General features: G+C 44.3%; 1 protein-coding gene and 1 long non-coding RNA gene across 2 annotated transcripts; both read left to right on the top strand.

Moving 5' to 3' along the window:
• Nucleotides 1-17,633: 17,633 nt before the first annotated feature.
• LOC310771323 (single-strand DNA endonuclease ASTE1-like) lies at nt 17,634-53,673 on the top strand (the record flags this gene model as incomplete). Its single annotated transcript, XM_083663963.1, has 6 exons — nt 17,634-17,777; nt 40,147-40,180; nt 40,340-40,554; nt 41,452-41,665; nt 51,976-52,111; nt 53,363-53,673. The coding sequence occupies 6 exons, from the start codon at nt 17,634-17,636 to the stop codon at nt 53,532-53,534; spliced, it is 915 nt and encodes a 304-aa protein (XP_083520089.1). The 3' UTR covers nt 53,535-53,673.
• A 2,297-nt stretch (nt 53,674-55,970) lies between these two features.
• Nucleotides 55,971-59,700, top strand: LOC310771324. The gene is made up of 3 exons (XR_014552409.1): nt 55,971-56,102; nt 56,287-57,368; nt 58,275-59,700. It is a non-coding gene; the product is annotated as an uncharacterized lncRNA (long non-coding RNA).
• The last annotated feature ends 7,261 nt before the right edge of the window (nt 59,701-66,961 follow it).

The following is a 66,961-nucleotide window of genomic DNA, read 5'->3' as shown; positions in this document are numbered from 1 at the left end:
GTATCTAAGAGAGATATATGGTTAATGTTGGTGTCATTGTATGTTAAATGTGCATTCGTTGAAGGCCTTGTAAACTGTGAGTGAATGAATGTGTGTACAGCTGAGTGGTATGTCTGGCTGGTGGAATGACTGTGTAAATGTGAGTTGAGTGCTGGATGTGAATGGAGCAAATAGTCATTTAAAAGTGAGTAAAACTGTACAGTAACATGGGGTCACAGCAAAGCCTTCAGGCTGCAAAGGGGCCGAAAATGGGGTCACCTTATAGGATAATGGAAGGCAAGTATGGTGAAGTAGCTGTGAAATATTCTGAGAAGTGGACCATATGGAGTGGGGGAGAGTGGCCTCCGGGAGGCTCCTTTGATATAGATAGGATTAAGGATGTAATAAAAATGGAGCAGGAGGGGGTTTGGCGGATGAGGCGGTCAAAGGTACCTTGACCTCTCATTCATCACCTTCAGCTCCGCCTCCGCCTATGCAGTCTCCAGAGGGAGGGGGGCAGGAACAGCAAGGGGCCCAAGCTCAGATTATGATGGGGGAGCTCATCAAGGCCCTAGAAAAACTAAAAGTGGATGCCCCTATTGCACATAGGACAAGGAGGAATGATGTAACTGAAGAGTTGGCTGATGTACCATATCAGCAAATGCCTATGAAAATAGTTGCAACAGGTACTAATGCTGGTGACCGAGCTGAAGTCTATAGGCCCTGGACACCGTCGGAGCTGCATGCCATGGTTTGTCAGTTTCCAAAAGCAGATGTGAATCCCAGCGGTTTCATGGCTAATCTGCGAACAGTATGTCACTGCTATACTCCCACACCTAGAGACATACAGCAAATTATGATTTCTATTTTTCAGGATAAGTATGATCAGGTTAGTGTCAACATGGCAATTCCAGATATAGATAGGTGGACAGGAGGGGAAACAAGGGAGGCTTGTGTAACTAGGATAGAAGGAGCGGTAAAGACCTATTCCCGGAGAAATGCATGCTTGTCGAATATCACTACATGTAAACAGGAGGAGACAGAAACAGTGGAACAATATGTTCGGCGCTTTAAAATGCTATGGGATACTAATAGTGGAATGGAGTCGGATCAAGGAACGGGATTCCAAGTCGCGTGTTTTGTCAGTGGCCTGCTACCACATTTGGTAAAACATTTGAAACTAGTCATGTTAAGTTGGGAGACTTCCTCATTTAAAGATATCCAAACCGCTGCTATTAACATAGAACGACAACAAAAGGAGAAGAGAAAGCCCAACCAGGGGAGGGATGTGGGGCTTTTCTATGTTAATGCGGGGATAGACAGAGGGGGGAAATCTGATAGATTTCAAAGGACAAGAGGGAGAGGACAAAGGAGGTGGCAAAATGGAGGTGAGGGAAGAGCAAAGGGGAGAGATGGCTGTTTTCTCTGTGGCAGTATGCACCACTGGATAAAAGATTGTCCCCAGGAAAATCCCTACAGGAGAACTGAGCCATCTGCACCAGAAGCGCCATTCTCGGCAGAAGACCCATTCAGAGGTCAAGCGACACAATAGGGAGGTCATCAGAGAGCAACAAGAGAAATCATACAATGCAATTTGCGTACACTTACTAAAATCTCTACGGAGGAACCAATGATTAACCTGAAAGTTAATGGTAATACAGTCCCATTTTTGGTAGATACAGGAGCCACTTTATCATCTATGTGCAGGAAGGATGCACAGTTGCCGCTGTCAGGACGGGAGGTGTTAACAGTGGGAATCTCTGGAATCCCACAGCGAACACCAATGTCTAAACCTGCTATAATAAGCTCAACACTGTATCCATTTAGCATCAAACATTCATTGCTGTTAACAGAGTCAGCACCGGTTAATTTATTGGGTAGAGATTTGCTATGTAAGATGAATTGCAAAATACATTGTACACCAGATGGAATTTATTTGGAAGTGCCACATGAGAATCAATTTGAAATCAATCAAATGCTACAGCAAATTAAAGGAGATACATTGTTTTGTTGGGAAATAAACACGGTTTCTGTTGAAAGTTTTGTCTCCACAGCTTTAAAGGTCGTACAAGAAGCATCACCGGAGCTGAGATTAAAATGTTTGATGTTCAAATCATTGGCAGCTTTGAATATCAGAGCGGCCTATTGGAGTGGTGATGTATCAGACAATTATCAACAATTGGTAAATGATTTTGTCGATACAACTGACACCTTTTCAGCTTTTTCAGATATCTACATAACAGACCGAGGAATTGCAGCCAGGGTGCAATTAACTGAGAGACAGAAGTCTGTGTGTGAGACAGAGAATGCTAATGCCTGCATTGTTTTGGCATGTGGCCCTGAGGCCACACTGCAGGAAGTGGCTGATAGTGTAACACCCTTAATGACAGAGGTATGTGAAACGCCCGTGATAATGACAAATGGCTGGACTTTGAAGAGGCTGAAGAATGGGTATTGTATTTCCTTACCTCCTGTCTCCATTGAAGGTACATTTACATGTCATACTCCTGCACCCGCTCTTGAATATCTGCCATGTGGGCCATTAGCATCAGTCCCGTCTAAGTTATGGGCTACACATTCCACAGAAGTGGGCTTTGTTAATTCAGCTGTCCCTCATAAAATTACTTTGAAAGATGGACATGAACTACCACGGAACCGGCAAATTCCCTTGAGACCAGATGCTGAAGAAGGCATTGCTAAAGTCATCGACTCGCTATTGGAACAGGGAGTAATAACACCATGTTTTTCCCCGTGTAATACTTCCATTATGCCAATCCCAAAACCAGGACGGCCTGGAGTCTGGCGGTTCATACAAGATTTGAGAGATGTCAATGCATGTGTAGTGCCAATCCATCCAGTAGTTGCTAACCCAGCCACTATATTAACATCTATACCAGCAAATACTACACATTATACAGTGGTAGATTTATGTTCAGCATTCTTTTCAATTCCCATCCATCAAGATTCACAATACCTCTTCGCTTTTACATTTAAAGGAACCCAATTTACATGGCGGCGCGCGCCTCAAGGCTATACTGAGAGTCCAACCTTGTACAGCAGAGCCTTGAATCATGATCTAAGAGATTTGCAATTGCCTAAAGGGAGTGTTTTAATACAATACATGGATGATATTTTAATAGCATCTCCATCTAAAGAGGCCTGTGAAACCGACTCCATTGTTTTGCTGTCAGCATTAGAGCAGAAAGGACATAAAGCGTCATTAGGAAAACTCCAATTTTGTCAGCCTAAAGTGAAGTATTTAGGGCACGTTCTTGAGGGAGCACAAAAGAAGTTATGTAGTGATCGGATAAAGGCATTATCAGCGCTAGCTCCACCCACCACCAAGGATTCTATGAAATCCTTCCTAGGAGCAACTGGTTATTGTAGACAGTGGATTTTTGACTATGCCGCTATGGAGAGGCCTCTCAGAGATATTACTACCAGTGAACAGCCAGATAAAGTAATATGGACGCCCGAGTTAACAAACGCATTTGAGGGTCTAAAAACGTCTTTGTTGACAGCTCCTGCTTTGGGTTTGCCGGATTATAAATTAACATTTTCCTTGTATGTTACAGAGACAGACGGATTTGCAAATGGGGTTTTAACCCAAATGCACGGGGGTGCACAGAGGCCAGTGGGGTATTGGAGCACACAGCTGGATTCCGTGGCGAGAGGACTGCCAGCCTGTCTAAGAGCGGTGGCGGCGGCAGCGCTCTGCGTATCCAAATGCTCAATTGTGACCTTTGATGCACCCGTTACTCTGTATGTACCTCACTCTGTCTCTACTCTGTTGCAGAAGTCTGCATCGCAACATCTGACGGCATCCAGAAACTCTACGTATGCAGCTACATTATTGGCAAATCCAAATTTAACAATCAAACGCTCACCTCCAGTAAATCCAGCCACTTTCTTGCCAATATGTTCGGATGACGACTGGAATCATAATTGTGAGCAAACTGTCTTGGCCGTAACAGCACCTAGACCCGATTTGGAACAAACCCCAATTGATAACAGTGATTGCATTTTTTATGTAGATGGGAGTTCATTCAGAAATCCTAATGGAAGCGACTTGGATGCAGGGTATGCTGTAGTTACTGATTATGAAATTGTTGAGCATGCCAAACTACCTAATGATTTTTCTGCACAGAAAGCAGAACTATTTGCCCTCACTCGTGCGTGCATTCTGGCTGAAGGTAAGACAGCGACCATATACACCGATTCGAAATATGCATTTAATGTTGTACATGATCATGGTAGGCTTTGGAAGGAACGAGGATTTATTACAAGTTCTGGAACTAAAATTAAGAATGCTATGTATGTTAATAATCTTTTAGAAGCGTGTTTACTTCCATCTAAATTGGCGGTCATCAAGTGTGATGCTCATTCAAATGCTAATTCTCTTGTTGCAAAGGGCAATATGAGGGCCGATGAGGCTGCTAAATCAGCAGCCTGCGACCCCACTCTGATTGTAAAGTTAAAGCCCCATTGTGTTGTAAAAGAGGTTGTGCCTTCTCTTAATGAAATAGCTGTTTTACAGGAAAAGGCAGCAACGGAAGAGAAGAAATTATGGGAAGCAGCAGGATGCTGTAAGGCATCAGATGATGTCTGGAGAGACTCTACAGAGCGAATAGTAGCACCGAGAGTAATAATTCCTGTTTTGATACGAGCAGCACATGGCGCTACTCATGTATCACAGGGGGGTATGTTGGAAGCTATAAAGGCATTGTGGTATGCACCGGGGGCAGCGCAGCAGGCAAAGGAATGGTGTGGAAGATGCGTCGTATGCCAGAAATACAATATTGGGAAGCCGGAAAAGCCCAAACGAGGAGCACACCCACCCCCCTGGGGGCCTTTTGTAAATATGCAGATGGATTTTATTGAGCTAGAGAAATGTCAAGGCTATCAGTATGTCTTGGTAATAGTTGATAAGTTCTCAAGATGGATTGAAGCTTTTCCATGTCGCCATGCGGACGCAGCGGCAGTTGTGAAGAAATTGGTTACAGATATAATCCCAAGATTTGGGATTCCTCATTCTATGAATAGTGACCGGGGGTCTCATTTCACCGCTGAGCTGGTGCAAAAGCTTAGCCAAGCTCTTGCTATGAAGCTAAACTTCCATACACCGTATCATCCACAGTCAGCTGGGAGTGTGGAAAGGCAAAATGGAATATTAAAGAGTAAATTGGCCAAACTGTGTGGGGAAACAGGATTAAAATGGCCTGATGCTTTGCCTCTCGTCCTAATGGAAATGAGAGCCACACCAAATAGGCCGACAGGCTTATCTCCGCATGAGGTCTTGATGGGACGACCGATGTCAGTTCCCATAATGCCATTACCACCACTGTCTAAAGTTGAATTGTTATTAGCGGATGAAAAAGCCCTAGAATATTATAAAGCTCTATGCTCACAGTTTAAACGCCTACACCCTCAAGTCCGTGCTGCGCAACCGCAGCCACCGGAAGAGCCTTGTCACAAATTTCAACCTGGTGATGAGGTGTACATTAAAGTGTTTAAGAGAAAAAACAAGCTATCTCCAAGATGGATAGGCCCTTTCCAGGTGTTGCTGACCACGGACACTGCAGTAAAGTGCCAGGGGAGGCCTAGTTGGACCCACGCATCACACTGCAAGAAAGCAACTACCAAAGGGCAGGCGGACTGAGGATCCTTCAAATCTCCATAACCAGGTGTTTAACTCCCATAAAAATGTCATTGTTATATACTGGGCAGACATGATGCACTAAGATTTCTTTCTTTCCTAGCTCCGGTCTGCTAGAGGAGGACAGAGGGAAGAAGATACAGTACCAGTGACATCATCGTGGCCGGGAGTCAAACAGGTGTAGAGTTCATAATGTGGATTTATTAGAGAGTAGAGTGTAAATAATAAAATAGGATTGATATTGAACGGGATAATAGTGCATGAGGAGAAGTTGAATTCTTATCTCTTTTACATAGGAGAACGGTGAAAAGTGAAATACCAGTGTAATCGGTTGAACAGGAGTACTGCACTAAGATATATATATAATTTCATTACAGGTGACACAGACAGAGGCCATGGCGAGTAATCTGCGGCTGAGAAGTCATCGTTGGATCATCGTGACGGTGTGCCTACTGGTTGGAGTTATCGTGGAACATGAGGGGACATCGACTCCGGACGTGGGTGGCCGGGAGCAGCACGGAGATGACAGAGGGGAGCAGTTGACGCCTGAGCTGCTGGAGGCGGCCGCTACTGACGTCATGAGGAGATCAAAGAGATATGTAGAGAGCCACCGGAGCAATTTGTATCTCAGCCTGAGCCAGACCGTGGCTAAGATGGCGCATCAAGAAAACTGTTATGTCTGTGGGCTGATACCACACTCCAGTAGGGATGGATTCCCTTTAATGGCTCTCCCCTTAACCCCCTGTCACTTATTCGCTGTGGCTCACACAGCAACGGACTTCACGATCGAGGCCAGGAGACAATATACCCACATCTGCAAGAATTACACGCTGCCTATTCGCCATCCAGGAGACAACAAAGCACTATCGGTGGCGATAGAACCCATTTCCTTTCCTTGGTGCATCACTCGAAATGATACTGGACCTTTTGTAGGAGAGATAGCTAACTGTACCACGAAATGGAATGTAGATAATGAACAGTGTTCATGTGGAAATGGTGAGAGGAGTCCCTCTCAACATGTATACAGGATTATAAGGTTCCTTAAAGTCAGGTGCCTATGCCCATGTGCAAATGTAACTATGCAGGTCACAGATCCCAGGGGAAATCACTCGGACATAAGGATAACTTATTGTGGATCCCCATCGCCTATGCAAATTGCCAAAGACTCGCTGGGGTGGCCAGAGAGAGGAATGCGAGCTCCGCCAGGAGCGTACTGGATCTGCGGAAAAACCGCGTATGCCAATCTTCCTGGAAGATGGAAAGGGACATGTTCATTGGGATATGTTTTACCGGCCATGCGAATTGCCCATACCTTACCGAATAAGCCATATACTCGGAAGAAGCGACATTCAAATATGTTTCACACTCATGATAGAAATTGTAAGACTTGTGATTTTTTTAGAGCTTTGCTTCCCCAGTATGGTGTCATGTCGGCCTTGGATCAAATCACTGATCTATCTGTTATTGTAGAGGAATTAGCCAACACTACAGCTGAAGGAATCAGTGCTATAAATTCTGAATTAGCATCAGTTAGACTGATGACATTGCAAAATAGAGCTGCTCTAGATTATTTGTTAGCAAGTCAGGGAGGCACGTGTTCTGTAATTGGGTCGGAATGTTGTACATATATTCCGAATAATAGTAATAACTCTATTCCTTACATTATTAACCATCTTAATGACATATCTAAGAAATTGCACACACCAAAAACGTACTCCCTGTTTGATTGGCTTGCTGAGAAATGTGGGTTAATCGGTGCAGAGATAATGCATTATGTCTTGTATGGGTTCATTATTTTTGCTGTGTTTATAATGCTACTGTACTGTTTAAAAGTAGCCATTGCTTCATGTTGTTCCCAAGCAACTGTTAAAGTTATGGTACAAAGAGGGAACATTGAAAATCCTATTGAACAAGCAGAAGAGCCAATGAGTCCTTTAACTCCGTATATGGGATCTACCAATTTTATTTACTTACCTTATTTGTATGATTAGTTGGGATTATAATTTCTGTGTTGGGAAAGGAGGGAAATAGATCGGGTACATATTATATGTAACAGCAGAGTTGATAGGTCAACTTTGAAGGCAAATCATCGGTTGGGAAGTGCCTGAAATTATTTTTATTTTACTTGGATGGTAATGTAGAATACTTTTATATTGTTGTTTTCTTTCACTGTATTCAGGGGAAATTGAAAAGGATTGGAGCCTCCCCTGAACAAATAGTACCTACCTGGGTACAAGATGACTAGAATAGGGAATCATTTTAATTTTTATTTTAATTTTTATATTATTTCCTACATAAGTTTGAATTTATTTTATTTTATTTTCCTTTATTTTATGTTATTTTTCTTTCTATCATATACACTGATATATTAGAGAGTTCCTGTGATTGTAAATTAGTTGCTATGTTGGAAAATCAATCACCTTTAGAGAGTTAGAGTTGCAACACCTAGGTACATCTAGGAAAAACTCATGGCTTGTAGTCTCGTCAAGTTTTGTCCCAAGAGGGTTTTCGCTACAAGTGCATGATTAGATAGTTAAATTACATATTTGAGTCTTTTTCCTAACCCTAGTCAATTAAGGGGAGGTCGTTTGGCCAAATAGAAGCACCTCGACTTGTCCTGGGGTTGCTGAAAATATAGATAGATTTCATATTAGATTAGATGTTACAATATGCAGAGAAAAATGTAACAAAATTGTGGTGATTGATTTAATTGATATAAATGATTGAATAACTAAAACACAAGTGTTAAGAAGAGAAATACACCTACACTTTTGTACTATACAAGATTGCAAGAAGAGGGTTAACTATTTTTGATTATTTGAATATAATACTGTATTAATGAATGAACAATTTTCCATATTGATTGTGTTATTAACTGTGTTCTAATTTTGTAATTGTGTTCTAAGGAACAAAAGGGAGGAATTGTCGTTAAACCTACCCAAAATTATGCATAAGGAGTGGTTACAGTTAACTCCTCCTGGTAATTAGTATTCAAGCTCCACCTCTGTCTGTTCCCATTCAAATAGTGAATACATTGATGGAACTGGAAGTTGGTCTGTCGAGAGGTATGAGAACAGAGCTTCCATGTGCGCACATGTATAATAAATCATATTCTTTTTAAGCAAATAGTGTTGGATTATTTAGGAAGTAGGGAAATTCTTACGACAGTGTCAACTATGCTGGATGAGACCAGCGCTGCAAAATTGAAGACTATCCCGCTGTCCAATGACACAGTTGCAAAACGTATATGTGACATTTCAAATGACCTCGAGGAACAACTCACAGAAAAACTGACAGACACACGTTTCGCCTTACAAGTGGACGAGGCTACGGACAGCAATAAAGACTGCTTGCTTATCGCCTATGTTCGCTTTGTCACGTCGGAGTCACTGAGTGAGGATTTGCTGTTTTGCAAGTAGGCTACGTTACAAGCAGAGCAACAGCTGAAGAGCTATTTAAGCTTCTGGACAGTTACCTGACAGAACACGGGCTGAAATGGGAGAACTGTGTGGGTTTTTGCACGGATTATTATTATTATTTTCTGCACAGGTTGCACTTTATTATTCTTTTGAAAAGATTTACAGTGGAAAACAGGCTCATTGCAGCCCTTAATACTGAGAAAACTTGAGTCCTCACAAATGTCTGCACTTATTATTTTCTGCAGGTTGCACCTTATTATTGTTTTAAAAAGATTTACAGTGGCAAACAGGCTCATTGCAGCCCTTAATACAGTGATAGTGACTTGAACTCACAATTAAGATATTTAAATTTATTTTGTTTTGTAGAGGTTGCACTTTATTGTTATTGTTTTTGAAAAGATGTGCAGTGCAAAACAGCCAGAATATAGAAATGAATGGTCATTATGTCAATAAAAGTTAAACTTGGACCGTTTTGTTTCAATTTTGTTGGAGCGGTGGGGCCCGAAAGATTTTCTTCCTCCAAAGTGGGGCCTGACAGAAAAAGTTTGAGAACCACTGGCATAGAGCATTATTGCCGGACAGTTCTCTCCCTCTCTCTCTGCTCTCAGCAAGAAAGAAGCTGGTGACGTTCTCTCTCTCTCTCTCTCTCTCTCTCTCTCTCTCTCTCTCTCTCTCTCTCTCTCTCTCTCTCTCTCTCTCTCAAATTCAAAAAAGGGCTTTATTGGCATGATAAGGTGCATCTTACATTGCCAAAGCATACATTAGCAACACTTAGCAATTACAAAGAATCAAAAACAGAAAACAAGGCATTTTGTTACTCAGTAACATAAATCACAAAATCTTAAAGTCCCTGGAAACCAAAATCCACAAAAACGTTCTAACTATGTAATTTAGGGTCTTATGTTAGTAATTGTGTGCCTCCGAAATTATTATACATTACTTTCAACCCAAAGCCTTAAAATCGACACTTTTCTACAAGCTTCTACAAGGTACTTCCTCATTGAAGAGAGCAGTGCGCGAGGTGCTAAAATGCAGGAGCTTATGACGTCATAAGCGCTATATAACCTTTGTACACGCGCGCAACCCGCCCTACTGTGTGTGTGTGTGCGTGTGTGTGAGTAACCTCGCGTCACCAGGCTGTGTCGAGCGCTATGCCTTTCTCTCTCTCTCTCTCTCTCTCTCTCTCTCTCTCTCACTAGTCCCGAGAGAGAGAGAGAGAGAGAGAGAGAGTGAGAGAGAGAGAGAGTGACAAGACAAAAAGGCAAATACATCACCCATTGGAAAGACACCACAAAAACTCAAAGTAAAATGGAGTGCTATTTGGCCCTAAACAGACAGTACACGGTGGCAGAATATCTGACCACCGTAACTGATGACAAATTAAGAAAGACATTGACTAGGTACAGAGTCAGTGGACACAGCCTGGCCCTAGAGACCGGTCGCCACAGACAGACCTGGCTACCCAGGGAGAACAGGCTATGTTCACGGTGCACACAGAACACAGTAGAAACAGAGACACACTTTCTACTACACTGTAGGCATGGGTCGATTTCCGGTTTTACCGGTTCGGTTCGGTGTACGAGCCCAAACCGGTTTGATCACGTGCGACCCGAAAAAACCTTTAAAAAAAAAAAAAAAAATTGCCAGTCCATTCTGATTGCACTATTGTTCGTATTAGCCTCTTCTCAAGTTGCACTAGTATGCAAATCTCTTATTTTGTTTATTATGTTGATGTTTGAAGAAACGTTTAGCTGAATAGTTATGAGAAATAAATACAGGGTGTGTTTGTTACACAGGTGTCCTGCTTCTTTTTATTCAGTATCATTGCTGGTTGACAATACCAGCTTAGAGGTGTATTATCGCTATCTAGGCCTGGGTCGAAAAAAACGGAGAAAAAAAAATCAGCTTCTGCAAAATTAACAATTAGTCTACCTCGGCATGCAACCTATATGCTGATGGCTTTTTACGGGGCTAAATCCAACGTGAATTGCACTATTAATAAGCACAAACAGCATATTTTAGTTATAGTTGTTTATAAACAGAGTCGGCAGAATCACCGACTGTGATTCACAACGGCCCGCGGCGCGCAGCGCCACTATACTACAGGCAAAGTGATGTGTCAGTACTCAGCAACATGAAGGATATCAAATTTCACACTAGGCTACTGTAGGGTCTCGGCCGGGGGTCTCAGCCGGGGGGGAAGGGTCCGCTTATTTACGCATGTGTGAAAGTTGTTTAGGAGCAGCAGAGGTGACGGTGAGTCAGTACACTTGAGACGAGAGGACATAATGGCTACGCAGACTGACTTGGTATCAAAGAAAAATAAAACCGCACCAATATGGCAACATTTCGGATTTGAACCTGACGAGCAAGGTGAGCCGAAAAATGTGGACGAGGCAACTTGCAAACACTGCAGAAAAAAAATCCAGGCGAAAGGTGGCAATACATCTAATTTGCATGCCCATCTGCGCAAACATCATGCCGCTCTTGCTGCACAAATGGGCCCGGCAGCAAAAGGGGGAGAGGCCGCGGCCTCTACTTCAAAACAAACATCATTACAAGGATCATTTTCAGGAGGCACAAAATATAAACGGGACTCTGAAAGATGGAAATCCTGCACGTCGGCATTAGCCACTCACCTGGCCAAAGATATGGTGTCATTCAGAACGGTGCAAAAGGAGGCATTTAAATCCATGCTTCGGACACTGGATCGCCAATATGACCCACCAGATCGTAAAACAAAAACTGCCATTCCTCAGCTATACAATAAAGTGAGAAACGAGATTCAAGTTTTGATCACAGACAGCCATACATTTGCACTGACGACGGACATGTGGTCAAGTACGAATATGACACCATATTTCAATCAAGAGAGGCCAGTTGGTAGGATTAGACAAACTTTATTTAGCAATCGGCGTGCATGGCAAATGCTTTGGCGCTTGACTCCATTGGCCAGTGGCGCTGCTCTTGAGGCAGAGGAGGGCGCCTGCATGGGCTAGGAGATCCCCCCCCCGTGGGGGATCAGGAGTCAAGACTCGTTGGTGGTGGACTGGGGAGGTGGGTGGGGCAAAACAACGCTTCGGGGCCGGCTTCAAGGGAGATGGACTGCCGTGGGCTGCTGCTGCTATGATCGGCCAGAGAGAGAGAGGTGACGTAGAACTCTTGCTATATATATGAGGATTAACTGACGTCATGTTTGACGTCATAGCAGACGTCATACTAGGATTTTTTGACCACGTTGAGATCGGATTACGCGTGAGTGGCCTTCTGCTTGAACTATGGTCTGGAGACCTCACTTCAATCAAGAGAGGCCAGTTGGTAGGATTAGACAAACTTTATTTAGCAATCGGCGTGCATGGCAAATGCTTTGGCGCTTGACTCCATTGGCCAGTGGCGCTGCTCTTGAGGCAGAGGAGGGCGCCTGCATGGGCTAGGAGATCCCCCAAAAGGAAGATCTGATTACCGGAGGTTAATTGAGATCTGCAGGCGCCAGTAGTTGATTGCACTATTCCGGCCTTCGACCTTTTTAGCGGCTTACAGCTATTTGCGGCTGGCGCTCCCAACTCGGTCGGGCCTTCGATCTTGCTTTTCCTGCCTTCGACCTTTTTAGCGACTTACAGCTATTTGCGGCTGGCGCTCCCAACTCGGTCGGGCACCTCGTGATAGCGCTTCCCAGCTTAGCCTACCTGGCCGCCTTGGCGCTTCACGATTGTACTTTTCCTGCCTTCGACCTTTTTAGCGACTTACAGCTATTTGCGGCTGGCGCTCCCAACTCGGTCGGGCACGTGATAGCGCTTCCCAGCTTAGCCTACCTGGCCGCCTTGGCGCTTCACGATTGTACTTTTCCTGCCTTCGACCTTTTTAGCGACTTACAGCTATTTGCGGCTGGCGCTCCCAACTCGGTCGGGCACCTCGCGATAGCGCTTCCCAGCTTAGCCTACCTGGCCGCCTTGGCGCTTCGCGATTGTACTTTTCCGGCCTTCGACCTTTTAGCGGCTAACGGCTATTTGCGGCCGGCGCTCCTAACTCGGTCGGGCCTTCGATCTTGGTACATTAGAGTTTAGCTTGGCGCTTCCCGGCTTGGCCTACTTGGCTGCCTTGGCGCGACTACCCTGACTTTTTTCTCTCTCTTTCTCTTTCCCCCCCCAAAAATGAGCCGGGGAGTTTACTGCGCCTTGCTGGCGCCGTGCTTTCGGGGAGCCACCACCAACGAGACATTTACTTCATCGGCACGGAAGTCCGGGACATTGTTTGTTGCCATGCTCACCGATTTAAGGGAGGAGGGTTCTTTGGGCCGCCAGTATGGCCGCCTGCTCCGGGCGGATGTAGCTGGAGAATGCCGATGACGACCAGCGGCCCATTTGCTGGAGGGAGGCGGAGGACACTCCTTGCTCGGCGGCCGAGGTGGCCGCTCCGATCCTGAAGGAGTGGCTGGAGTAGTTCTTTGTCGGGAGGTTGCATTGCTGGAGCGTCTGCTTGAGGTGCAGGGTGAACCAGGATCTTGTCATGTGGTGACAAGGTGCGATGAGGAACAGGGGGGCCGAGGGGCCGGTCCGAGGCCTGAGCCTGACGTAGTGAACCATGGACGAGAAGGGGCAGAAGGGGGAATTGTTCCGGGCGATGACGATGGAGCATGCCCCGCCTGCTTTGGCGTGTTTGAGGGCGATGCTGTAGTGGTCGGGGTAAAACTTTAGGTCGGCCAGGGTCACGTCCCGTGCGGGGTCGAACGTTGTGGGGGAAGTGAACTCGCTGACCCTGAGGAATCCGTAAAAGGCTAGGGAAAATACGCATTCTAGGAGGGCATTTATCAGTGGTGAGGGGCTGGCCTCTCTCGAGCGGGTCAGCAGCTGCCGCAGCACGGGGAGGGTGATGGGACGCCTGGCGTCTGGGGCGGAGGGGAAGGCCTTGGTAATCCCTTTTAGCAGGGACTTGATGATGGCGGAGGAGAACAGGCTGGGGAACGCGGGGTCGTATTGCCTTGCGTGGAACTGGATCCCCGCCACTAGGCTGCGGATGTAGCGGGGGCGCAGGCGTCGGGTGGTTGCGCAGAAGGTAATGAAGGCACATACCGTGGGGAGCAGGACCGGGTAGGTGGGAAGGTCCACTGAGACGCAGAACGAAGCGAATGACCGCCAGGCCGAATCGTAGGCTTTGACCGTGGAACTGGCCAGGCCATTCCTGATGAGGAGTTGGGCAGTGTGGAGTAGATTGGTGAGAAGGGGATTGTGGTGGTGAGGGGGCAGGACGGGGAAGGGCTGGCTTACGAGAGGGTGAGGGTGGAGAATGGGGGAATCGGTGTTGGAGATGGGTCGGCCTCGGGGCAGAGTCTGCGGAACGCCTGAAAATTGAAACGGGAGAGATGGTCAGCAAGGATATTAGAGTGACCGGGGAGGTGCTGGGCTACTATAATGAAGTTATGGGCGACTGAGAGCCAGGTCAGGCGCCGCACGAAAGGCATGATGTCCGGGGATGCTGAACGCCCCTTATTGACTATGTCAACCACCGCTGCGTTGTCGCATTTTACGGCTATCCGTTTCCTTGCCCAGAGACTTCCCCACAGGTGACATGCGACCACTATTGGGTAGATTTCGTACAGCGCGGAGGACTGGTCCAGCCCGGCGAACTGCCGCGGCCATGGGCCGGTGAACCACCGGGCTCCGAAAAGCCCCCCGAAGCCCACGGACGGGGCCGCGTCTGTAAAAAAATTCAGGTCGTCGGCCGACGAGACGACGTCCTCGTAGAAGAAGGAAACCCCGTTCCAGTCCGATAACAGGTGAGACCAGAACCGGAGGTCGGACCGGCAGCCCCCGTCGAGGGTGACCGGGTCGAGGAGCCCGGGGACTGAGGACGCCAAGTTGAGCAGCCTAGAAATGAATGAGCGGCCCTGGGGAATTATGCGCATGGCGAAATGTAAGTGGCCGAGGAGGGACAGGAGCTCCCGTTTGGTGACGTGGGTGGCGGACGTATGAGCCTGGGCGATTTCACGGATCCGGGTGAGCTTCTCGAGGGGGAGAGAGGCTTGCATGAGCTCGGAGTCGAGGTTGATGCCCAGGAATTCGAGTGATGACGCAGGGCCCGCGGTTTTCTCCTCTGCTAGAGGCACGCCTAGCCTTCGGAACACCCCCTTCAGTTTAATTAGGGAGGCCGAGGGGACCGACGGGGGGTCCACCAGCAGAAAATCGTCCAGCATGTGGAGCACGGCGGGGAGACGCTCGTTGTTCAGCAGGATCCAGCATAACGCTTCTGATAGGGAGTTGAAGATGGCGGGGCTGCTCCTGCAGCCGAACGTGAGCCTGACGGCGAAGTAGAACCTCGACTCCCATTTGATTCCGAACAGCGGCCATTGGGAGGGATGGATGGGCATGACTTTGAAGGCGTCCGAGATGTCGGCCTTAGAGAGCTGGGCGCCTCTCCCCGCAAACTTAATAAGGAGGATGGCGTGGTCTACTGTGGCGTAGTGGAGGGAGAAGGGTTCGGGGGGAATTAGGCTATTTATGCTGGAGGTGGGGCCGTGCCGGGGTGCCGAGAGGTCGATTATCATTCTTTTCTTGCCGGAATATTTGCGCGTGGCGATGCCTATTGGGCTTGTCCGGAACACCGGGAAGGGGGGGGCCTTGAAGGGGCCGATTAGGAATCCCTTGGATAGTTATTTGGCGAGAAGTTGGGAGACTACTTCGGGTTCCTTGAGGGCGGATTGCAAATTTTTTGATATGTGGGGGGCCAGGGGGGGGTTGACTACGCCTATCCTGAACCCCTGGGAGAGGCCTGACAGCAGGTAGTCGACGAAAGGGCGGTTGGGGTGAAGGGACAGCTCCTGTGTTAGGGCTGGGACGTCGATGGGGGTGGAGGGGTGGCGTTTTAGTATTGCCGAAAGCCCGGTCTCTCCCTCTTGAGGGTCAGCTTTGGGGGGCGGTACCTTCGCGGGCAGGTGGAGCGGGGGTGGGCGTCCCCGCAGGAGCTACATGAGTGCAGGAAGGAGCAGTTAGGGACCGTGCACACGTTCTCGTTGAAATATTTGCAGTACGTGTTGACGCTGGTGTTACGCACCTGGTTGCCTGCCTGGGAGGACCCGCTGGTGCCGGGCGCCTGGGAGGGGGCGGCGCCGGATTGAAAGGCCGCCTTTGGGCAGAATTGTGCGGAGTGCCCCGGTTCGCCGCATGAGTAGCAGGTGTTCGCCGGCCGCCCGCTAACCAGCTTCATGAATATCTGCATGTCCATGACGGACCAGTCGAGCCGCCTATTTGCCCGAGTGATCATCAGGGCGGCTTTAGCAGAGAACGCTTTATGATATTGGTAAAATAGTTTACCGTGGCTGGAGTAGAGATCCACTATTAGCGCTATGTATTTGTCTAGCTCATGGCGGCGCTCTGGATACACTTCACAGATCACGTCACGGTAGACGCCGAACGTGTTCAGGAAGTCACATAAGGACAGGTCTTTGGGCAGGCGGGGGTCGGACGACTTTAAATAAACAGGGCCATCTGGGTCACCCGTAGCCTTCCTTTTACACTCGGGAGATGGCAGGAGTATGCTAACTAAATTGATGTCTCTGCCCTTTAAAATCTCGGACCTTAGCCTGGGCGAAATATCAGCACAGGGAGAAACAAAAGACATACCGAATGGGCTGGCAGGCAAAGCGGACGCCAGAGTGTTCATCTGGGCGGGTTGGGTGGTGGCGGGGAGCATATCAGCTTGCTGCATGGGCGGGGGTAGGATCGGCTGCTGCGCCGGGGTTTCCAGGGCGCTCAGACGGGCTTCTACTGCTCTGCTTGCATCTAGCAGAGACAGCAGGATGGCTCTTGACGACCCCTGTCGGCTCGGCGGAGCTACGGATGGGGCCGCTTCCGCTTCCGGGGCGGCGGCCTGGGGGTCAGTGCGACCGGGAGGGACGAGGCGTCTCGCGGCGGCCCCGCGGCCTGCGTTTCCCCGGCGGCTCCCGGCTCTCGGGGCGGCTGCTGGTGTTCGCCCGCGGCCTCTCGCGCGTCCGCGCCGAGCGGCCTCTCCTTCCGGCACGCTCGCACGCGTACTTGGGCGTCCACGGGCCGTCGCAGTGGCGCGCCCCGTGCCACGGGAACGCGTGCTGGGCCTTCTCGTTGGGGCTATGCTAGCAGCCTGTGCAGCCTGAGGTCCAGCCACTTCGCCGGCGTCCTCATCAGAAGACTCGGGAAGCAGGTACGCTCCGTGGCCGGTCTGGAACAGGGAAGCGATGTCTAAGCTGTCGTCGCTGTCCGTGGACAGCCCTGGCTCGGAACTCGACATACCGGAATGGAGTGGGGAGCGTTGAAATCTGCGGTGAATATCCACGGGTGGAGAAGGCTTGAGGATGCTGATTCGGTCTGCAGATGTGGAGCAAAACAACGCTTCGGGGCCGGCTTCAAGGGAGATGGACTGCCGTGGGCTGCTGCTGCTATGATCGGCCAGAGAGAGAGAGGTGACGTAGAACTCTTGCTATATATATGAGGATTAACTGACGTCATGTTTGACGTCATAGCAGACGTCATACTAGGATTTTTTGACCACGTTGAGATCGGATTACGCGTGAGTGGCCTTCTGCTTGAACTATGGTCTGGAGACCTCACATGTCGCTGACGATTCATTTCATCAACAAGGAATGGAAGATAGTTTCAAAGTGCCTGCAGACGAGCTTCTTCCCAGATGACGACACAGGGCCCAACATGGCAGAAGCACTGGAGGAGGCTCTACGTGACTGGGACCTGGACCCGGTAAAACTATCAGCCATAACAACCGACAACGCAACAAATATTAAAGCTGCGGTTAACGAGCTGGGTTGGCAATGGCTAAATTGTTTCGGCCATAATCTCAATCTTGCCGTAAACAACGCACTTGATAAAGTAGACAAGCCAGCCACAAAGAGAGCCCTGGGGAACACTCAAACCATCGTCGGCCAATTTTCCCACAGCTGGAAGAAGAAAAGAGCGCTGAGGAAGGCACAAGAAGACCTTGGCCTAGAGCAGAAAGCTCTAATTACGGTAAATAAATCATGTTTCTTTCTTTTAATAAAAAAATAAATAATACACAAATTATTATATTCTTTTATTTAAATTGTTAAAATCCTATTTATCAATAATAAGCATAGTGCATGTCATGGACTGACAATTAACGGTTATGTTGGTATATCCTCTTGTAACTACACTGGTTCAATGTCTCTTAGAAATGATGGCCACGCTTCATACTGATGTCTTTTGAAGGTTTTATTTCTCTCTCTTTGGTCTCTTTGCCAGCTGACACTCTCTCACTCTGTGTCAGCAGACACAATCAGCAGACACCGTGAAAACTGAAGAAATAACAACAAAACGATTCTGTCAATTCCAAGTGTCTCCAGCAATTATACATGTCCAACATATTACCACAACTGAAATGTGCTGAAATCAAATCAAATAGTTTACATCGTATCACATCGTTTATGCAATGTCAAATCACATTAACAGACCTTTTACACAAATATAAACCAAATTAAAGACATTTACCGTGTGCGCCTTTTGAACCACGTGCGGAATGGGTTTAGATTGGGGCTGTACGTCTTTACTCTGCAGCAGCCATATTCGTTCTGACCCAAAACGCCACGGTCACGCCCTCAACTAAACTCTGGTCATGTGACTCATTACACTCATTACACATTACACATGAAGTCTTAAATGAAGTGTACTTAATTTTTAACCAACATCAAGCTACTTTAAAGTGGTATATTTTTAGACAACTTTTATCAATTTTAACACATTGAGTGCCAGTCATGTTTTCAATCCTGTAGGTAAGTTGTGCCAGGGGTGTTTTTGACGATTCTGGCTCATTTTACAACAGCCGAGGATTATTTTCTGTTAAGAATTCATGAACACCAATCATCTAAAAATAACTAATAGAATGTGTGCTTTCTCTGTCTAAAAGAGTTAGTTTGCAGAGTTAGTAGTTATGTAGATATTAGCCGTTGAGTACAGCATGGTTTCAGCGTCTGGAAATTTATTCAGAGATAAATGGCTTTTTGTGAAACAGTCACTTTAACCATTCATTTTTGGCATCAGTAAGACCGTCAGACATTCTAAACAATAGTTTTGAACAGTAATTTCCTCCATAACAACAGGAAACACCCCTCTCATTCAAACTCCTCCCTCCGTGTGTCTTCTCCTCCTTCCTCCTGGCTTTACAGCGGGCGTGTCAGAAGCGCGTTGCTGCTGCCTGCCTGCCTGTCTGCGTGCCTGCCTGCCTGCTTGCCTGCGTGCGGACGCTCCTTGTGCGAGTCAAGATGGGCCGGGGAATGCGTGGGCGATGGGCAGATGTTGATTCTGGCCTTTCTGAGGTGTTTCAAAGTGTGTTTCACCTATAATCTATTTTGCAAATCGCTCTCCGCTCTCTGTGTGCTGCTGCCTGCGCGCGGCCGCTCTCGGCCAAGACAAGTCTGAAATGGATTACTGTAAAATCGCCTCGCCATTTCCTTGAATGGCTTGCTCCCGCGGCAGTTTTTTCTTTGATTTCGGTCGTCTGGGGGAGCACTGTCAACACTTAGTGGGTCGGTAAAATAGATTATACACATTCTCTTGCTCCAATAGTGATCTCGAAGATGTAAAAGTTGTTGATTGATGTCCCACCGTCAAAAAAAAAAAATCTTTATGTAAGACGAGTTAGTCCGTCCTTGGCACTCAAGCGCTGGATTATGTAAGACGAGTTAGGTCGTCTATGGCACTTAATGTGTTAATCTCTTATTTATAACATCTTATTTATTACATTTTTAATCTTTTTAATGACTGTATGAACTCAAATCACCATGAATTTATGACGGAAGAATGAATATGACTTATGAATCAACTTCTCAATAAAACAAGTCTCTGGGACAGTTACACTCCCACCAAATTACTATGATTTATGATAGCCATACAAATATTGAATACATTTAGTAATTTCCAAAACCAAATAGTCGGTACACAAACTCTTAATTCAACACTGATACTTTAAACTCTCCACACAGGTAAGTGTTTATAGATTAGTTCCATCAAAACACCTTTTAGTTGCTCTGTGCAAGTACAACTAATTTATGAACAGGACATTCAAGAATAGATACATTAATGAGTCATGAACCCTCTAGCACAGACCTCTATTTCCTATCTGTACTGTGGCTTTTCGCAAAAGTCCATCTTCATCTTTACAATTTTGGTGTCCTTTCTTTTTATTCTAGCGTTTCGCTTCATTGACTTTTTGATGTTTGCTAGTTTGTCCTTATTTTCCTCCATATGAACTTCCTTAGCTTCCTGTCTCTTCAACGGTTTGGTGTCAATTTGGCTGAGCTGGCTAACCCTCCTGAGTTCTGGAGGTCTACCTGGGCAGCGAACCCGTCCTCTCTTCGAGCCCTGAACTCGGCTGGGCTTCTTCTTCGCACGAATCTCTCTTCTCAAACCGTACATCTGAGTCTTAGTCTTAGTTCTCTTAACCCCGGATCTTGGAGCTACAGTAATTTCCGGGATGATGTCACCTGGTGCCTCCCATTGAGTGTCTCTCAAGAAACCTCCAGCTCTCATCCGAGCTTGGTCAGTATTCACACCTGTTGACCCCACAAGGGCTCCAGGGCCTCTGGCGTTCCCTCTCAGACTCCCTGAGACGGCCGACCGCCCACTCATCTCTCCTGCAAAATGGGACGGCATGCTCCCTGAACTGGTGACCATTTTGGTTTCCTTCGTCTGGACATTGTGGCTTGACAGACTCACTGAGCAAACACTCACGTTGATGTGACTCTTTGTCCCGTCACTGACTTTAATCTCTTTACTTCCTGAGAGAGAATCGAGGGCATATCTTTGTTTTCTCTTCCTCCCTGTAGGTGTGCCTCTTACACCGTCACATTGTTTCCCTTTTGACTCTGTGACTCGTGATGAGCTGCCAACTACGCTCCAACCCAGGTCAGTCTTGACCGCATACGGCTCATCAACACCTCCCGTGATGACTTGACGCGGAGCCAATGCTCTGGGGCAATCGTAGCCTATCAGTAGCCCAACTTCACAATCCATCAGCTCTGGTATTTCCTGCGCTACTCTGTTCAGATGCTTCCACCTTTTGGCAGTTTCAGGGGTAGGAATGTGGGAACGTTCAAGTGGTATGAACTCTCTGGTATAGGTTGGTGGCAAGTTGATAAAGCTTTCAGAGGAAAATCCTCTAACTCTAAGACCACTAACTCTCTCACTCTGAACAATGGAATCTTTTCCCATCATAGTGGTTAGCTTTAACTTGACTGGTTCTAAACCGGACCCTGTCTTCCCACATACCTCTTTGTTTACAAAAGTGTTGCTACTCTGGGTATCTAATAGGGCATACACTAAGGTCTCTGTCTCAGGGATAGCGATTGAGGAAACCCATACAGGTACTATCATAGATGTGCTCCCACCATCGCCTGTGTCTACACTGCAAGAAAGGGAAGATGAGCTTTCTTCGGTCTGCATAGCATGAGGTGACATGTCGGTAGCAGCAGCAGGACGGTCTTCATGAAGTGGCGTTGGGTGATGTCTCTTACATATGCCACAAGTAACTTTATTTTTACAGTCCCTTGAATTATGTCCTCTCCTAAGACAGCCAAAGCACAGGTGATTGTCAAATATGAACCGTCTCTTGTCTTCTACAGGCTTGTTGGTGAACTTCTGGCATTTGTGGATGAAGTGACTTTCTCCACAGAACATGCATGTGACTGGGTTAGAAGAATCCTCTGAACTGTTCTCCACAGCACTGTATGTTTTCATCACTGTACTTGATATGTCCGATGAGTTCACATTTGTGACGAACGCATTAGCCTTTGTGCGCTTTATCTCTCTGAATGGCTTATCTTCCATAGGCTTCAGAGCATGAAAGGATGTTACAGGATTGCATGCGATTTCTGCCTCTTGCGCCACAAACTCAGCAAACTCTTTGAAATTTGGATATTCCTCTGTTTGTCGCAACTGCTTTGTTACATGACGATTCCAGCGAGAGGTCACATAATCAGGCAGCTTTTGGAGCATTTTTTGATTCTCTTCGCAGTCATTTAGCACTTGAAGCCCTTTGACGTGTGGCATGGCATTGCTGCAGCCTGTCAGAAAATCACTAAATTGTCTCAGTTTAACTGACTCCCTCGAGCTGATCTTTGGCCAATTATTTAGTTTTTCTCTAAATGCACGCTGGAGTATAAAGGGGTGGCCGTACCGAGCATTCAGTGCCTGCCATGCTTGGTCGTAGGCTTCATCATCTTTTCTATAGAAGCTTCCTTCTAATACAGATCGTGCTTCACCACTGATGTATTTTTGTAGGTAGAACAGCCTGTCAGCTGGATTAGTGCATCGCCGTTCTATCAGCGCCTTGAAACTTGTGCTCCACTCAGTGGATCTCCTGAAAAGACTGAGGGCTCAGGTGCAGGAAGTCTGGTGAGCACCATCGTGTCATGCAGGACTTGTACTAACGATGCTTCATTGCTAGTATTGCTTGTTTGCACATTATTATTGCTCTTACATGTTTGTTCACTTTTAATGTCTTTGTGAGGCACTGGAGGACGATTGGCTTCCTCCCTGCGTGATGATTTTCTTTCATCATATGCCTCAGCTGAGTCAGCCTCAGAGTATGCTTTCAGCTTAGCAGTTATTACCTGAAGATCTCTCTGATCTTCCAGTCTCTTAAGTTTTTGTTCGTGCTTTTTAAGTTCTTGTTTTTGGGCAGTAATTGTCTCCTCCATCTCCATTTCGGCTTTCTTTGCCGCAAGCTGAGCAACACACTCTACTCTTTTTGCTGCGATGCCTTGCTGCTCTGACGAAGCTTTGGAGTGATGACTACGAACATTGGAGATTGTAGTCCCAAATACTGATTGGCATACTCTCTATCAAGCCCGTCATGAAGTCTTGCGTTTTCTGCATTAGCATCAAACTCCTCTTGCCCCACTTCACTCAGGCGTACATGAATTATCCTCCTCAGATCGCTTGATACTGCTACACAGGAGTCTATCTTTCTCCTAATGTCAGGAGAAGGTGCCGATTGAGATCGCATATTATCATAGATATCTTTCACTTTTGTCTCCTGCTCTTCTACAGCAGTCATAATTTTGCACAAGTCTTCGTCCGCGCACTCCTCCTTAAGTTTAGCACGCGCAAGTCTGACTTGTTCTTTCCACTTTTCATATTGTGCGATGAATTTAGTCTCTTTCTGAGAAGCTTCTTGTTGCTTCAGTGCCAGCATTTTAGGGGTGAATCTTTTCTCCCTTGAAGATTTCCTTAATTCAACTTCCTCTGCAGTGGCTAGTATAGGCTCCTTCATAGCTATTTTGAGTATCTCTATTTTAGCATGAATTTCACCTATGAGTGATTCTAATCTCTCTTTTTCATCCTCATCAGGTTGTAACTTTAATTGTTCATTTAAGTCATTAAATTCTGCCTGGAGGGACTCAATTTGCTCACTAACTTCATCAAGTTGTGATTCTTCTGTTTGTTCTTCCATTGTGTATGTTTTAGAAAGCACTGTATTATCACAAAGTTGCTACTAAATACACATCTAACCTTTACAATTATGTTATTGAGTGCAAACCAAGTTCAAGTAATTGATAACTATTCACTTGAATAATCTTTTAACGCCCTCCCTTTGATTAGGCATTTAAACTCTCAGATCAAAATCACCATTGTGATATTCTTAATGCCACTCATGAAGCAGGAACAAGTAGGCTATATGACAGATCAATTACTTTTCTCTATTTTTCTCTTAGTTAACCAATATTTAACCAGAAGACTATTATTTATTTTCTATCTTCTTAAATTTCTGTAGGCTATTTTTCTTTTCCTTCTTAAATTTACAAATGTCCTTTCTGTTGCCACGGTAGCACAGTCAAACCTGTGCCAACAGCAGAGCCGCTCTCTTCTGCCTGAGGACCGCAATGGAAAGGAACAGTCACTGCACTCTGTTAGCCTGTGAAGGATCTTTGCAGAACTGTAGTCCACGCTGGTCGATGACGCCCTCTGGTGGTGCAATCGCGGTACCGCTTTCCAGCCGACTGTGACTGTAGCTGAGATGGACTCTCCCGTCTTCTCCCGTGGATCAGCTGGCTTCCTCGTTGACGACTCCGGCCACACACGTTGCCCCAGCGTTGGGCTTCCTCCTCTCTGCTTCTGGAGGATGCGCGGCTCTTTAGTTTGATCTCTGGCTTTGCGGGCGGCGGTACTTCTTGATCTCTCGGCCATGCGGTGACGATTACGTTTTCACTGTAACTACACTGGTTCAATGTCTCTTAGAAATGATGGCCACGCTTCATACTGATGTCTTTTGAAGGTTTTATTTCTCTCTCTTTGGTCTCTTTGCCAGCTGACACTCTCTCTCTCTGTGTCAGCAGACACAATCAGCAGACACCGTGAAAACTGAAGAAATAACAACAAAACGATTCTGTCAATTCCAAGTGTCTCCAGCAATTATACATGTCCAACATATTACCACAACTGAAATGTGCTGAAATCAAATCAAATAGTTTACATCGTATCACATCGTTTATGCAATGTCAAATCACATTAACAGACCTTTTACACAAATATAAACCAAATTAAAGACATTTACCGTGTGCGCCTTTTGAACCACATGCGGAATGGGTTTAGATTGGGGCTGTACGTCTTTACTCTGCAGCAGCCATATTCGTTCTGACCCAAAACGCCACGGTCACGCCCTCAACTAAACTCTGGTCATGTGACTCATTACACTCATTACACATTACACATGAAGTCTTAAATGAAGTGTACTTAATTTTTAACCAACATCAAGCTACTTTTAAGTGGTATATTTTTAGACAACTTTTATCAATTTTAATCTCTTATTTATAACATCTTATTTATTACATTTTTAATCTTTTTAATGACTGTATGAACTCAAATCACCATGAATTTATGACGGAAGAATGAATATGACTTATGAATCAACTTCTCAATAAAACAAGTCTCTGGGACAGTTACACCTCTCTATTAATATTATTTTTACTCTAGGCTACCTGTGTTGCGAGAAGGGCCGCCGCACTGTCTTTGACCCGCGGTGGGGGGGTGTATTTTAAACAAAGAGAGATATCTCATCCCCCCACCCCGCGGCTACAAAGTGCGGCGGCCCTTCTCGCAACACAGGTGATTGAATAGCCTAACTACGAATTGGGATAATAAATACAATAATAATAGAGAGATAGGCTATCTCTTTTGAAACACATCTCCCGCACCGCGGGTCAAAGTGCGGCCCCCTCCTCGCATAGAACAGGTAATAATAGAGAGATGGGCTATCTCTCTTTGTTTTGAAACACATCTTGGGCACCCTCCTCACAAACACAGGTGTTATGATTGAGTAACTAACTGTATGAATTAGACTTCAAGGTCTATTATTAATTTATTCTTGATATTATATTATCATCCAACAGGCTGTTGCAACTCGATGGGGTTCCAAACAAAAGATGATACAGCGAATCTTGGATCAGAGGCCAGCAATTGGGCTTGTTCTAGGTGCTGAGCGACACCCATCACATCAACCTCTCACATGGCAAGATGTTGCTGTTTTGGAGTCCATCAACGCCGCTCTCAAGCCAGTCAGTGAGTTTACCCACATATTTTCAGCAGAGAAATATGTCACCTCATCATCGCTCTACCCGATGCTCAAACTCCTGAAGAATGAGATTTTGGTGGGGGCTGAGGGGGACACACCTCTCACTAAGAATCTCAAAGCTAGGATGATGACAGAACTGGAAGAGAAATATGATGTTGACTCAATCCAAGAGTTGATGCGCGTAGCCGCATTCATTGATCCACGGTATCGCGGGCATCATTTTTCCGACGCAGCAGAGTTGGACAATACCCTGAGCAAAGTGGAGAGGCAAGCAGTGGTTCTCAAAGGGCTGGACCAACGAGGGGGCGAAGAGGAAGAGGGGGGGTCAGACCGCCCACCTCCTCATAAGAAAAAAACTTTGGGGAGCCTTCTCGGAGTCGGTGCCCGTCTGCCAGCCCGTGTCACTCCTCAAACCACAGAGGAAAAAGTTGCAGCAGAACTGCAATTGTACAAGCAGGAGGAAGTCATTGATGGAGATGCCGACCTGCTAGAGTGGTGGAAAATAAATGAGTCTCGCCTCCCATTGTTGGCAAATGTTGCGCGCAAGTATTTGTGCATTTGCGCAACAAGCACTCCATCCGAGAGAGTGTTTAGCGCAGCAGGGAACATTGTTACACCTCAAAGGTGTCAACTGTCGCCAGCAAAAGTGGACATGCTTGTGTTTCTGGCCAAGAATTTGGATTAATCTCCGACCGTATATTGCCCTGGCCTCAGTGGCCTGAGAAAGAATTTGTAACCTTGCACTGCATAGCCTAGTTTAAGTGTTTTTAATATGCTTAATACGGTTATTTATTATTGTTGCTGTTTCTATTTGAACATGTGGGCTAGCAGTGTCAAACTTCCTTTTCCAAATGTTTTCATATTTGCACAGTGTTTTTGTGTTTTATAGGCCCTAAGCCTTTTTATATATATATGCACACTGTTTTATACACCCTATTTGTATGTATGTGTCAGTATTTTGTATTTTAATTTGTAGGCTACCATACCAGTTTTACAGTTTTAACATGTGGGCTAAAAGCTTTAAGCTTTTTTGTTGCATTTGTGCACAATGCAAAGCAATTTTGTACATGCCCTATATGTATATTTGTTTTTTTTTACAGCATTTTCTATTTTTAAGTTTTGAACATGTGGGCTAGAAGCTTTGAGCTTTTTTGTTGCATTTTTGCACAATGCACAGCAATTTTGTACATGCCCTATATGTATATATATATATTTGTTTTTTTTACAGCATTTTCTATTTTTAAGTTTTGAACATGTGGGCTAGAAGCTTTGAGCTTTTTTGTTGCATTTTTGCACAATGCACAGTAATTTGTATATGCCCTATATTGTGTGAATTTGTGAGTTTTGAAGTTTATAAGGCAGCTCAGCTGTAAGCCAATCCATTCTGATTGCACTGCTTGTGTTTTTATTAGCCTTTTCTCAAGTTGCACTATAGGCTTATTTCATTTATTATTTTGATGTTTAGAAGAAAAGTTGAGCTGAATAGTTATGAGAAATAAATACAGGGTGTGTTTGTTACACAGGTGTCCTGCTTCTTTTTATTCAGTATCATTGCTGGTTGACAATACCAGCTTAGAGGTGTATTATCGCTATCAGGTGGACTGAAGTTGCACTACAGACAGTTATGGGCCACACTCGGGAGCCCTGCTTAAAAAATAAAAATAAATAAATAAATAATTACAAAAAAAATCGGTATACCGGTTCGATCCGGTTTAGACGGCAATATCGAACCGGTTTTAAAATTTTCAAACCGACCCAGCCCTACTACACTGTGACAAATATGCAGAAATTAGAGCATCATTCTTCCCCAAAATTATACACAAATACCAAGAATTCGAAACACAATCAGAAAGAGACAAGCTTAAATACCTATTAGGAGAAAAACCAAACTGCTGCATATTGGCAGCTAAATATCTGGCCTCCTGCCACAACCTCAGAGACATCCAGTGAAACACACCAGCTCATTTTATTTTAATTTAATTTAATTTTTATTTCATTTCATTTTTACTCTTATTCTTATTTTATTTATTTTACTTATTTTATTTATTTTATTTTTTATTTTCTATTTGACAATTACTGTTTGTTTACCTGATGAACAACTGTAAAAAAAAAAAAAAAAAAATTACGTCAGAATGCCCCATTTTTTGGGGAAGTTTATATGTACATATATTTTTGACTGTAAATTTTGACTGTTTGTACATTATACATCTTCGACTGTACATTCATTTATTATTATAATTTCCTTATTGTTGTACTGTTAATATGTGTATTTGCTTTGGCAATATAAGCACTGTCTTTTCATGCCAATAAAGCTATTTGAAATTGAAATTGAAATTGAGAGAAGCACACAGCACACAGAGTGGGAGACGGACACTCAGCGAGCGCTGTGGGGGCAAAGAACGGACAGATCTCTTCCTCTCAGAGCCGCGGAGCAACGCGCGAACACACACACACACACACACATACACACGCACACGCACACACTCACCCAATCTCTCTTAAATTCTCTCTCTCTCCTTCTCTCCCTCTCTCTCCGAGAGAAATTTCCCTGCTGCAGACGGGACACGCCCACACAGTCCGTGGGAGAAAATACACTCTAAAAAATAATTGATTCTCATGAGTTTTGCCATGACTGTCAAACCTTAAGTTAAATGGTGATAGTGCAAATAGAGAGCAATTACAGTGTCCAGTCACCAGAATACAACATTGAAACAATGTCAACCAACCAGCTCAGCAGAGCGACCCAGTCACCAGAATACAACATTGAAACAATGTCAACCAACCAGCACAGCAGAGCGACCCAGTCACCAGAATACAACATTGAAACAATGTCAACCAACCAGCACAGCAGAGCGACCCAGTCACCAGAATACAACATTGGCATACAACTTGTCTGCAAACCAGGGCTACGTATAATCTCAATGTCAATTTGAAACAAAACAACAACTCATTCTCACAACTTGTCAAACACTAACGCTCGGTCAGGAACCCTTGTTGTTATTTTCTGAAGAGGGCAAGGGGGCGGGCATGGTGATGGTAGTCACATGACCTTGAATTCTTGGAAACCAGGCGTTGAAGCGACCACCAGGGGGACCATTGCCTAATCCAAACCCAAATCGTTCCTGACCGAACAGTTAAACGTGAGTGTTGGAATCAAAACGGCAGTCAATTTGAAGACCTCACTGCATTTCCAACGTTAAACACAAATAAAACAACTTGAACATGTATAACGTTGATATACACATCATCTAGATGATATTTTTGCTTCAGACACGTTGATATTTGACGTATCCATGGAGCTGAAATGTACAATGGCAACGTTTTATTCTGGCGACCAGGCTTAGCAGAAAGAGAGAGAGAGAGAGAGAGAGAGAACACTCCATGTGATCAGGATGTTGAAGGGGGTCAATTAAGTGATTTAATTAAAATGATTGGAATCATTATTATTATTATATTATTATTATTATTATTATTATTATTATTATTATTATTATTATTACCATTATTATTATTATTATTATTATTTAAAGCTGCACTGGGCTGCAGGTTAGGTTTATGTAAAAAAAAATCTCCCTCACAACACAACACATCAAATCAAATTATTATTATTATTATTATTATTATTATATTATATAATGAATACTAATGAGTGAAACTAATTGCAGCTGAGATAAGAAATTTAATAAAATACTGAAATCTCACCTACATACCAAAAATAAGTGACAACTACAAACCAGACATCAACTTAATAAAATGATATAAAATTTGAAGTCTGAATCAGCAACAGAGAAAGCCTGATCCAGCTAATCCAACAGGATGTGACATAATAACATTGTTTTAGAACAGGATCTATGGAGCGCCGCGTGCTGCCTCAGGCCCCAAACAGCATGAATAGTAAGAATAGTGCTGCTCTGTTTATTCTCAACAGAAAAACTCTGCGGCTCCGCCTACCTGCATCTCTCTCTCTCTCCCCCCCTCCCTCACGTGTCGGGGAGGGCGAGCTACGGCTGCATGTAAACAGGAATATTAGTGGTTTTTCATTTAGTGGCAATATTGTCATTTTCCGAATATGGGCAAAAAGCGGAATATTGTGTGCATGTAAACATAGTCAGTGGTGCTGAGGGGGGCAAGCGCTCCCTGTCACTTTCCCCACCCAGGTTTATCCTGCTGGTCCCGGGGATTGAACTGACAACCTCAAGCTTGCTTCTTTAAACTTTAGGCCACCATCTGCCCACATACGTAGTAAATGAAGTGAATGGAAGTAAATGGAGTGTGTATTTATCGAGTGCTTTTATCCAAAGCCATGCAAGACACCAACCAGCTCGTGAGGAGCAGTTAGGGGTTCAGTGTCTTGCTCAAGGACACTTCGACAAACTGCTGGGAGGAGCCAGCCTTGAACCGGGAACCTTCCGATACCCAGATGATAGCTACACACACATGCGCGCACACACACACACACACACACACACACACACACACACACACACACACACACACACACACACACACACACACACACACACACACACACACGCTCTCTCTCTATCTCTCTCTCTCTAACAGTGCAGTTGACCCAGTTCACAACAGTTTAACTTCCACAGAAATCAGAACCTCAGTCTTTCACACACCATCATGACATCAGCAAAATGCCCCGGCCCCTGGACCATCTTAATCCGGCCCCCAACGTCCTCAAAGGAAAACAAAACAACCCCCAAAAAGTCAATAAAAGACAGCATTATGTTCATAAATCTCATCCGCAACAGTCATTTGATTTGTATCACTATTATATTATATCAGGAGATTAACAGGAGAAATGACCAATCACAGCAGGAGAGAGGGTTAAAAATAGAGAGACTCGCACGAAAATCAGGAATGTTGGCAGTTATCAGTCTGTGTGGCCCTTTATGTAAGTCAGCTGAGTTAGGGGTTCAGTGTCTTGCTCAAGGACACTTCGACATGCTGCCAGGAGGAGCCAGCCTTGAACCGAGAACCTTCCGATACCCAGACGACAGCTACCCTCTCCTACCCCCCCCCGCACGCGCGCGCACACACACACACACACACACACACACACACACACACACACACACTCCCTCTCTCTCTCTCGCAGTTGACCCAGTTCATAACACTTTAACTTCCACAGATGTTCCATAGCAGCCTGGCTCTCCAGAAATCAGAACCTCAGAGGCTTTTTCACACACCATCATTACACCAGTAAGATGTACTTGAGTCCTACCTGAGAAGCATAGCAACATGAACAGTATCATTCTGGGATCCATATCGTCAGCTTGTCCGCGTCTTAACTCGTTGTCTCTGAAGAAACCTGTCTGTCTGTCTGTCAGCCAGCGTGTCGTCTTAAAATGGCGTCTCCTGGTGTGCTGATATCTATATTTATGTGCTGTTTACGCCCCATCTCTTATCTCCTCATCAGTTTCATATGTGTTTTTCTCTGATAGGCCCACCTGTAATCACAGGAAGGCTGGCAGAAACCACAGTGACTTCCTGTAGCTTCACAATGTTTCCAACACAACATCACAACACAAGTCCACTGTCTATATCATTCAGTTTGATTTAGAGAAGCACAGCTCCAGTTAGTTATGTGCAGTGTTGGGCAAGTTACTGAAAATTAGTAATTAGTTAGTTACTAGTCTCAAAAGGTAATTTAATTCCTTTACAGATTACTGCATAATAAATCATTAATAGTCATTGTACCTGCATGGGATACTTCAACATTCACTTATTGGGGAGGCTTATAGCCTATAGGTCTGGCTGCAGCTGCAGAGCATTATTGCCGGACAGGAAGGCGGTATCTCTCCCTCTGAAGTTATCCATTATTTTCACATCCTAAAGTAACTAGTAACTAACCCATTTAAATTTCAGTCATTGTAAATGAGTTACTAAATTTGACAAAGTAGTTAGATTACTAGTTACTGCAAAAAGTAGTTTAACAAGTAGTTTAACAACTGGTTGTGTGATTTGATCTCAATCCATTATTGGTTCTCGGATGTCACAAATGCTACAGATGAAGTACTCGGATCTCAGCTCTCTACTGTGTCTCTGAGACCAGCAGGTGGTGCTGTTTCATCGTCTACTGAGCTTCTCTTACAGCGAGCAGCATTCAACAGCTCAAGAGAAGAGAGGAGAGGACAGAACATAGGAGAAGCAAAATCCCATTTCATCACATTTGTTGTTTTTAATTAAAGAGAAATATTAATATTATTAATCATACTCGACTTGTCAAAAAACTATAATTCTCTTTTCCTTTACCTGATCGGACTGTTGTCATCCATACTGTAGATTCAGTAGGTTCGTCATCAGCCCTATTCCTATCGCTGATAAACCTGCTAGTAGGTTTCTATGGCCGTTATGTGTCGAAACACACGCTTAACCCAAGTTTGGCTATGTTAAGCAGTTAATTTCAAATATCTATTACTGTGTATGGGGCTGTTCACAGATAACGTTTGCATTTTTGCATGGAAAAAGCACTACCTGTAGCACTTTTTGTGAGGAGAGGTACAATTAGGTGACATTAGCTGCAGCTGTTGTCCCTACCTCAGATCTCCGGTGGTTGGATGGCATTTAGCGTTTCGTTCGAGCAGACTTGTGAAACAAGCGAAGGCTCATTCCCAATAGGCCTACATGTAGGCTTACAGTAAGGTAAATCCACGGATTACAAGGTCCGGTGTTCTGCCAAAAAGTGAAAACTGACCAGTGACCATAACGTTAGCTGCAGCTAAATAGTGATCGCCATGAAGCAATAAAGTGATTCGTTCTCCACATTTGGGGGTGCGTTGTGGAGAAGCGTGCATCTGTCTCGTGTTATTAACGGGAGCGCATCACCACCAGTCAATTTTCGTGATGAGCTGGGAAACTTCCGGTTAAAACTTTCAAAATAATATTACTTAAACAAAAGTAAATACTGTAGCTTATTGATGCACGTTGGATGAGAAAAAGGTATTTCAACAAACAAAGCAGCAAACATTGTATCAAAATACTCGTGATGTTAAGATTACGAGTGAAACTGTGGCTGTAAAGCATTACTCAAAATTAATATTCATCATCATCATCATCATCATCATCATCACTTTATTGTCAGACACAAGGTCCATTAAAAAACACACAATACATATAAAACAGGTAACAACACAATAAGAGCACTTAACAATTCTACAGTAAGGCACTGTACCAGTGTTTCCAGATGGAAGACATGTATCTCGTGTCACTGAGATTGGGTTGAGAGAGGAACATAATGAGCATATTAATGCCAATGCTACAATAAGGGTTTTATTTTGAAAGCCCTAAAGCAGATGACATACTGTTACATTCTGGATGACTTGACGCCCGTGCAGTTATGCCTGTCTGAAACACAGCCATACTGCCGGTATAGCCGGATCCACACACATCCATGGATCCACATGACGATGAGTGCCTACCATTTTTAAAGGCGTGGGGCGAGTACCCGAACAGCTGAAACATTACTCAAGTACTGACGTTATGAACGAGTACTCGAGTACCCGAGTACTCCCGCCCATCCCTAGTACTTATAGGCTAATTACGGGGTACCACACCGTACTTATAGTGTAACAAGAAGTGAATTTAGCCTGTAACTACAGGGTAACAAGATCTGTACTTATAGGCTAATTACGGGGTACCACACTGTACTTATAGTGTAACTACGGGGTACAAGAAGTGAATTTAGCCTGTAACTACAGGGTAACAAGATCTGTAGCCTACTTATAGGCTAATTACGGGGTACCACTGTACTTATAGTGTAACAAGAAGTGAATTTAGCCTGTAACTACAGGGTAACAAGATCTGTACTTATAGGCTAATTACGGGGTACCACACTGTACTTATAGTGTAACTACGAGGCGGAACACGCCATGATTGGCCAACGCCAAATCAAATCATCGACACGCTATGGCCCGCCTCTCAACCGTCTTTCATCTCAGGCAATATCTGTTTTCAGTCTGATACGTGACCAACCCTCACACCACTTGGGTTCAGCTCATCTTTAAAGCAGGACCCCCAAAACACTTTTTTTCAGCTTTTAACCAATATACAGTATATGGCTTTTGGGGTGGTGTGTGAAGAATTCTGGTCAAGATTTTGACATTTCAGACCAAATTTATAATATTCTACAATCCTTATCATTTTCAACAGCATAAGTGCCCTCTATGGGTTCAAACCTGTTTTTTTTTTGCCCTCCAAAACGGTACAATCTGATGTCACGGCGTCCTCCCCCCTTCACCAGTCCCCACTCATGTGAAAAATGTTTTTTTCATGTGATTATTACTGTAGTTCACGCCAGTGGACGCGTTTTTAGCGCAAGCCCTTTAACAGTGCAATGCATCATGGGTAATCTGTTGGCAGCTAGGTAGTTATGTTACATGGCAGTAAAACACCACTGAATGACCAAATTGATATAACTTTTAACCATTTCGAGTAACACTGTTTCCATACGGACCACCAGCGTTAGTTTGTTGTTTATAACGTGGCTATATTTATAACGTTCTCTATCTGATTCACTGAAAATACTGGGAGGCGGGCCATAGCGTCTCTGTCGATGATTTGATTTGACAGTTCTGGGCACTGGCGTTGGCGTTGGCCAATCCCGGCGTGTTTCGCCCCCAAATCAGTGTGTTCTGGCACTAAGCGAGTGGGTTCTAGGACAACGAGGCTGTCTGAGGCACGAGCCAACTACGTTAACGTGGAGCATTGGGGTAAATACAATATTCCTGGAATGTGAGTTTAACGTACCAGTTACATGTCTCCTGCATTCTACATCAAATGAAGACATTACTGTTTGTTTTATTTCGTATGTTACATACTTATTGGCCAAGTTATGTTAGTTTAGGGGCTAGGAATTCTGCCAGGGTACAAGGGACTATATGCAGGGTACAAGGGACTATAGGAGTTTTCAAATCAAGTAGAATACTGTTTTGCCAGAAATCTGGGGGGGTAAGTCCCCCTTTAAGTTTACATGCGCGCAGAGGTGGGCGAAAATACATCAAAAAGTATTTTGATACAAATTACAAATGCTCAAAAAATTTATCACAATACAAATACAAAATACTGGTCTGAAAAATGTATTTGAAATACAAATACGTATTTTGTATTTTGAAAATACATAACAATACATTTGATAAAAACTGATGAAGAACTGCAACGATTAGTCAATTCATCGATTCATTGTGTCGGGTTGATCGCAACTTTAATCAGAGGGTCAGGGAAACTCATGGTTCTGCACCCAGTTAAAGGTCAGAACCAAACATCCTTTTGTTAATGTTGTTGTTTTGCTTTGTTTTGTTGAATTAGCGTTAGCTGTGTCTCTCTAATATGATACACTGGTTTGCATGCAGTAAACACTTTCATTTGCAGATTGGGCAGTGTTTGCCTTAGCATGCAATATGTAATCATCACATTTAGTACTTTATCTCTGGGGGAATTTCCACCAACACGAGGCTTCAGTACTAGTTCCCCACCACACTCTGCCACTGATTTGTGGTTGAGATTGTCCTGAGGGTAAGCCAATCAGAGGTGGAGTAGAAGTGACATCTCACATTGCATTTTTTTTAATTCCACAGTTTAAACCTGTGTCAATGTTTAAAATGTGTGAATTTGAGAATAAAATGAAATAAAAATTTATTTTATGTATTTAAAATACACAAAATACAAGGTCTGAAAGTATTTTGATACAAATTACATCAACTTTTTCTCGGTCCAGCCAAATACAAATGACAAAATACACAAATGTATTTGAAATATGTATTTGAAATACATGTATTTAAAATACTGCCCATCTTTGGTGTGTGTGTGGGGGTGTGTGCCCCCTTATGACATCACTGATGACATCATCAGAGGGACAAAAAGACGGACAGACAGACAGACAGACAGACAGACAGACAGACAGACAGACAGACAGACAGATAGATAGATAGATAGATAGATAGATAGATATCCACATTACTGATGATTATTTATCAAAAATCTCATTGTGTAAATATTTTGTGAAAGCACCCATAGTCATCTCTACAATATTGTTGTGATATCTATATTGAGGTATTTGGTAAAAAAAATATTGTGATATTTGATTTTGTCCATATCGCCCATATCTCACATGTGGCTTTGACTTACAACCCTTACAACTGAATATTTAGCTCACTTGTAGAAAATGCAGATATATATATACTCAGCCTAAAATACAGAGATGTGATTTTTCGTCCATAATATTGCCCAGCTCTATGCCAGAGGAAGTTGGCTATAGATGCTCAAGCAGAGAAACATATGGATCTGGTGCAGAAGGTTGTTGGTTCAATCCCTGCATCAGACTTTAGCTACAGAAATATTCACATGGATAAGATGCTTCTTTATCATCAGTAGTTTGAACACTGATATCAATAAGCTGAATGAGACTGGATCTCGCTCAGTCAGATAAACGGCTGCTTGGTGTGTAGTTGTTCACTGGTTCAAATCCCACCCTTCTCACTCTTAATGCTTTCAAATCAGATGCCAAAGCCCAAACTGACAAATATATAAACAGTCTAGATGTGTTTTCAAACGGTACTTGTACACCTACGCCTGGGAGTCGCATCTCTAAAAAACATTCATCCCAACAACTTCAATGTCACTCAAACTTGGGCTGTCTGTGGTTTCCTCTCTCATAATCCCCCGCTCAGATCTCTGTGGAGGTTGGGGGGGAGACCAGCCACGTCCCCTAGCTCCAGGTAGTGGTGGTGGTGGTGGTGGAGCGGGAATCGAACCGGCCACCCGCTGTCTCCCGCGTTTCTATATGTGGTCAACAACTCCATGGCACCACCAGCTCCCCTTCACTCTCACATCTCTTCTCTGGGCACTTTTCTGTGCTGATGATTGTATTTGACAAAGTATGATGAATCAAACTGTTATCAGGTGCACAGAGGTACAGGAGGCCCTACTTGATGCTCTCAAATGTAGAGCAACAAGTAGAGCATTGTAGAGTCACCTATAATGAGTCAAGGAACAATGTTGCCTGTCTTATCATATGGTGGAAGCAACATGTGCAAAGGAAAGCAGGAATCTCTTTGAAATGTGTGTGCTGGAGGGCTGTGAATCTTCACTGGCCTCACCATTCCATTATGATTCATCTGTCAACGATTCGATTTGATTCCACGATGCATCTCGATACAGCTCAAAGTATCACATCCTCAATTTTCTGTATTATTACTGCACAGGGCTACTTTTTCATCCATCAATAGCAGTCAGATAAATATCAAGTCCCTTTTTTACTAAAGATTTTAAAGTGCTTTAAAATCTGAATGTCAACAGAAATTTAAACATAAACAATTCAAAAATTCATCTGTCAACGATTCGATTCGATTCACACATCCGCATGGCGATGCATCGATTAAACGATTAATTTGGAAACAAATTCTAGACGTTCTTTTAGCCCTGTGGCATCAAGGGACATCAGAAACACAAAACACAGAAACTGGAATGCTCACAGGACTAAGGATTCGGGAAATGTATAATACTAGGTCTAGGTCTCTTTATGTGTCCAGGCCCAGGGCCCATCATGCCCACCATGTGTGTGATGTGTGATGTGTGTGTGTATGTGTGTTTGTGTGTGTGTGTGTGTGTGTGTGTGTGTGTGTGTGTGTGTGATGTGTGATGTCACAGAAATCATTTGCAGAGGTCTACTTAGTTTTCTCAGAAGCCCTCCTCCCTGTCGCTTCTCAGAAATGAGCCTACAGAGCCACGTGTTCACACCACAAACAACAACTGCTGTTTGCTTCAAGAGGAAACCTGCCTGTCTGCTGAGATGACACCTCCGCCAGCTCAGAAGTTAAAGGAGAACTTACCTCCAAAACACTTTTTTTCAGCTTTTAACCAATATACCGTAAATTCCGGACTATAAGCCGCACCGGTGTATAAGCCGCACCTGCAAAGTTGACTATTTTTTTCTTATATAAGCCGCACCGGACTATAAGCCGCGGGTGTTTTAATGGTATTTTTTTTTTTTTTTTTTTTTTTTTGTGTTTTAATGTTTAATTACCATATGTAAGGGTTCATGCACAGAGGGGATTGTCGGGAAAGAGATGGCTGTTTGAGGAAGCTCCCATTTATTAACATTTCAACAAAACAACATAACACAACACCACCTGTGTTGTTTTTTACAGTGCACACAGTGTCATACAGTGTCATACAGTGTGGTGAAAAGAGGGCAAGAGAGGAAATTAAAACTTATTATAGTTATATAGGATTTATAGTTAGAAAGAGTGCTAAAAAAGAGAGATTTTTTTTTTTTTTTTTTTTGAAAAAATCCATAGATAAGCCGCACCGTTATATAAGCCGCAGGGGCCAAAAAAGGCCAAAAAACGGGAAAAAAGGTGCGGCTTATAGTCCGGAATTTACGGTATATGACTTTGGGGGTGATGTGTGAAGAATTCTGGTCAAAATTTCCACATTTGACACCAAACTGTTGCCATTTTACCATTTGGATAATTTTTCAGCAGCATACCTGGCATAAGCGCCCTCTATGGGTGGAACACTGCTTTTTTTTGTGCCCTCAAATGAATGGGATATTTGGTACATCCTGACGTCACGGTGGGTTTAGCGCGTGCATCTGGTGCATCTCCAAAGCCTATACAACTAGGCAAGATGGAAAAAACTCACTTAGTATCAGGCTCCAGAGGGCTTTAACTGAAGTAAAAAAAAATCTGTTTGCTCTTAAAATACTGAACCAAACGTCGTCAAAGTTGGCACATGTCTTAATTATAGTTAGTTTCCCGCTGAATGTGTCATTACTTTATTAATATCTTACCTGGATAAGCTCGAATGATGATGTTTATATTATCAGTCAGTTGGAAGCACTCTTTCGCGGCCAGTCAGGAGGGAGAGAGTCTGCTCTCATGCACATGCACGAGCCCCAAGCGGGGGCGGAGGGAGGAGGCGCAGCCTGCAACTGCGCTGAGAGGAAAACTTTTGCACAACTTTTAACAAGAATCACGAAAAGCCCCCAAACTAAAATTAACACGTTCACTGCCGTGGACGAGATATCTCGTCAAGCAGAAACCAGCGGTTGACTGCCGTGGACGAGATATCTCGTCAAAAAAAAAAAAAAAAAAAATTGACGTGACGGTGGGACGTGGATCTAACCCTTTTACATCTCCTATAAAAATATGGGAGCCACCGAACGTGTACAACCCATTCCACCGACCCACTAAGTGGCGACAGTGCTCTCCAGACTAGAAAAAGCTGAGCCAAAACTGCAGGGGAAAGCGCGAGGAAACCATTCTCATACTGTAGAATGGTTTGGCGAAAACGCTTTCACGCTGGCGCACAACGGTGGCGCACAACGGTGGGGGGTTCCAAAAATAGACTGGGTGCAACACACTTTGAAACACACAGCATAAATAAGCCCAGAATCGCAAAAGCTTCATCAAATCTCTCAACCGAAACCCCAAGAAACGAGCGAGCCCATCCAAACTCGCCCGACGAGGGGCAGCCAGGCAGCAGACAGGCAGCAGAAACTCGCTTGTGACACACCCGCTGCAGCCACGGAGGGAGGAGGAGAACACACACGGAGGGAGTAGTTTGAAGGAGAGGGGGGTTTCCTGCTGTTATGGAGGAAATTACTGTTCAAAACTATTGTTTAGATGTCTGACGTCTTACTGATGCCAAAAATAAATGGCTAAAGTGACTGTTCTATCGAATTTCACAAAAAGGCATTTATCTCAGCTTAAATTTTCAGACGCTGAAACCATGCTGTATTCAACTGCTAATGCCTACATAACTACTAACTCTACAAACTAACTCTTTTAGACAGAGAAAGCACACATTCTATTAGTTATTTTGTGTTCACAAAATCCTAACAGAAAATAATCCTCGGCTCTTGAAAGATGAGCCAGAATCCTAAAAAAAAAAACTTGGCAGAAGCTACCTACAGTAAAAAAAAAAACTGTTGGCAGTGAATGTGTTAAAAAGGGACTTCATGGCAAGTTGGACGAGGGAATGACGTGGAGAAATCTCGCATTGTGTTACCCCAGAGCGGGGGGTTTGTCCTATTGTGCGGTGTGCTGCGGTAACGAGCCTCACGTCACTTTGCTCTTAGCGATAGATACAGACGCCACATACACACACATGCAGAAAAATAATTAAATTTCTAGTTTGCCACTGAATTACCAAATTGATATAACTTTCAACCATTTTAAGCAACACTGTTTCCATACAGGCTACCAGCGTTGGCTAGTTGTTGATATTTATAAAGATATTGCAGCTCTCAAATAAATTATTTTCGAGGCGGTGGGCAAACTGTAATGGCGTCGATTTCCGAAAAAAATTCTTGAGCTGAGGACAGCCAAAGAGTATAGTATAGACAAGAGCATATGTCATTTCTTGGTTTTTTCCATAGGTATTTTCAAATCCCTGTTCTGATACATATCTAGGGGGTAAGTCCTCCTTTAAAAATGACTAATTTTGACAACCCTACTATGTAACTGCATGTTAAATATGCATGATTCCATACGTGTCCATTCATTGTGTTAGGTCAAAGTTCGGGGCAAGGTTGAGCGTGTGGGATGTATTATGACCACTTCTTTTTACCAGTATTTTCCTCTGTCCCTCCGTGAAAATGAACCCATGCATTATGTAATAAAAGGCATTCACAGTAAGACTTTGAGACTTTAGCTAAATCATTTGACTGAACGGACGGAGTGAGTGAAGGTATTTTCCCCTCCAGCTGCGCCTGGGTGTCCTGGTGGACCACGGCTCCTGCCCAGCGCCCACCTGACGTCACGGCCGCTCCGCCAGGCGCTGTACGGGCTGCTGCTGGGTGCCGGGCCCTGGCTCCAAATGGAGGAGGTGGACAGAGAGGGCCTCCGCCTGGGCAGCTGCATGGTCCGCCCCAGCCTGCCGCAGGACGCTCAGAAGCTCAAACTGGACTCACTGGATGAGGTAGGCTAGCTACTGTATTGATCCTACCCAACATTCAGACATGGTCAATTTACAATTTAAAAATTTGAAAGCTAAATGACAAATAGCCTAGCCTATATTCAAAATAGATTAAATAAGCTAAATAAGGTGCAGAGAAATGCACTTCCTGTGTGAAGACCCCAACTGTGACTCGCGAGCCAAATCACGCCAAATCATGCTGTGGATGCGTGGTGGTTCACATGGTCATGGTGGCTGGGCATCAAAATGGATAGAGCCGGCCCTGCTAGTGTGTATCGTGAGCGGGCAGCTAGCTAACCTTAGTGGTTTAGAACAGCGGATAGCTAAGCTAACCGGCACCTACTTTTCTAACTGGGCATTCACACCGAACGCGATTTTGCTAATTTGAGTGGCGACAGTTACATACAAAGTCATTGCAAACGCGAAAGCAGAAGTTGTTTTGCCCTGGGCTGCGCAAATAGGGCGAGTGAAGCGAAATGTCGCCTCATTCGCCCAAGTTGAAAATGTTCAACTTCAGCGAATGATTTGCGCGGTCAAACTCAAGCGAGTAATGTGATTGTCCCGGTATGAACGCAGCATAGAAAACAGGCCAACTCTGCGTCGCTCTTCATCCCCATCCTCTACTTCAATACTCCACAACAGGTGAAAGCCAATTTCAATTTCAACATTTGCATTCTGCCTCAGTGTACATTTTACTGGTTTATACCAATCTGGCAACCGCAGGGAGGAGGGGTTAATTTTGAAAGTTGTGTTTACAAGCCACATCAAACGCAAAATCCTACTCGGTATGCCTTTAATTTGGGTAACTTTAGGAAAAACCTGTCAAAGTATTTCCTGTTCTGCCAAAGGATGTGTTGTTTGTTAATTGTACACCCCCCCCCCCCCCCCCCCCCATCTCAGGCTGAACACTCTCTGCGTCTCCGGGTGATCCTGGAGGCTCTGGGAGTGAAGGCGAGCCGTCTGAGCGGGCTGCCCCCTCACCTGCGCCTCCCGGTGGCCGTTACCTGCTACTGGATGCGGGAGGCCAGCCCTACTCCAGACGACGGGCTGCTGCAGGCGCTGCTGCTGGGACTGGTGACCGGAGAGACACACAGAGAGAGTACCGAGAGCAGTGGTAGGACACACACACACACACACGCACGCACGCACACACACGCGCGCGCGCACACACGCGCACGCACGCACACACACACACACACACACACACACACACACACACACACACACACACACACACACACACACACACACACACACACACACACACACACACACACAGAGCACATAAAATTCATTTGGACATGCTTTCACACTTTCTCAGTTTCCAAAACATTTTGAATATGCACAATTTCCCAGAACTTTTCCAGGTCTGGAAAACACAATTGACTAATTTCCAGTCTTTCTTTGACCTTAGAGATATACATACAGTGTCTAGAGCAGCGTTTCTCAACTGGTGGGTCGCGAACCAAAGGTGGGTCGCGGGGCCGTTTTGATTGGGTCCCAGACATTGGCCAAATGTTTTTTTTTTTTTTTTTCATATTTCATTTGAGTTAAATTCAGATTATTGAAACTGGATTAGCCTGACCAGTTTTACTTGTTTAACAAGCTGAAGCATATGCTCTGCCTGTAATTCAAGAGAAGTCTGCCTTTTCATTTCATATTTAATTTGAGTTCAATTCAGATGATTGAAACTGGATTAACTGAGAGGTACGGTGGTGCAGTGGTAAGAACTATCGCCTCACAGCTCGAAGGTCGTGGGTTCGATTCCCACCTGGGGACGAGGTGAACGCTGAAGGAATGCGTGCCCGTCCGCATGTCCTCGAGTGCCCACCGCCCGGGTGGGGTCGGCAAAAGGGCCTTTCTGTGTGGAGTTTGCATGTTCTCCCCGTGCCTCCCGGGGGTTTCCTTCATATAGGAACCCCCTTCACAAAAACATGCAATATCCTGGTTGCTAGTGTGGTTCCTCCTCTGGTCGTGAAGGGCGCTTGTTCAGAGGGAGGGGAACTGGTTGGAATAGCGTGAACCTCCCACGTGCTATGTCCTACCGGTGAAGCTTCCTCTGTCAGGTGAAAAGAAGCGGCTGACTGACTGCCCATGTCTCGGAGGAAGCATGGAATCAGTCTCGGCTCTCCCCAGATCGGCAGAGGATGGAGTAGCAACCAGGATTGAGAAATCAAATGAGCACTAATGGGGGATAAAATGGGATAAAAATTGGGTAAAAAATATTATTAAAAAAAAGAAAGAAACTGGATTAGCACGGCCCCAGTTTAATTAAAAGTTATGACCAGTTTAACTAAAAAGCATATAGCCTGCCTGTGATTAATTTTTATTTCATATTAGTTAAATTCAGACTATTGAAACTGGATTAGCATGACCAGGTTAACTTGTTTTATTATTAGGGGTCCAAGCACGAAGTGCGTGGATCCCTATTGTATCTGTTCCGATTTTTTTTTTTTTTCTTCTTCTCCGGTAAAACTGTATGTACAGCAGAAACTGTAAGGCTCAGCATAGCCAGACTGGGCACATAGATTGTAAATGTGCCTCACTACTCAGAAACAAAAAATTACCCATATCGGCCAGATGGTGGCGCTATAACAGACCATTTCGCGTTATGGTCCATATCTTCTGAACCGTGAGGCGTAGAATCAAAATTCCACTTCGGCTGTATTCCCTGGATCAATACGCATCTATCCATATAGGCCACGCCCATTTGCGTGTGCCTAGATTTTCCGCCATTTTGAATTTTATCAAAAACCTACTTTTGCGAACTCCTCCTAGACCGTTTGGCCAAATCACATAGGAATTATTCTGGGTCATCTATGGACTACCCCGACCCAAAGTTATTAAAGGATTTTGGATACGTGAAACCGTTTTGAAATTATAAATGTTTAAACTTTTGTGTATTTACTTTTGTTCTTTTCCTGCCCTAAAAGTGTGTGGATCTCAGAAACCATACACCCCCCATCACCCAAACTTTCCACACAGGTTCACGACATCACCCACTACTCAGAGTAAAAAAATTACACCAATCCACCAGATGGTGGCGCTATAACAGCCAATTTCACGTTTGTCGGTCCATAACTTCTGAACTGCGAGCTGTAGAATCAAAATTCCACATCTACTGGTTTCCCTGGAGCATCATGTATCTAACCCACTAGGCCACGCCCATTTCTGTGTGGTAGATTTTCCGCCATTTTGAATTGGATCAAAAACCTACTTTTGCGAGCTCCTCCTAGACTGTTTGGCCAAATCACACAAAACCTTTTCTGGGTCATCTATGGACTACCCTGACCTAAGGTTAGTAAAGGATTTTGGATACGTGAAACCGTTTTGAAATGATAAATCTCGAAACTTTTAATGAAACACACGCCAACACTAAATTGCCCACAACTCATTAACCGGTCAATTACAACTACTGCTGCTACTACTGCTACCACTCCCACTACTACCAACACTACTACTACTACTATTACTACTTCTGCTACTATTACTACTACTACTACTACTACTACTGGAAGTTGGAATGTAGCATTTTGGGTGGGGTTAATGTGTTTTGGGGTTCTGCATCTGCTGTAGCATAATACATAGTTGGTTTAGATGTCACACAGTAATGCCCGATCCACAAAGACTTGACACCCACGTTTGAATAAAAACAAGTTTATGCCATAATAAGGTTATATCCGTGCCTTGTCATTGCTGTGGAATGATGGTGTAGGGGTAAAGTAGCAGACACCAAAGCTGGAGGTCCTGGGTTCAAACCACGGCCAGGTAACTGTTTTATTTTTTGAAAATGTAGAATAAAGGTTAATCTGGATATAATTATGTATAACGCTGCTGAATACACACTGTGTACATAGCAGAATAACTGAATATGCCTATTTATGGTAACGTCATATTTCGACGTCCTCTTGACATTCCTGTGTAGATGTCTAAATGATCCCCAAATCGGCTGTGATTTGGCCTAGTCCTGGACGTCACTGAAAGATGATATCAGAACATCATCATGATGTAATTGTGTTTGCTGGGAGCCTTCTTTCAGATATATGAAAGGAAAAACATTCCAATACATTATTGTGTCTTCAGATGTGAAAGGTCCAAAAAGAGAATTAAATCTGAATTATCCTTGTCACTCATGTGTCCAGCTCAGTGGCCTTGTGGTCTGAATGTCCGCCCTGAGACTGGGAGGTTGTGAGTTCGATCCCCGGCCGAGTCATAGCAAAGACTATAAAAATGAGACCCATTTGCCTCCCTGCTTAGCACTCAGCATCAAAGGGTTGGAATTGGGGGGTTAGATCACCATATGATTCCCGAGCGTGGCGCACGCTACCGCTCCCCCAGGGGATGGGTCAAATGCGGAGAACAAATTTCACACATTGTGTGACAATCAGTGGGACTTTACCTTTACTTTACTTCCATTGTAACAGCACAACCCACACCAATTAGTTCAAACACCTCCATTCAGGGCAGACTTTTAATGTAAAGTGGTGGATTATGTGTGTAATACAGACATGTCCTTAATGGTAAATGGACTGCATGACAAGCTGCAATGCAGGGTGCTGGCTATAGTCATCAAAAGCAATTTCAGGGATAAACCCCATCAACCTTCTGTAGTGGACGCCACTACGCCCTATGGTTTGATGTGTGTGTGGGAAAGACACAATGACAACTGAAAATTCTGATTTTAGAACACAAAAGCTCCATCATGAGACAAGAACTAACCTCTCCTGTTGCAAAACACGTTCTAGAACACAGCCACGCAATCTCCAGCTAACATTTCCAAGATATTGAAAAAGTTCATGAAACACCGCAAAATAAGGAGGCAGCATGTGGGGTTTTAATTACTGTTACTGACTTACCTGTCTGAAGTTGAAAGTTTTTCATCCCACGTGGGGTTTGAACTTTGAGCGGCAATGGTCTTTAGTTAGCATAAGTCACGTGCTTTACCAAGTGAGCTATCCAGACTGTTGTATTTAACTTTGTAGACCATGTTATATGTATCTGCAGAGCCAGAGAAGTACTTGTCGTATTGACAGTATGTTCTACCCAAATACCACTTTCTGTCCAGATACTTAAAGGGATATTGTACACAAAAACTGCTTTCTATCCAAGTATTACTTCAAGTTTCAAGACATCACCCACTACTCAGAGGAAAAAATTACACCAATCTACCAGATGGTGGCGCTATAACAGCCAACCACCACTACTACTGCTGCTGCTGCTACTACTACTACTACTATTGGCTACTAGTGGCGGCTGTGGCTCAGGAGGTAGAATGGGTTGTCCACTAATTAGAAGGTTGGTGGTTCGTTCCCCGGCTCCTCCAGTCCGCACGTCGAAGTGTCCTTGGGCAAGACACTGAACCCCAAATTGCTCCCGATGGCTGTGCCAGCACCCTGCGTGGCAGCTGGCCGCCTTCGGTGTGTGAATGGGTGAATGTAGGCACATTGTAAAGCGCTTTGGATAAAAGCGCTATATAAATGCAGTCCATTTACCATTTACCATTTACTATTCTTAGTACTTCTGCTGCTACTACTGCTACCACTCCCACTACTACCAACACTATTACTACTACTGCTACTACTACTACTACTAGTACTGCTTGGAAACCGTCAGGTCACCGGATCTCAACCAAACTTTGTTTACTTGTGCATATACCAAGTCTGAATAAATGTGCACTATCTGACATATACCCCCCAAGTCACCGGAAGCTTGGACCCCGCATCGCCGCTTGCGGCTATATTTTATTTATTTTTTCTTCTTCTCCGGTAAAACTGTATGTACAGCAGAAACTGTAAGGCTCAGCATAGCCAGACTGGGCACATAGATTGTAAATGTGCCTCACTACTCAGAAACAAAAAATTACCCATATCGGCCAGATGGTGGCGCTATAACAGACCATTTCGCGTTATGGTCCATATCTTCTGAACCGTGAGGCGTAGAATCAAAATTCCACTTCGGCTGTATTCCCTGGATCAATACGCATCTATCCATATAGGCCACGCCCATTTGCGTGTGCCTAGATTTTCCGCCATTTTGAATTTTATCTAAAACCTACTTTTGCTATCTCCTCCCAGGCCATTTGCCTGAATGAGCCTAAACTTTTTCTGTGGCATCTCTGGACTTACCTGACATCACCCACTACTCAGAGTAAAAAAATTACACCAATCCACCAGATGGTGGCGCTATAACAGCCAATTTCACGTTTGTCGGTCCATAACTTCTGAACTGCGAGCTGTAGAATCAAAATTCCACATCTACTGGTTTCCCTGGAGCATCATGTATCTAACCCACTAGGCCACGCCCATTTCTGCGTGGTAGATTTTCCGCCATTTTGAATTTGATCAAAAACCTACTTTTGCGAGCTCCTCCTAGACCGTTTGGCCAAATCACACAAAACTTTTTCTGGGCCATCTATGGACTACCCCGACCTAAGGTTAGTAAAGGATTTTGGATACGTGAAACCGTTTTGAAATGCTAAATCTCGAAACTTTTAATGAAACACACGCCAACACTAAATTGCCCACAACTCATTAACCGGTCAATTACAACTACTGCTGCTACTACTGCTACCACTCCCACTACTACCAACACTACTACTACTACTATTACTACTTCTGCTACTATTACTACTACTACTACTACCACTACTACTACTACTACTACTACTACTACTGGAAGTTGGAATGTAGCATTTTGGGTGGGGTTAATGTGTTTTGGGGTTCTGCATCTGCTGTAGCATAATACATAGTTGGTTTAGATGTCACACAGTAATGCCCGATCCACAAAGACTTGACACCCACGTTTGAATAAAAACAAGTTTATGCCATAATAAGGTTATATCCGTGCCTTGTCATTGCTGTGGAAGGATGGTGTAGGGGTAAAGTAGCAGACACCAAAGCTGGAGGTCCTGGGTTCAAACCACGGCCAGGTAACTGTTTTATTTTTTGAAAATGTAGAATAAAGGTTAATCTGAATATAATTATGTATAACACTGCTGAATACACACTGTGTACATAGCAGAATAACTGAATATGCCTATTTATGGTAACGTCATATTTCGACGTCCTCTTGACATTCCTGTGTAGATGTCTAAATGATCCCCAAATCGGCTGTGATTTGGCCTAGTCCTGGACGTCACTGAAAGATGATATCAGAACATCATCATGATGTAATTGTGTTTGCTGGGAGCCTTCTTTCAGATATATGAAAGGAAAAACATTCCAATACATTATTGTGTCTTCAGATGTGAAAGGTCCAAAAAGAGAATTAAATCTGAATTATCCTTGTCACTCATGTGTCCAGCTCAGTGGCCTTGTGGTCTGAATGTCTGCCCTGAGACTGGGAGGTCGTGAGTTCGATCCCCGGCCGAGTCATAGCAAAGACTATAAAAATGAGACCTATTTGCCTCCCTGCTTGGCACTCAGCATCAAAGGGTTGGAATTGGGGGGTTAGATCACCATATGATTCCCGAGCGCGGCGCACGCTGCCGCTCACCGCTCTCCCAGGGGATGGGTCAAATGCGGAGAACAAATTTCACACATTGTGTGACAATCAGTGGGACTTTACCTTTACTTTAGTTCCATTGTAACAGCACAACCGACACCAATTAGTTCAAACACCTCCATTCAGGGCAGACTTTTAATGTAAAGTGGTGGATTATGTGTGTAATACAGACATGTCCTTAACACATTGAATGCCAGCCATGTTTTCATTCCTGTAGGTAAGTTGTGCCAGGGGTGTTTTTGACGATTCTGGCTCATTTTAGAACAGCCGAGGATTCTTTTCTGTTAAGAATTCATGAACAGCAATCATCTAAAAATAACTAATAGAATGTGTGCTTTCTCTGTCTAAAAGAGTTAGTTTGCAGAGTTAGTAGTTATGTAGATATTAGCCGTTGAGTACAGCATGGTTTCAGCGTCTGGAAATTTATTCAGAGATAAATGGCTTTTTGTGAAACAGTCACTTTAACCATTCATTTTTGGCATCAGTAAGACCGTCAGACATTCTAAACAATAGTTTTGAACAGTAATTTCCTCCATAACAACAGGAAACACCCCTCTCATTCAAACTCCTCCCTCCGTGTGTCTTCTCCTCCTTCCTCCTAACAGCGGGCGTGTCAGAAGCGCGTTGCTGCTGCCTGCCTGCCTGTCTGCCTGTCGGGCAAGACGAGTCTGAAATGGATTACTGTAAAATCGCGTCGCCATTTCCTTGAATGGCTTGCTACCGCGGTGTGTGTGTGTGTGTGTGTGTGTGTGTGTGTGTGTGTGTGTGTGTGTGTGTGTGTTCGCGCGTTGCTGCGCGGCTCTGGGGGGAAGGGATCTCTGTCCGTTCTGTGTGTGTGTCTCGGGCTTCTGACTGTAAAATCGCCATCGAAGAGGCGGCTGCTTTTGGTCCCGTGGCTTTTGGGTCCCATGGCTGTGGCTTCTCTCGGTCTCTGTCGCCACTTAGTGGTCGGTAAAATAGATTACACACATGCTCTTGCTCCAAATAGTTATCTCAAAGATGTAAAAGGGGTTGATTGATGTCCCACCGTCAAAAAAAAAAAATCTTTATGTAAGACGAGTTAGTCCGTCCTTGGCACTTAAGCGCTGGATTATGTAAGACGAGTTAGGTCGTCTATGGCACTTAATGTGTTAATGGTAAATGGACTGCATGACAAGCTGCAATGCAGGGTGCTGGCTATAGTCATCAAAAGCAATTTCAGGGATAAAACCATCAACGTTCTGTAGTGGACGCCACTATGCCCTATGGTTTGATGTGTGTGTGGGAAAGACTCAATGACAACTGAAAATTCTGATTTCCGAACACAAAAGCTCCATCATGAGACAAGAACTAACCTCTCCTGTTGCAAAACACGTTCTTGAACACAGCCACGCAATCTCCAGCTAACATTTCCAAGATATTGAAAAAGTTCATGAAACACCGCAAAATAAGGAGGCAACATGTGGGGTTTTAATTACTATTACTGACTTAACTGTCTGAAGTTGAAAATTGTTCATCCCACATGGGGTTTGAACTTTGAGCCACAATAGTCTTTAGTTAGCATAAGTCATGAGCTTTACCAAGTGAGCTATCCAGACTGTTGTATTTAACTTTGTAGACCATATTATATGTATCTGCAGAGCCAGAGAAGTACTTGTCGTATTGACAGTATGTTCTACCCAAATACCACTTTCTGTCCAGATACTTAAAGGGATATTGTACACAAAAACTGCTTTCTATCCAAGTACTACTTCAAGTTTCAAGACATCACCCACTACTCAAAGGAAAAAAATACACCAATCCACCAGATGGTGGCGCTATAACAGCCAACCACCACTACTACTGCTGCTGCTGCTACTACTACTACTACTATTGGCTACTAGTGGCGGCTGTGGCTCAGGAGGTAGAGCGGGTTGTCCACTAATTAGAAGGTTGGTGGTTCGTTCCCCGGCTCCTCCAGTCCGCACGTCGAAGTGTCCTTGGGCAAGACACTGAACCCCAAATTGCTCCCGATGGCTGTGCCAGCACCCTGCGTGGCAGCTGGCCGCCTTCGGTGTGTGAATGGGTGAATGTAGGCACATTGTAAAGCGCTTTGGATAAAAGCGCTATATAAATGCAGTCCATTTACCATTTACTATTCTTAGTACTTCTGCTGCTACTACTGCTACCACTCCCTCTACTACCAACACTATTACTACTACTGCTACTACTACTACTACTAGTACTGCTTGGAAACCGTCAGGTCACCGGATCTCAACCAAACTTTGTTTACTTGTGCACATACCAAGTCTGAATAAATGTGCACTATCTGACATATACCCCCCAAGTCACCGGAAGCTTGGACCCCGCATCGCCGCTTGCGGCTATATTTATTATTATTATTATTATTATTATTATTATTATTATTATTATTATTATTAACTTGTTTAAAAACATATAGGCATGTAATTCAAGATAAGTCTGCTTTTTATTTCATATTTCATACAGTTCAAATAAGACTTTCTGAGCATGACCAGTTTGGCTTGTTTAAATTTAAAAACATATAGGCCTGTAATTCAAGTCTGCCTTATTTCAATTGGTTTTTAGCCCTAGTTGCATTTCTGTTGCACTTTTTTGTTCATTTGAGGTTTATAACAGTGCATGAAGGCATTGTGTATTAAATTAATGCACTATTTTTTGTGCAATAAATTTGAGTGGTTTAAAAAAAAATCTGAAATTTGGGTCGCGACTTCATGACAAGGAAAATAGTGGGTCCTGAGGCTACACCAGTTGAGAACCACTGTTCTAGAGTGCCGAAGTCAGTGATTCTTAAAGTGGGGTTCTTGGACCCCCAGGGGTCCTTGAGGGGGTTGCAGGGGGTCCCCAGCAAAAAGGGGAACAATATTTCCACTATAATTCCATCCATAAGAATCACAGTGACATTTACATGACTATTTTGCTCATGGGTTTCATACACTTTCTGTAATAAAACATACAAAAGCAAAACGTCTGATCAGATGGGAAACCCTGGGACAAAATCTTATCAAATGGGGGTCCGTGGTCTAATTTGCGTCCGTTTAGGGGTCCTTGATGTGAAAAAGTTTGAGAACCACCGGCCTAAAGCCCAATTTATGCTTCGTCTGCTGACACTTTTGAAACGGTCGCTGACAGAAATGAGGACTTGAGTCGACACTTTCAAGCGTCGGCGAGCAGTGCCTGGTGAAATGTCTAGTGTCGCTGACTACGTCACGATGTGTCGCGCAAGTCTGATTGGCTATATAGACGGCACGCGCACTTGACTTCCTTGTTTTGGTTTTCACTCGATTGAAATGAATGAACGTGTCCCCGCTATTTTTATCAGCCTGTCCTTGATGTATGACTTCGTGAAAATCACAAAGAACATTGTGCATTTCCCAGAGAGAGAGAAGGTGAGTTGTGTGGTTGTGTGCTGTTTATACTGTATGCGGCTGCAGTCAAGTACGTTACATCTTGCCTCCGAGGTGGTTTCACTGTGCGTTCCATTCCCTCTCTTATCTTGGCTGTCTGCACTAACAGCGTTCAAGTGTCACGTGACCGTTGAACAGAGGCAAACGTTGACTGAAGTATAAATGCAACACCATGAGCGACACTTTCTTTTTCGTCTGCGACCATGTGCTGAGCGACACTTTCTAATAAGTATAAATTAAGCTTAAGTCACACACACTTGATTTCATTTCCCATTCATTTTTCCATAGACGTTTAGTGAAACGCTTATAAAAATGGTTTTACTTGGTCAAACCAAGTGATTAAACTATATTCAGAATCACAAGAGACCATAGAACATTTCACTCGGACCCAAAAAAAAAAAGAAAAAAAAGTGCACTATGGCGGGAATTAACCGCTCTATATGCACAGCACAGTACACACACAATATCCACTGACATGCATGAAATGTATGTGTGTGTGTGTGTGTGTGTGGGGCAGCTCTGCAGGCAGAGATGACGCAGAAGCGGGATGTGGGCGTGGCTCACGCTTTCAACCAATGGCAGTCCTGCCTGAAGAATGCCCATCACCTGAACCAGCTGCTGGGCTGCCCGCTACCTGAACCCCACCTCGCATGGTGAGACTCCACAAATATTCTGTGTATAATAAATAACTGCAGTGTTGTACTCAAGTCACTATATCACGAGTCAGAGTTGAGTTCAAAGTCCCAGTCGCCAAAGAAGTGTCAGAGTCGAGTCCCCGTTCCCTGATGGCTGGGACCCCAGAAGCATCAGTCCCTGATGGCTGGGACAGCAGAAGCATCAGTCCCTGATGGCTGGGACAGCAGAAGCATCAGTCCCTGATGGCTGGGACACCAGAAGCATCAGTCCCTGATGGCTGGGACAGCAGAAGCATCAGTCCCTGATGGCTGGGACACCAGAAGCATCAGTCCCTGATGGCTGGGACACCAGAAGCATCAGTCCCTGATGGCTGGGACACCAGAAGCATCAGTCCCTGATGGCTGGGACAGCAGAAGCATCATAGACCAGACCCCAGCAAGCCACATGTGGGACCAAGAGTATGTTTGTGTGGGACAATGTTGGGACACATTACCAATGCTGGGTAGGGCTGTAACTAATGATTATTTTCATTATTATCCATTCATCTGTTGATTATTTTAGACTAATCAATTCATTGTTTTGTCCGACTATAAAATGGTGAAAAAAGGGTGATAATTTTTTTCCGCAAAGCCCAAGAAGACATCCCTCAAATGTCTTCTTTTATCCTGACCAACAGCTCACAACCCAAAGCTAGTCTGTAAGATAGTCTGTAAGATAGTCTGTAAAATAATCTGTAAGATAGTCTGTCATAGAAGACTAAGGATGTCAAAAGATCTCTCTCTCTCTCTCTCTCTCTCAGTGGTTTGGATAGAGCTAATCAAAAAGGGGAACGTCACCTCAATATGTGGGACATGACTGAGAAAAGGAGTGGAAATGCGTCAAAAATAGACCCGACGCCGAAACTCTTGCTGCAGCATCGCGAGGCGGCCGGTGTGATCGGTCTCCCCTGTTAACAAGGACGCCGAAATAAAAGTGCCTTCGCGAGGCGCTTCGGATACGCGTTTGGGGTCGTTACGTAATTGGCCCATTCAGTCCTCAACCCTCCACCGTGATAGGCTGATGTGTGCTGAGCGTTCTGCCACAAACTGGCTGCCGTGCATCACCCAGTTTGGTGCTACACATCGGTGGTGGTTGAGTTGAGCCTACAGTACAACCCCCCCCCCTCCCTTCCCCCATTTGGAATCAGTCTAAAAAAGTATGGAGAGTGGCCACACCTTGAGATGCTACTGGCTGATGTGATGTGATCTTAATCATCTGATGTTCACCAGGTTGTACCAGGGACCGCTGGCCCACCAGCTGGTTTCCAGGCTGAAGACAGGGAAGACCCCCGAGCTTCTCCTGGACAGGAAGTCCACCAGCATACAGCTATACCGCCGCCTGCTGGCCGCCGTGCTCGAGCCTCAGGAAACCACGGGGGGAGGGGACAAACCCAGCCTGTAGATCATGTGACCGCCAGCCTTTTCTCCAGGAAATCCCTTTCCTGCTCTGAATCTGTCATGTCTCTTTTAGAACTGAGAAGAAGCACCAGGCTCTCTCTCTCTCAAAGCACCAGGCTCTCTCTCAAAGCACCAGGCTCTCTCTCTCTCAAAGCACCAGGCTCTCTCTCTCAAAGCACCAGACTCTCTCTCTCTCAAAGCACCAGGCTCTCTCTCTCTCAAAGCACCAGGCTCTCTCTCTCAAAGCACCAGGCTCTCTCTCTCTCAAAGCACCAGGCTCTCTCTCTCTCAAAGCACCAGGCTCTCTCTCTCAAAGCACCAGGCTCTCTCTCTCTCAAAGCACCAGGCTCTCTCTCTCTCAAAGCACCAGGCTCTCTCTCTCTCTCAAAGCACCAGGCTCTCTCTCTCTCAAAGCACCAGGCTCTCTCTCTCTCAAAGCACCAGGCTCTCTCTCTCTCAAAGCACCAGGCTCTCTCTCAAAGCACCAGGCTCTCTCTCTCTCAAAGCACCAGGCTCTCTCTCAAAGCACCAGGCTCTCTCTCTCTCAAAGCACCAGGCTCTCTCTCTCTCAAAGCACCAGGCTCTCTCTCTCTCAAAGCACCAGGCTCTCTCTCTCTCAAAGCACCAGGCTCTCTCTCTCTCTCAAAGCACCAGGCTCTCTCTCTCTCTCAAAGCACCAGGCTCTCTCTCAAAGCACCAGGCTCTCTCTCTCTCAAAGCACCAGGCTCTCTCTCTCTCTCAAAGCACCAGGCTCTCTCTCTCTCAAAGCACCAGGCTCTCTCTCTCAAAGCACCAGGCTCTCTCAAAGCACCAGGCTCTCTCTCTCTCAAAGCACCAGGCTCTCTCTCTCTCTCAAAGCACCAGGCTCTCTCTCTCAAAGCACCAGGCTCTCTCTCTCTCTCAAAGCACCAGGCTCTCTCTCTCAAAGCACCAGGCTCTCTCTCTCTCAAAGCACCAGGCTCTCTCTCCCTCAAAGCACCAGGCTCTCTCAAAGCACCAGGCTCTCTCTCTCTCTCAAAGCACCAGGCTCTCTCTCTCTCTCAAAGCACCAGGCTCTCTCTCTCTCAAAGCACCAGGCTCTCTCTCTCAAAGCACCAGGCTCTCTCTCTCTCAAAGCACCAGGCTCTCTCTCCCTCAAAGCACCAGGCTCTCTCAAAGCACCAGGCTCTCTCTCTCTCTCAAAGCACCAGGCTCTCTCTCTCTCTCAAAGCACCAGGCTCTCTCTCTCTCAAAGCACCAGGCTCTCTCAAAGCACCAGGCTCTCTCTCTCTCAAAGCACCAGGCTCTCTCTCTCTCTCAAAGCACCAGGCTCTCTCTCTCTCTCAAAGCACCAGGCTCTCTCTCTCTCAAAGCACCAGGCTCTCTCTCTCTCAAAGCACCAGGCTCTCTCTCTCTCTCTCAAAGCACCAGGCTCTCTCTCTCTCAAAGCACCAGGCTCTCTCTCTCAAAGCACCAGGCTCTCTCTCTCTCAAAGCACCAGGCTCTCTCTCCCTCAAAGCACCAGGCTCTCTCTCTCTCAAAGCACCAGGCTCTCTCTCTCTCAAAGCACCAGGCTCTCTCTCTCTCTCAAAGCACCAGGCTCTCTCTCTCTCAAAGCACCAGGCTCTCTCTCTCTCAAAGCACCAGGTTCTCTCTCTCTCAAAGCACCAGGCTCTCTCTCTCTCAAAGCACCAGGCTCTCTCTCTCTCAAAGCACCAGGCTCTCTCTCTCTCAAAGCACCAGGCTCTCTCTCAAAGCACCAGGCTCTCTCTCTCTCAAGGCACCAGGCTCTCTCTCTCTCTCAAAGCACCAGGCTCTCTCTCTCTCAAAGCACCAGGCTCTCTCTCAAAGCACCAGGCTCTCTCTCTCTCTCAAGGCACCAGGCTCTCTCTCTCTCTCAAAGCACCAGGCTCTCTCTCTCTCAAAGCACCAGGCTCTCTCTCTCTCTCAAAGCACCAGGCTCTCTCTCTCAAAGCACCAGGCTCTCTCTCTCTCAAAGCACCAGGCTCTCTCTCTCTCTCAAAGCACCAGGCTCTCTCTCTCTCAAAGCACCAGGCTCTCTCTCTCTCTCAAAGCACCAGGCTCTCTCTCTCTCAAAGCACCAGGCTCTCTCTCTCTCAAAGCACCAGGCTCTCTCTCAAAGCACCAGGCTCTCTCTCTCAAAGCACCAGGCTCTCTCTCTCTCAAAGCACCAGGCTCTCTCTCTCAAAGCACCAGGCTCTCTCTCTCAAAGCACCAGGCTCTCTCTCTCTCTCTCAAAGCACCAGGCTCTCTCTCTCTCAAAGCACCAGGCTCTCTCTCTCAAAGCACCAGGCTCTCTCTCTCAAAGCACCAGGCTCTCTCAAAGCACCAGGCTCTCTCTCTCTCAAAGCACCAGACTCTCTCTCTCTCTCAAAGCACCAGGCTCTCTCTCTCTCAAAGCACCAGGCTCTCTCTCTCTCAAAGCACCAGGCTCTCTCTCTCTCTCAAAGCACCAGGCTCTCTCTCTCTCAAAGCACCAGGCTCTCTCTCTCTCTCAAAGCACCAGGCTCTCTCTCTCTCAAAGCACCAGGCTCTCTCTCAAAGCACCAGGCTCTCTCTCTCAAAGCACCAGGCTCTCTCTCTCAAAGCACCAGGCTCTCTCTCTCTCAAAGCACCAGGCTCTCTCTCTCTCAAAGCACCAGGCTCTCTCTCTCTCAAAGCACCAGGCTCTCTCTCAAAGCACCAGGCTGTCTCTCAAAGCACCAGGCTCTCTCTCTCTCTCAAAGCACCAGGCTCTCTCTCTCTCAAAGCACCAGGCTCTCCCTCAAAGGAGAAGCTAGTCTTGATCTCTTCTGCTTTGATTTGGGTTGAGTTCTTTTGACTTGTATTAGCTACATAGCTTGTTAAGATAACTAACTTACTTACACTCATTTACTTATTCCGTATCCGCCAGATCTACTACCCCCGTTTCTGCTTTTTTACCAGATGACCAGATGCCAAAAGCTTTTGGCCGCATAAGTACATCATATCAGATTGGAGCCTTTTTAAACCTTATGAAATGATGAACAGTTTTAGCGTGCAGACCAAATAGTGTAGTGGCTGATCTGCTGAAAAAGAATACAGACGAGAAGAATTAAAATTGTAGGCGTGCAAGGACCTACTCGACCAGGTTCTTATGAACCGATCGGTCTTTTGAAGGTTAGCATGGAATTGTTAGCTAAAATACTTGCTGCTCGTCTTGAAAAGGTTATTCTCGCTCTCATTTCACCAGATCAAATAGGCTTAATAAAAAAATGATTTTTATTTTCCAATCCAATCAGACTGTACAATATCCCGTATTCCTCTAGCCTGTCCTCTCAACATCCAGAGGTCCCTCTCTTGCTAGATGCTGAAAAGGCTTTTGACCTTTTCTTTGAATGAGAAAATAAATGAATTGCAAAGGCCAGGCTTTGGGGTCACATGGAATTCAAATGGGGTCGCCTGCCCTGAAATTTCCAGAAATTCATCAATACAAATAAGTATTATTTTAATCATAAACACGCCACACACATTTAAAACAACTGAATGTATACCTTTTCACAAAATCATCAGCCTTCACAGACTTCACCTGGGGCAGCAGGCTGAAGGCAGCGGATGCCAACAGACTCAACAAACTGATCCGTAAGGCCAGGGACATTGTGGGGCTGGATCTGGGCTCTCTGACTGCGGTGTCAGAGAAGAGAACGTTGTCCAGGCTACGCTCCATCATGAGCAATGACTCGCACCCACTCCACGACGTGCTAGTCAAACACAGGAGTACGTTCAGTGAGAGACTGATTCCACCTAGATGCAACACGGAGAGGCACAGGAAATCATTCCTGCCTGTGGCCATTGGTCTATTTAATGCCTCTCTTAACACGTTGAGTGCCAAGGACGAGATATCTCGGCTTACATAAACATTTTTTTTTTTTACGGTGGGACATCGATCAACCCCTTTTACGTCTCCTACACCAGAATTGGAGGTATTGAATGTGTATAATCTATTTTACCGACCCACTGAGTGTCGACATGTCTCTCCACAGTAGAAAGAGGCGACCCAAAACTGGACGGAAAAGCGCGAGGAAGCCATTCTCATACTGTAAAATTGATGGCGAAAAAGCTTTCACTTTCGCGCTGATGCACAGCGGTGGCAACGGTGGGGGGTTCCAAGAATAGATTGGATGCACACTTTGAAACACGCAGCATAAATATGACCAGAATCGCATCAAAGCTCTCAACCAAAACTCCACGAAACGAGCGAGTCCACCCAGACTTCCTCAAACAGCGGCACCGCGCAAACAGGCAGCAGCCAGGCAGCAGCAACTTCGTTGTGACACGCCCGCTGGAGAGCCAGGGAGGCAGGAGGAGAACACACACGGAGGGAGGAGTTGGAAGCAGAGGGGGGTTTCCTGCTGTTATGGAGGAAATTAATGTTCAAAACTATTGTTTAGATGTCTGACTCTTACTGATGCCAAAAATGAATGGTTAAAGTGACTGTTCTATCGAATTTCACAAAAAGCCGTTTATCTCTGAATAATTTTTCTGACGCTGAAACCATGCTGTATTCAACTGCTAATGCTTACATAACTACTAACTCTACAAACTAACTCTTTTAGACAGAGAAAGCACACATTCTATTAGTTCTTTTTAGATGATTGGTGTTCACGAAGTCTTAACAGAAAAGAATCCTCGGCTCTTGTAAAATGAGCCAGAATCCTCAAAAAAAAAAACTGGCAGAACCTACCTACAGCATTGAAAAAAGGGCTGGCAGTCAATGTGTTAAAAGAGCACCTCGGAGACGCTCAGTCTCCCTGAGACTGAGCCAGCCGATAGGTTAACTGTGCCTGGCTGAGCCACGTGTAACGTATAGGACAAGCCGACTTAATATAAGTCCAGGGTGCAATAATGATAATTGACACGGAATGTATACTTACTCTACGTATTTTGTATTTTGCTTACTTAGACATTCTACTTATTTTTTTTTCTATTGCATTTACTACTGTTATTCTATGCTATGTTGTGTTCTTCTGCTTATTTTGCTTAATATTGCATTTACTACTGTTTATTTTATGCTATGTGTGTTCTGTGAGCGAGCTACTGTAACTTGTCCCAATTTCCCCCCGGGGATCATTAAAGTCTTTCTGATTCTGATTCTGATTCTGATTCTAAATCAGTGGTTCCAAACCTTATTTTGTCTTATGTACCCCTTGAGTTGTTTTGCCATGCTGATAGTACCCCCTCACTCATGCATGTTGCAAAGAAAACACACAGAACATATCTGTCTCTGACCTGCTGCTGTTAAATCCATACAGAACATATCTGTCACTGGTGTTTGGGGTTGGATTTTTTTTTTTTTACCTTTTGTCACCGGGTTTCCCTAAACCTCAATCCGGAGTAACAGCAACTGGACATTTGAGCCATTTATCCATTAGTTATAGTTGCGAGCTAAATGAGTTGAATGACGCACGGTTTTGAGATGCGTGAAAGTGACCTCTTCGTAGAGTAGGTGACACCTGCTGGGGGGGGATTCGTGGTGCGCGTGTACCATTTTAGCAAGGGGCTTATGAAATAACTTGGAATATATATATCTTTTTTAATCGTTTTGGAAATAAATTGTAATCTCCAATCCAGCAATTCCCAACCTGTGGGTCGGGGCTGACTGGTGGGCCGCGAAGGTATTGCAAATGGGCCGCCAAATCATTTGAAAACATTATGATTGGAGGGAAAAGTTATGGATGAGAATGCATTTCTCTGTTATTGAATGATACCATTATGTAAGAGCCATGAATTGATTCATGAGGAATTATTATAATGAATTGGGAAAATGTATTATTATGCTTGTTTATATTTTGGTTATTTTGTTTCTTTGTTATTCCATTATGGCAGTGATTGATAGAAGTAATTGGGTCAAATGAATGGGGGCGGTGATATCCATCTACTCAGTTAATTTATACACCTGTTCACCTGTTGCTGGGAAGGACAGAGGGGAGTGAGTAGGTCGCTGTACTTTTTGTTGACCGCAGTTTATAGTTTCTGATCGCTGTGATTACTTTGATATAAGTTCCTGCACGTTGTGTTGAGTTTATTAATTTTTCTTTGTAATAAAACTTCAAAACGTATTTTTGATCTCAGCTAATTCGTTTTGTTTAGCGCGTCAATTCATCTACAAACAAGACCTATCTCAGCCTCTCAGCGGCTTTTTACTTTTGTCTCCAGTAGCCGCTACACTGAGACTAATGTAAAAATCTAACCTGAGAGAGATGGAGAGAGAGAGGCAGAGAGAGAGAGAGAGCGAGAAAGGGAGTGAGACAGATGGACAGACAGACAGAGAGGTGGAGATGGAGACACAGAGAGACAGAGAGGTGGAGATGGAGAGAGAGAGAGAGAGAGAGAGACCTCCAGAGGCAGTGGGCTGGTGTGCAGCAGCATGAGAAAGTCAGAGGATGGGCGAGCAGAGAGCTTAATAAGGAGGGGACTGACTGAGCAGAGGGAGAGTTTCCTCTCTCTCTGCATGCCGGACATCCTTCACAAACATCAGGCTGTTTACACTGAACACCCACATCTCCACTCAGTCTGATAAGCAGGCAGGGAGGCAACAGAGGACATTTATAAACTACAACATTTTCACTATCTTTGTGGGGGGGAAATTATATACATAAAAAATCTAAAAAATATTTGATTTTTATATATATATATAAAAATCTAATATTTTTTTCTCAGATTTGGGGTCATTGGGTTCATCATCAAATGGGTATGTGGCTACAGGTCCTTGATAGGCTCAAAGTTACTGCTCACCTCGAATCCCTATCTTTGAAGCCAAAGGACCAGGTAAAAAATCTTGGCATTATTATTGACTCTGATCTAAATTTCAACTCCCACATCAAGCTTATAAGAAAATCTGCCTTCTATCATCTAAAAAATATAGCAAGGATTAGAGTCTATGTCCAAACAAGCTCTTGAAAAACTAATTCATGCTTTCATTTCTAGCAGGCTAGACTACTGCAACAGTCTTTTCAATGGTCTTCCCAAAAAAGCTATTAAACAACTACAGCTCATTCAGAATGCGGCTGCTAGAGTTCTAACAAGAACCAAGAAAGCTGAACACATTACACCAGTTCTCAAATCCCTGCATTGGCTGCCAGTAAATCTTAGAATAGACTTTAAAATTCTGCTAATAGTTTACAAATCTCTCAACGGGTCAGGCCCACACTACATCTCTGAAATGCTTCTACACTATGAACCATCCAGATCCCTGAGATCTTCAGGCACTGGTCTACTAATTGTCCCGAGGACCAAATCAAAACATGGTGAAGCCGCGTTCTCCCACTATGCCTCTCATAACTGGAACAAACTCCCTGAACACATTAGATCTGCCCCTACTCTGCCTATTTTTAAATCCAAGCTAAAGACCTTTATGTTTACTCTTGCTTTTAACTGCTACTAAACTACTGCCTCTCTCGGCCTGTAATTTTTATTTATTTTTCCTGTACATTTCCAACAAATGGACTGTACATGTAATAATAATACTGAAGAATGCCTTGTAACTTATTTAAAACAGAAATAATGTTTCATGTTTGTTAATTTGAGTATATATTTTAACTAAAACTGTCGGCTGTGTTTTTTATGTGTTTTTTTATATGTGCATTGCTTTGCTGCTTGTTTTTTTCGATTATTTTTTTGTAAAGCACCTTGAATTGCCTTTGTGTATGAAAGGTGCTATAGGCTATAAATAAAATTTGACTTGACTTGACTTGATATGAAAAGGTTGATAATCACTGCATAGTTGACTGTTCTGGTCCACGTTTGATAAGTAACACAACAATCAACTGTCTGCACTGTATGTTCTCTGATGCTTCTCCTTGCACTGTCACTGACCACACATGGTGAAATGATTGCAACATACTGTAGCCTGTATTGACTCACTTTGTCAGTTGTCTCGTTCAGCTGCGCTCGTCTACAGTGAAACATTGGACTTCCCCAAAATAACCCCGGCAGATGACCGACATCACAGTTGTGTAGGCGTGTAGCGCCATCTGCTGTGCATCTCTTATATCATCAATGAGAAGTCATTTAATGTAAATCAAGCAGATGGGTGATTATCAGAAAACTTGCCATTTTAGATATCACAACATTCCTCTGTAAATCCAAATAAACAACAAATAAGCTATAAAACATTTTATAATTTACTTCCCCAAATAATTATGTCTCTTAATAAAAACAAATTAATTATTTCTTCATTTTGTTTTTAAAGAGTTTTAAACACTTTTTGTGTGAAGCATCTTGCAAAAAATGCGAAAATGACCTGTATCTCAGTCTGATCTTTCTACTTTGGCTAGCTATTAAGGCCAAAAAACATCAAACTATCATAAAAAAACATACACCTATATAATGCCCCAAGTGTTGTTTCATTACTCATGAATGGGTTTTATTCTTAATATGTGTAAAATGATGAGAAAAAGAACAATATAGTCTTGTATCCATGTTGTCGTCAACCCTGTTACTCTTAACGAAAACACCCCTTCAGATATAATGGACTGTTCCAAAAGTTGTAGCATTTCCAGGAAGTGACATCACCTGCCTTTTCTAAAGATGATGGTGGAAAGATAAGTAAGTGACATCGGCTTTTAATGAATTTTCTTCAAGTTTTGTAAAGTCTGACAGAGGGGGACGAGCACGCTGTGTCAGCCCTGTTACCAGAAAAGCATACATTAAAAAGTGATTTGTTTGGACTTTTGCAATGAGAAGTGAGAGGAAATGTGAATATGAAGGAAAATGCTGTGTGAGATTACAGTATATATGCAGGATGAAGGAAAATGCTGTGTGAGATTACAGTATATATACAGGATGTGGATTATGTGCAACAACATAACCATTATTACAAGTAATAGTGAGGAAGTCGAGGGCCAGAAAACATAAAATACTGTATTTATGATTTGTTATTGATGAAGATTCATTTGATCAAAAGCAGCAACAGTTTGGTTGAAGAGATGGTTTTAAAGACGTGGTGTTGTCAGCTGACAGCATGTGTACAGTTTATACAAAAGTCAAAACAACAACAGTAACATGCTGTCCTCTCACCAGCCAGAAGCAGCACAAAGCTCCAGTGAATCTTTTTGGTCCAAACCGCCATCCTTACTCTCCTCTGTGTCTTTTAACCTGTTCACTCTTCTTCTCCTGCCTTTAATTCTGAAGTCATGGAGGAAATGTTGCCACATTTTTGCTCCTTCCTTCATTTTCACAAGAACAGTTACCATTAGTGTTACTTCCCTTAAATTAACATTATACTAAAACACACTGAATATGAATATAAAGGCTGCAACACTCTCGGACACTTCATTTTCCTCAACCATTTTTTGTCTTCATAAAAAAAATAGGGAGGGGGGTTACAAAGAACAAAAATCAAAACAGAGAATATAAAATCATGTAACACTGTTCTCTTTTCTGACATTTTTAAGCTGTGCACCTGCTTCTATAAGTGACTGTGTGTGTAGGAGCATGAGATGTTACTCACCTGAGATTTGTGTGTTGTGTGTATGTGTGCGGCGGACTCTGATGCACAATTAAGTGGAGCAGTGGTGGACTGCATAATCGGGCACGTCGGGCAAATGCCCGGTGGCCTGGCCTGGCCTGGCCTGCCAAAAAAAAAAAAAAAGTTTTTTTTTTTTTTGCAAGCCAGGCCAGGCCACTCACTGAACAGCAGGCCAGGCGCCGCCTACTGGTTTACTAGTGGTTTTATTACTTTATTCAGGTTTAAAGTGGGTGCATCTCATTGTAAAATTGGACTTGGCCCAAATTGGGCTTCAAACGGCCCAAATTGGGCTTCAAACGGCCCAAATCGGGCTTCAAACAGCCCAAATCTGGCTTTAAACGACCCAAATCTGGCTTCAAACGGCCCAAATTGGGCTTCAAACGGCCCAAATTGAGCTTCAAACGCCCCAAATTTTCCGCCGCCGCCCTTCGGACGCCGGCACGCGCGTCGGCCCGTATCGGCCTGGCCTGCTTGGTATCTAATGCCCGGCCTGAATTATGATCCCAGTCCGCCCCTGAAGTGGAGCTATGGTTATAGCTTGATTAGGCTATTTACTCAGACTACTGTCCTTGTCCCAGTATACAAGCACGGGTGGGAAATCGATTTTTTTATAGAATCATGTTGCCTCCGCTACAATAGGTGGCGATATGCACTCTTTCCCCGCAGGCTCCGCCAATTCTAACAACTGAGGCCTATACCACGAAGCAAGATTAGTGGCTTAGCGAGGTAACTTCAGGTTTCACCCGCAGTTTGTCATGCTACAACGCTATATTAACTTCTTACCAAGATATATTTCGGGAACGTGTCTATGTTCCCACAGCCCTATGTTCACACAGCCCTATGTTCCCCCAGCCCTATGTTCCCACCAGTTTTGGGCAGTAAGGCATTACTTAGTTATTGTAATCAGATTACAGTAATGCGTTACTAAATTACTGTAATCTGATTACAGTAACACATTACTTAGTTACCGTAATCAGTTACAGTAACACTTTACTGTAATCTGATTACTTTTTAGCAACTAAGTAATGTAAGGGATTACTATTTCAAAAACGAATTATATTACAGTTACTAATCCAAATAACGATGAGTTACTTTGTTACATCATTGCATGCCAGAATGCAGTGTTTTTTTGTCTTTATTTATGCAGAAAAACAATACACACACACAAACACACACACACACACACACACACACAGAGGCAGTTCTTGAACCAGGCCGAACAGGCCGCCGCCTGGAGCCTCGTCCACTAGAGGGCCTCGCAGACCAGAGCATTTATTTTTTAGTATCTCCGAGTCCGTGCTAAAATTGCATCAGAACGACAAATTCATGAATCATGGCTGTCTCGGGCCGGCCCCCCCCCCCCCCCTCAGTCCCCACTAGTTGGACTATTCCATGAATTTACTGCCGGATTGGCTGGTGTGACGGGGGAAGGAGGGGCCCCGGCACGTCTACCAACCAATGATCACTTCACTCCTCCCTGTGTAGGAAGTAAACAGGAACAGAACTCAAACGAATACTAAACATGAAACGAATGTACCCCAGCTGTGATTCAAAAAGGAAAAAGAAAGAGGTGAAGGAAAACTTCATTGCAAAACTGCCTAAGCTAACAGCCTATTTCAAGGCTGCCGCTGCGCCTAGTGATAAGCGGGAGCAAGACGCTGCAACTGCTGCTAACGAAATTAGCAAGGAGGAGCTGGACGGAGCTGCTAACGTTAGCGAACCAGAACCAGTGAGTAGCACTTCAACTTGTATTATTGAAGATGATCCAGCACTCTGGCCAAAACAGCTGTCAGACAAAGAGCACTGCTCAATAGTGCAGAGAGGACCAGTTCAGGTGAAGGACAGAATATTTCCCCCAAATCAAGAAGGGCACAGATTCACAAGCAGTCACTATTACATCAACATGAAAAATGGAGAAAAGATCAACAGGTCCTGGCTTGTGTACAATGAAAAGAAGGACAGTGCTCTGTGCTTTTGTTGCCGCCTGTTTTGGATTCTAGTGAAGAATGAACAAAGATAAAGATATGACGATTACAAGTGACAAAGATAAAGATATGATTATGAAGATTACAAGTGATAAAGATATAAAGATGACAAGTGACAAAGATAAAGATATGATTATGAAGATTACAAGTGATAAAGATATAAAGATGACAAGTGACAAAGATAAAGATATGATTATGAAGATTACAAGTGATAAAGATATAAAGATGACAAAGATAAAGATATGATTATGAAGATTACAAGTGACAAAGATAAAGATATAAAGATGACAAGTGACAAAGATATAAAGATTACAAGATTCACAAAGAGAATGAGAGAGGATGCAGAGGGTCATGCCCATTGAATCTGAGGGGGGATGTAACTTCAAACAGCCTTTAAATATGGCAAAAATACGTCCAAAAAAGGCAACAAAAAAAATCCGGCGGCTTGGCCTGGAGCCTCCAGATGTCTAGATCCGCCACTGCACACACACACACACACACACACACACACACACACACACACACACACACACACACACACATATATACACACAGTATATGTATATGGCTTGTGGGGTCTCTGAGAAGAGCAGTCTGCATGATGGCCGAACATCATGAAGTTATTTTTTTGTTTTTTAAGAGATTGCTGAAACTTTTATGCAGATTGCATTGTATAAACAGTCATACATTTGTACACTAATAGATTGCTAGTCCTTGCTTGTTGGCCTCTACGGCTACTTACAGCTGCTAGATAGACATGTCTGGCTATTAAAGAGGTTCATTAGATCCAAACCCCACAGTTAACAATGGATGCACAAAAGCAGAATGTTTTGTTTTCTTCAGTTTCTGAATTGGACCCTGATGAATACATGTGTGACTCGTGTCACATTCCTCTTCACAATCCCTGAAGGCTTTCTCCACCTCTTCCAAACCTCATATTGTAGATATCACTGTGACAAGAAATGGACCTGAACTAACTGATAAACCGAAAAAAAACTGATAAACCGATTTTTTTTTATTAAAGTCTAACTGAAATGACAATTCAATCAAACCAATTAGACTCTCAGTAACTTTGACAGGGAGAGTTGTCATGAATATTCATGTCAAGGAGTCATCTGATTTGCTGTGAGCCTTCACTACTGAGTGACACTGGTGAAAGTGGGCCGGAACCGTCCGGTGCGCAGTTCCTGTAAGACTTTCCATGCCTGAACGCCGTTGGGGGAAGAGATGCAGCTGCCTGTCAATCAAAGTCCGATTGCTGCAGACTAGAGTGCAGAAGCAATCACAATCCATAATTTCCAACAAGGAAACACATGGCTGACGTTATGTCATTAGGGTAATATAAACAACAGTAGTCTCTCTCATAAATTGCTTCTAAATTGTTCCAATGCAGTGTTTTAGACCTGTGGTTTTAATCCGTGCTGCTGCTGCTGCAACTCGGCTATCTATCTGTCTGTCTGCGTTATTTCGAAACCCACATAGGTTAAGCCAAAACCACGCCCTGTGCCCGCCTACGCAGCAGTCAAGCGCCGGGATTGGCCAGGAGCAAGTCTTTTGTCTTCTTTTGACAGCTCGAATCTCCCACACCACAAACACTGCACAGCGATTTCATGAACCAACTGATCTTGATAGCGGACATTGAAATTAATTATGGTCACATACCTTCCTTAGTGTATTAACGCTAATGAAAATGTAATACAAGCTTTTAACACATTTCCCACACCACAAACACTGCGCCCTGCCCAGCGATTTTACTAGGCCTAACCAAATTGCTCTTGATAGCGGACATTGAAAATAAATTACTGTAATATATTAACGCTAATGAAAACGTAACACAAGCTTTTAACACACAATCGATTTTTAAACATGTTTATTTCAAAACATCATTGTAAAATGCAGGGCTTTAGCCAAAGCTTCAATAATAGAGCTCAGCTGACAGTTGAACTTGCAAATTAAAAA

Source organism: Poromitra crassiceps (genome assembly GCF_964638095.1).
Source record: "Poromitra crassiceps genome assembly, contig: HAP1_SCAFFOLD_522, whole genome shotgun sequence".
Taxonomy (NCBI): domain Eukaryota; kingdom Metazoa; phylum Chordata; class Actinopteri; order Beryciformes; family Melamphaidae; genus Poromitra; species Poromitra crassiceps.
The sequence above is the reverse complement of the archived record's forward strand: the minus strand, read 5'-3'. Positions and strand labels throughout refer to the sequence as shown.